This window comes from Cryptomeria japonica, chromosome 7, assembly GCF_030272615.1.
Source record: "Cryptomeria japonica chromosome 7, Sugi_1.0, whole genome shotgun sequence".
In the NCBI taxonomy this organism is placed as follows: Eukaryota; Viridiplantae; Streptophyta; class Pinopsida; order Cupressales; family Cupressaceae; genus Cryptomeria; species Cryptomeria japonica.
In genome coordinates, this window is record NC_081411.1 from 321225189 (window position 1) to 321297277 (window position 72089).

The window sequence follows — 72089 nt, forward strand, 5'->3', positions numbered from 1 at the left end:
ATAATGAATTTTATTCTCTAAAATCTGAAACTAATGTATCTTATTTTCAAAAGAAATGAATTTCATTCTACAAATCTAAGACAAAACAATGAATTTTATTCTCTAAAATCTGAAACTAATGTATCTTATTTTCAAAAGAAATGAATTTCATTCTACAAAATTTAAGACAAAAACAATGAATTTTATTCTCTAAAATCTGAACTAAAAATTTAACAATGAATCTTATTTTACAATAAATCTCATTCTTTACAAAATCTAAAAACTAAATTCATATCAAGAAATCTAACAATGAATCTTATTAAAACCAGGATTCTCATTTTCTACAAAATCTAAACTAATTCTTTAACAAAATACAATTAAAATTTCATACTCATAATTAATCCAATCAAATCTAATCTACCATAAAAATGAGATGCATGAACTAAGTTGGAGGAACCTGGATGCTTGAAGATGGTGTGGAGTCTTCCTTGATCCTCCAATTTGAAGAAAAATCCTCCAACAAAATCCTAGCTGCCAATGAAGTGGACTACCAAAGAGAATTCAACTTGCAGAAATTTCTTATCAAGATTAGCTAGCTTTTCCTTTGAAACTTGTTCCCATTTTATAAAAGAAATCACAATTTCCCACTACCTATTTTTTTAATTTAAAAAAGAGATTCTTCTCCCAATTTGGCCTCCATGCAAATTAATTAGGCTTAGTGGGAGGAGTTACATGCAAGGAGGTGGAGAAGCCTCTAGAAGCTTCTTATTCCTCCTACAACATGTGCCTTAATTTGGGTGAGGGAAATTAAATATCAATTTTAAAATATATATGCATTTTCCATGTGTGTGTGGTTTATTAATTTATTCCCTTACAATATTCATTCAATAATTCATCCAAAGAGTATAAATAAAGTTTTGTATTTAAATCAAAAAAAAGTGATAAAGGAGGGTTGTGACACTTCTCTCTTTCAAGTAACATGAGGTATATAAGTGTTCTTCAACCATTATGAATTTCATCCTATCAAACAATAGGTTTCATAACATGTAATTGTTATGATATTTGTCATTAGATATTTTTAGAAACTTATCTAGTTCAAAAATAACTTTTTCTTCATCATATATTATGTATGACCCTAGGCCTGTTGAGTTGCACTTTCCACAAGGATAAGGGTGAAAAATATTTAAGATACATGCTTCTTTTTCATTTTTCATGTTTCTTAAATAGATCTCTTTTCTTAGAAACTTTGAAATTTTAGTTTTCTTCTCTAATGATTGTAATATGCATGGGCTAAAAATCAACCATTACTTCATATGTCATATATTTATTTTGGTATTAACAATACTGTAATCTTAGAAAAATGCTTGATCTTAATGACTAAGTGAGCTTCAATAAATGTATCTATATTCCCTTTAACTTTATCAAGAAAGAGATCCCTAGACACTCCTATCTGAATTCCTTTCTCGTAAAACTTTATAACCCTTTTCTCAATTGCTTATATTTAATATTCGAGAGATCTAAAATTTACTATGGTGCATGAATTAGATTCATCATAAAATAGTGTAACAATTTCTTACCTCTAATCAATGTTAAGAACAATGGTATGAATTGTTTTACTTACATACATCTATACTAGAAATAAGAGATATGTACTAATCAAGTTATGTGGGCTTCATCTATTTGGATATCTTTTCTCTGTAATTGGTAGCTATTTAAACAATCCTAATTAGGCCTTCTTATTTAATAAGAGGTTTTTTTAGAAATTTATTCTTAGGGTTCACTTAGAAAATACCAAATTGAGACACAAGCTAGCATTTGCTTCAATAGATCAGCCATAGTGAGTTTCATGTAAATTGACTCCTTGGGATAAATCTAGGATTATTCCAATAGCTTTTCCATTTTACAACTGGATTAGGTGTCCTAGCAATCCATGTGAAGATAGTTTTATAATTTTATCATTACCATTTAAGAATAAATCTTTGGCCAAATGGTATCTGGTAGACCAATGATTCATGCTATGTTTCAATTGTTTGATTCTTTACCATCCATTTATTAGATTTTGTGAAGTAATATAACTACACTTCCTACATGTTCTAGAATCATTATGATCTTTTATAAAAAATATTAATTTGTTTTATATTTATGAAAATAATTATTTTGAAAGGAAAATTATATCTATTGTTCTAGATGTATAACATATATCTAGATTGGTAGAATATTATTTTGTACCTTTACACACTGATAGAGTGAGTTTGGTAATTTTTTATTCTAACTCTTAAAGTAACTTACATTTTCAAATATATCTCAAAATAAAAGTATCATCAACAAATTATTGATGGGGAATAAATCTAATATGATTGTCATATTGATGATGAGTGTGGGCACTAAGGCGGGAGCTAGGGTTTCAGGGAAGGTCAACTGAGGGGAGTAAGATGTAGATGAGGAAGACAAAAATGGAGTGGAGGATTGGGGTTAGGTTTGGCTTGCTACATTTTTGCCCCTATCTTTCCTTCCTTTGTGTGGTATAAACGGTGGAGTTGCAGTGGCTCGAATCTGGGTTGGTATTGAAGCTCGGGTTGAAGGGTTTCGCCAGAGGTTGGGCTTTCTCTTTCGACACATTTCAGAGAATGCTAGGTGGGTGGTGGGAAGCGATTGGAGTTCTTTGGTCTAGTGGGACTTCCATTTTATGCTAGGAGGTGTATCTCAGGGCAAGAGTATCTTGACCCTTGCTACCACGACCATGGCTTCCATGGCTATATCAACTTCTATAATTTTGTCTGAGAAGGTTGTTGGTGTAGGCGATTTGGCTTTGATTTGGGGGAGGATTTGGGATCCGGGTGGCTTCTATGATGGAAGGATTTTCTCTTCTTCTAGAGACCTGGTGTGCTCTTGTGGGCTTGGGGTTTTCTGGTTTTGGAAGAATTTTTTGCCTAGATTGTGTTCTCTACTTGTTCTTTTTCAAGGATCTTCCCTCCAACCCCATTCTTTCTTCCAATTCTCCATAGATCTATGGTGGAGGATTTTTCCTTGTCAATTGTGCCTTACTTGTCTATCTTCAGTTCAAGCTAACGGTTTTATTTTTGGGGACACTCTTTGCTATGGAGGTTTTTTGTTCATGGTTTCCAAATATGACTGTGGTCCTCTTGAAGGGTGGAGGTTCTTTCTTGATCCTAGTCTTCTCAAGAGGCTCACTTTCTATTTGGGTTGCATCTATCAGTTCCTCTTAGCTTGCCCTATGGAGGTGGGTCTTTCTTCTATAGAGGGGGAGAGTTGTTGGTTGGTTACTTTTAGATAGATCTCACTAGGAGTTGGCTAGTTGTTCGAAGCTCTCTATATTCCTTTGGGCTTTCAACCCTTTTTTTCCTATAGAGGCAGAGAGATGGGAGGTTCTCACCTTCCTGGAGCTAATTCGGTGCAGGTATCTCATTCAACTTACGCTTCCAGGGTTTTCAGGTTATGGGTGCCTATCAAAACCCATTTTTAAGGACCTTAGAATCTTGATAACTAAGCATGTGCTATGTATTGTTCTTCTTCCTTTGATCCCTATTGATGTGGTGATTGTGGAGAGATTTTGGTTTTCAGCCATGTTCTTCTTCCTCCTGGTTGAGGGAGTTAATAAAAACCCTCCTCTGTTAGTTATTTTTTTGACTAACCAGTTGTTTGCTGTTGGTTTTAAAGGGAATACCTTGGTTTTTTCTAGTTCTTGTTTTTGGTTAAGGGGTGCTGGACCTGGGAGCCTAATTTCAAGTTGTGGGAGCTTGGTTAAAACCCTCTTGTATGGTTTTGGGTGCTTGTGAAAACCGTCAGTGTCTTTCAAGTTGTGGGAGCCTAATTAAAACCGTCTTATGTGGTTGTGGGAGCCAGTAAAAACCCTCAGAGTCTTGTCACTTTGCTCAGGTCCATCTTGATATGTAATGTTTTTTGTTGTCCTTTGGCTGGCGTTTCACAGGAGGTTGGTTGTAGGGAAACTCTAAATATCTATTGATCAATTGTTTTGTGTTGGGTTCCAGATGTTGGTTCATCCAATGGGTTTCGGGTCCCCTTCAAACCTGTTGTTTGTGGTTTAGGGTCCCCTCAAAACCTGCTTTTCCCTTAATCTAAAACTTACATTTTTAAATAAAATAAAAAAGTATTTTTTTAATATTCAAAATAAATAAAAAATGATTATACACACTTATATAAATAATTAAATAAATATTTTTTTGTAACCATACATACCGATATATGGAGATTGGTAATTTTTATTCCTAGCCCCTTCACTAGAATGTGCAACCATGATAAGGGTAAGATTGATCAAGCCCATATTCTCCATGATATTTTGAATATCAATGAAGGTGTGATTTGTAAGAATTCAAAATCTTAAAAAATGTTAAATAATTTTTAGTTTAAGTTTGTGGGTTTGTTGACCCTTTTTTTTTTTTGCTCTTTGTTGTTGGCCAATTGTTGGTTTGTATCTCATTCTCTCCTGATACTAGTTTTCCTTTTTTGTAAAAGGTTTCAGGGTCACTTCAAAACCTATTTTACGATAATAAAAAAATTACATATTCAAATAAATAAACAATGATTTATTTATTTTTATAGAATACTTTTTCTTTCCAATTACTTTCTTCAATATGCTAATGTAGTTCACACTACAAAAAATAAATTTCAAAAAAATAAATTTGAATAGACTAGATTTACCAAGTCAATCCAACTACCCAAGAAAACCTTTTGCTATATAGTGATGAATAAGATTATTATTTATTTTTGTAAAAGATTTAAAAATATATGAATTCTTAATGTTCTGGTAATTATTTTATTATAATTTTCTATTTAGTTATTTTAATGATTTTATTATTTTTATATCTTATTTTTTTAAGTTATATTAATATAATAATTACACATATATTTCAAAAATTGAATATTAGAAAATGAATTAAAAAAATCTAACTACTTTTTCTTTCCAATTAATTTTTTGAATATGAATAATTTAGCTCACACTACAAAAATAGTATTTTAAAGAAATAATTTTAAATATACAACACTTACAAAATCAGTCCAACTATAAAAAAAATAGACAATTACTTCTACAACTGTTTGCAAAATATGACAACTACTTCTATAGCTATTTGCATCTTGTATAGAGTTATATTCAAATAATGAAAAATAGACAATATACTTCACCAAGGATTTATGTTGTAACTATAACACATTGAGGTCTAGAGTAATATCTTGTATGAGGTCTTTATTAGGATGGTAATATCTTATATGAGCTGTTTATTAGGATTTACATCATATTTGTTTAACATAGTAAAAAATGAATTCAATTTTCTCAATGGATTTAATTTGTCATTGCTAAAAATTATTTATTTAGTATACATTTCAATTGAAAAAATATTTTTTATATATATAAAATTTAATGTGTGTGAAAAAAAAAATTATTAGATTTTTTAAAAGTTGAAGGGGATGATTATGGATAGAAAATTATTGGTTTGCATTTCAATTTTTGTTGTATGGCTTATTCATTTGTTGTATTTTTTTTTGTTTAATTGCAAATTTTTAACTCAAAATGAAGAGAGTTAATTAATATGGAAAACTACATTTTTTAATTGCAATTTTTTTAACTCAAAATGAAGAGAGTCAATTCAAATGAAAAAATATATTTTTTCAATATTTAACAATTACATGGGTACTGAATAAAATGTTGGCTAATACATTATGTTCTATTAAAGAAAATAAATATTTTAACTCGTCAAAGTAAAAGATTTAAAAGATTTTTCATGTCATTTTAATCCTAATTTTTGAAAATCATTCAAGATTTAGATCCTACACATGTGGAGAAAACTATTTTATACCATGAAATTCATAGAAGAATAAGTAACTTTTAAACATTTGCTTCATAACATTATCTTCTCATTTGGACAAAAGGTCACATAACTTTATGTTGTGTTATGTAATATATTAAATTCATTAAATAAAATAGTTTATTACATTGAATAGAACAAGATAACATTTATGAGTTATTTAATGCATTTTCTATTTTAGTATGATACATGTAAATGGCTATCTTGATTGTCTTGAAGAATAATGGATGGTTTGAGCAATGGGGAATTTGAAGAAAAATAAGAGAGATTTAGCTTTACAAAAATACTAATATATTTTACATATTTTGTAGTTTTGTGCTTATTTAATTAGGTTATGGATGTTTTTAAGTAAATTTTCATTTACATTTTAATGGAAGAGATTTGTTAGTCAAACCTCTACTATAAAATTTCAATGTTGAGATGAACTTTGTACAACTCTTTTTCACCTTGTAGATATGGTTCTACATATATATTTGTTAGACCATCACAACCACAATTATTATTTATGCAATCTTAATACATTTGTATATTCCTATACGTAATTCGAAACTCCCCTGCTATGTAGATGAGTTATTTATAAATTCTAGTATTGAAAATAAGTTTTGGGTTTACAAACAACCTTTCTAGAGGCCAATTTTTGAATGAATTTTGTCCATAAACTTAAAAAATGCAATCATGATATCAATTTAATTTTAGTAATTTTGTCAAAGTAGTTTATGCACTTTGTCTATGCTTTGCAGTTTGAATACAGGTTGTTCAAAAACCCCAAGAAAATTCCCAGGCTTGAATTAAAAATTAGATTTAAAGTAGTACATAGAATCAACCTTCTAGGTTACAAATGCAACTAAAACGATGAACTTATTTTATACCCAAAAAAATAATTTATATTTAATTTAATAAATAAAAATACATATATATTTTTCATTTTCATTGGAATAAATAATAACTAAATGAAAGAAAAATATTTTTTAATTATTATGTGGAAATGAGAAATTTAAATATAAACTTTTATCTCATTAAATTAGTGTTTTCTCACTTTTGCACATTTTAATAGGAAGAATGTCAATTCATTGTGAAATTTCAATTTATTTTTTGGAAGTTTGAATTCATGTATATTATTGTTTGAATTAATTTAATATTTTTCACATAGTTAAAATGGGCAGACTTCTTTGAGGGAGGATTAATTAAGTTTAGTATTAGAATTTATAATTAGTATTATGGTTTTGGTTTAATAAGGCTTAGGCTTAAGGTTTAATAAGAGTTGGTGTTAAAGTTCAAATTTTATGTAGGTTGAAACAAAACATTTGTTAAGTTTGAGATAAAAGGTTCACTCTTTTAAAAATGAATATCTGGTTTATTGTAATAGAATATTTAAAATAAAAATATGCTAATACAATATTGCACTTATATTTTTTTCTAACCAAAAAGAAGGAAGGTCGCAAATTTGTTGATGTAAATAATTATTCATCATGGATATTATTACACCTTACTTAAGTTTACTTAGGATAATGCATTTCATAGTAGTTTGGGTATGAGACACTTGGGTGTTTGTGCCACTTTGGGATAGTGTGTATAGGAGAAATTCCACCTTTTATGGTGTGATCTTGTTGCTACTTTATCATATCCACTTATTGTGGAATGATAATTTCACCTTCGGTGGGTGATCCACCTCATGTGGAATATTTAATTGTTTCTCCTACCTACCACACCTATTTCCTACCTACCCTTATTTCTTATTGAGCCACATGTCATGTTTGTGTGCTCACATATCCATATAGCCTTGCTTATATATGCAGGCTCATATTCATTATATGAACAATTATTGATCTTTTGATCATCTATCTATTGATGAGAATATAGTTTATTCTTGTCCTATATTTCATCTCTCTATTTTTACATTTCATTGAGTTCTTGATCTTGACAAAATCTCACATGATATTAGAGCCATTAGAGCATCATTGATTAGTCCTTGAGAGGCATTATTATGATGTGAAGAGGTAGATCTAAGGAGAAGCATCTTTTGGAGGCATCCTAGACTAGATCCGACCTCACCATTGTGTTCGGGTGGTCATTTCCATAAATTTTGAGTATAAATTGACCTATATTAGGTGAAAGTCAAATTTGGGGCTTGGAGAAAAATTTTGCCCAATTAGGGCAGTACGGTATGGATTCCGAAAAAAAAATCAATTTTTTTAAATTTTTCTGCAAAAATATTTTCTTATCATTTTCGACAAAAATAATTTGTTGAAAAAGTTTGTTTACAAAATAAAACATAAAAAATATTAAAAACAAACAAACTTTTTTACGGGAGTTCACCCCCTGCCGATAGCCATACTCTGCAGGTTTTTGTGCACCTGCCTGCCATGTACCCTCCTTCCATGCACGTACTTACAATATCATGCAGATCTTCCATGTCGTGTCTATGCTCGTTCGCTATCTCCAGTACATCCCCTGCTCCGACTCGACCCCTTCGCTACCGACACTGGCCTCGCCATCCGCCAGCACCAGCCTCTCGCAGTAGGCGCTCCGGTCTCCCGCCGATAGCTACGCTGATGTCCATCTCCCACCGGTAGTTGTGCACCGTCGTTGACCCCACCTACCGACCTCATTCCCACCAGCCCCGCTGACACATCGGCCACCATATCATCCCCTGCCAATACGACATGCAGATGCATCTGTACACCAGTTAGCACTCGGATTGTGCCACATCATCATTCTATACTGTACGGACGCCCAGTTAGCAGGGAGGTGAAGTTTTCGCGATGGTCATACAGCTGTCAAATTTAATTTTGTGTTTTTTTGACGTCATCATTTTTTTGAAAATTTGCAAGGCCCCCTTCGTTGAGCTTTTTGATTTTGCAGTTCAACTTCAAATGGCCATATCTTGCTCATTTTTGCGTGCAATTTTTTTTGAAATGGGATAATTTTTTGTGTACTTTCTCATGGTGGCATTATTTTTTCTTTTGATGGACAAAGTTTTCAGAAATCTCAATTTTGGTGATTGTACCTATCCAATCCCCATTTCTGCAACTTCAAGGATTCCGTTTCAGCTAAAACGAACTCATTTACAGGTGCCATTTTTTTTGAAAGTGCATAATTTTTTGTCTAATCTCATAATATGCTATCATTTTGCAATGATTTTGAGTAGAATTTGTACTTTCAGCATATGGTCTTTTTTGGCCAATTTGGCACTTATATTGCATACATCTATCTTGTTGGTCTTTTGCATTGTAGTTCTCAGCCTATTGGGGTAGTTGTAAAACAAAATCAGAACTCTAGCTTGCCATTGTTTGTAAGTGGCCTATTGTACACGCACTACATATAAAGTGTCAAAATCATCATTTTGGGGAGGGTACTTTGATTCATTGACTTTGGGGGGGTGTCTCTTGTGATTTTGTGCTCTTTTGTTCCTTCCTTTTTTCTGCTATGGTTTCTCTTAAGTTGCCTCTCTTAACTCCTCATAATTATGCTACTTGGAAAATTGATGCATGGAGTAAACTTATGGAAAAATGACTAACTCATTATATTGATGGAACTATTGTTGCTCCTATTGATCCTAAGGCTGATCCTGTTGGTCAGTTGGATTGGATCATCAAAAATATCATGGCAATTGGTACCTTAAGAAAGTATGTATCAAAGGATCTCATTTTTTGCTTGGAAAAAGTTTCAAGAATTTTATGGTCAAGTTGATGAGATTAGGGGATATCAAATTGATAGTGATCTCACCATGTTAGATCCCAACAACTTTGATACTATACAAGATTATGTCACTAAGGCAAAAGAGTTGAGGGCACAACTCAAGGATTGTGGCATTGATAAGAAGGATACTCAATTGATCTTCAATTTGATGGGCAAATTTTCACAAGAATATGCAGCATTTGTTTCTAGTTTCCAAACCCATAGGGTGGCAATGGGTTCAAGCTATAGAATGCCTACATTTGATGCTTTTGCTGAAATATTAAAGATGGAACAAACTAAGTTGATAAGCATGGGCATTCTCAAGGCTTCTAAGTCTCAAGCATTAGTGGCAAATCAAGGGAACAAAGGAAATCAAGGAAAGGACAAGTCAAACAAGAAGAAATGGCAATCAAAGCCTAAGGACAAAGAACCACCTTCTCTACAACAAGGAGATTCATCCTCTTTCAAGAGGGACAATTCACCAAAGAGGGAGGGACATGCTTGTGCCTATTTTAAAAATTTTGGTCATGAGGAATGTTGTTGCCATTCTAAGAAGATTTATGAGCTCACACATATCCTCAAAAAACATAACATTGATTTGCCTAATATCTACAAGAAGGATGATTCATCAACTTCCACTTCCACACATTCAAAAGGAAAAGGGCAAGCATTCATGGCTTCTACAAGTGGGAAGACTCACTCTTTTGGGACAAGAAAAGGAAAAGCTCTTTGTGCAACTACAAGTCATGATTCATGGAGATGGCTTCTAGATTCAAGGGCTTCTCATCATATGGCATCTTCGTAGTCTATGTTCTCTTCATTTGAACCTTGCACCATGCTGCAGATTTTGATGGGCAATCATACATACATGGATGTGATTGGGAAAGGAACTATTGCCATTGGGGATAACTCCTTCAGTGATGTGTTGTGTGTACCCCATTTGACAAACAATTTCCTTTCCATCTATCAAATCACACATGGGGCAACAAAGAGAATTGTGGAGTTCACACCTGAGTCAGTTTTCATTAGAGACTTGGAGAATAGAGCTATCATTGTGACTGGGGTGGTTGATCATGCATCTCTGTTATACTCCTTTTCAGATTTTCTTGATGATGATGATTTCACATATGATGATTCTACACATGATGATCACACTTCTTGTGATAATTCAGATTTTGAGGAGAACTTTGGGTACTTGAACTTGGGGATTCTCACATGTGACCCCATTCTTGAGCCTTGTGTTTCATCTCCTCCTATTGATATTACATCACCTATTGCACCTGATGATGCAGATAGTGCAACAGTTTTGTCTTCATGTGATTCAGTGCAGCAGGATATTCATTGTCTTCCAACTTCAGTTTCATGGGATGATTACTTGACAGACATTGCAGGTTTGTTTGTGGAATCCTACATTACAGATTTGGGGGACATCATTGATGATATTTATCTTCTCTTTTATGAAGATGATCCTTATTCGATTGTTGTGAGGGAACACTCTGACCCTCTTGTTCATTCTCTACATGATCATTCTTTCAAGTTTGATATGATTGTGGATTCTTATGTACATCAGTTGGAGGAGGTCTCTTTATGCTTAGAGGAGACATGTGAGTCTTTGAGACATGTTCTACATTCATCTCCACTAGATCTTGGAGTACCTTTTTTAGTAGTGTGGAGCAGTTTATCACCTTTTGAGGGGGTATCTTTCAGCATCGACATGGGGACACTTGTGTAGTTTTTAGAGACTTCATTCATCATGAGTTTTTTTCATACATCTTCCCTTCATGATTAGGGAGACTTCTTGGATACACCTTTGGTTTTGTTTATTCCTAAGGGGTCGAATGTTGTTCGACATTCTTGGAGAAGTTTCTTCATTCATTCTCGAGCTTCTACCATTGGTGTAGATTCTACATTGGGGGGGCTACCTAGCTTCTCTTCTTCTCTCATATGGGGGGGACTTTTTCCTCACATTGGGTTTTGTTCCTCACATGCTTCTATGAGAGTTCTCTTGTATAGTTTTCATCTCTCTTTTGGGGGAGGGTTTTTTCCCATTGGGTTTTTCTCTCTTTCCCCACTTTGTGAGAGATTTAATTGCATTGGTTTATATGCATTTGCATTTGTACATGGGTACCTAATATGGCCTTGTAGCTAGGACCCATCTTGCATTCTTAGTTGCATTGTAGACTTAAGTGCATTCCCCTAAGTTGCACTTAAGGGGGGGTGTTGGTATAAATAATTATTCATCATGGATATTATTACACCTTACTGAAGTTTACTTAGGATAATGCATTTCATAGTAGTTTGGGTGTGAGACACTTGGGTGTTTGTGCCACATAGGGATAGTGTGTGTAGGGTAAATTCCACCTTTTATGGTGTGATCTTGTTACTACTCTATCATATCCACTTATTGTGGAATGATAATTCCACCTTCGGTGGGTGATCCACCTCATGTGGAATATTTTATTGTTTCTCCTATCTACCACACCTATTTCCTACCCACCCTTATTTCTTATTGAGCCACATGTCATGTTTGTGTGCTCGCATATCCATATAGCCTTGCTTATATATGTAGGCTCATATTTATTGTATGAACAATTATTGATCTTTTGATCATCTATCGATTAATGAGAGTACAGTTTATTCTTGTCCTATATTTCGTCTCTCTATTTGTACATTTCTTTGAGCTCTTGATGTTGGCAAAATCTCACAAATCTAGAGTAGAGACACTTTGCATTGAAGGCCATTAAAAAATTGATGATGGTACATAATGGACCGTGGATGCCCTCCTTACTATGACAATGAGGAAGGGATTCACTAAAAAGGCTAGTTGAGGTGTTTATACTCAGTGAATGGCTAAGATATCAATAACATTGTTCTTATGTTGTCTACATTGCTTGAAGTGCTCACTTTCTTAGTTTTTAGGCCCTTTATAGGATTTTTAGTTTACTTCTTTTCCTATTATTCCCCATCGATCTAAAGTGTTATTAATTTTTTACATGTTATATATTGGGAGTGGGCCCTGTTTCCCACGTATTACCAAAAAGAAGAATATGACATTTATATTTTTAAAATTTTAGTTGAAAACTTTTCTTTACTATCTCATCCTTGAAATATTCTCAAGAGTTTTTAAAATTCATGTGAACATCTTGTGATGCATTCTTGATTTAAAAAAGAACCGTTTCATTTTGATGTATAAAACATTATCGATTGAATTACCTCAACCTCATGGGATCACTTTGGATCTTTTGTGAAAATGATTTAGAAATGAAACATAAATATACTTTCTTTTTTCTCATGAAATGATTTTATTGGAGCCCCACATCTAAGTTAAAACCAAGGTAGCAATGATTTTTTTTTCTTAAATGGCCTATTTTGCGAGCCCATTGCCATGTCAGCTCTTTGGTTGACCAATGGAAAAACTTTACTGAAAATATTTCTACAATAATAGATCATTGGGCAGAGGGTAAACTCATCGAGGCTGTGGATCATTTCCGCATTGCAAATGACATATTTCAATTGGCCTATGATTATTTCTATTATGCTTGCATTAGATTTTCCTATAAGTGCCACACCATTATGGCTGCATAATGCTTTTTCTATGGTATTTTATTACTAGTGCCATCATTTTTAATGCATGTTTTGAAATAATAAGCCTTTATAGTTCTTCACACAACATCAATGAATGCTTTCAAAAGCTTTGGTGCGGCCCACACTTGCTAAGATAAATGGTGTACCTTTTATGTACTGGCATGCTATGACATTAATATATATATTGTGTGAGCTACTAAATTAAAAATTGATCAATGGTTTTAAATATTATAAATACTTTGAACATGTCATAGACCAAACTACTTCACAATGAAATATTTCAATAGGACATCAATAACTACTGACATCTTTGTTGCATTCAATATGATACATGAATTTGTTGATAAAATGTTAAAGCTCAATTATTTGATGGTACATAAATTTGAGTTCAGACACAACACTATACCCTCCCACATGAATGACAATCATCTATTATGTAGGTTATAAAAACTATATGCATTGCACTTCGTCACGATTAAAACAAAGATTCAAGATGAGCACAAAACTATTAATGACTCTGGGAATGTATCTCTACACGATGAATCCCAAATCTTGAGCCTTCTTTTAGGCATCAAATATGAAACTTTTCTGCCACATTCTGATTTGAGCCTAAAAATTCTTACAATTGTCCGATTTATACAGCTTGAGCTCATAACAAAGCCAAAAAATTTGTCAAGCAAAATTTCAACTTGACTTACCTTTGCCTTGCCCAACTATTATGTCAGAAACACTTGTGACAAACTCACTAACATGATTGCATGGACTACATTTATGTATGAATCAGAATGCACCTTTCAAAATGCACCTTTGATCATATTTATTGATTAATTTAAATCAAAATACATATGTTTACTTAATTTTCAATCGACTAAAAAAAATACTAAACTACTTTGTACTTTTTGGAAATGAAAGTAAAAGTCAACCTTTTCGTGGCCCGCACCCTTCGCAACGAAAAATATGCCTCATTCGATTGCGTGGTCAATACTTCTCCTTGACATGGGGGTTATTATGCAAGGGCCGACGTCAGGACAATGCTAAAAAAACTAACAGCTGGATCATCTTACGCAGGTGCCTACGCTAGATTAGGGAGCAGCGTTGATTCATACTCAAAGTTGCAGACATCGTTTTTCCTATATATTTACAGTCGGAGGCCAAAATCTTAAGACCGAGAAAACATTACTTTTCTCTGAATTTTGTGTTGTGTGTGATTTGACATGGAGGAATTGAAGGTGCTCAGTGCAGATGAGTCCATTCGTCATGCGAGTCTTGATCGCTCTTGAAGAGAAAGGAGTGAAATATGAATACCAATTAGAGGATCTGCCCTTCAATAAGAGCGACCTGCTTGTGCAGATGAATCCAATGTACAAGAAAGTACCTGTCCTCATCCACAATGGCCGGCCCGTATGCGAATCTCTTATTATTCTTCAGGACATTGATGAGACTTGGGACTCCGACCAGTTTTTATCCTCTAAGCCATATGATCGTGCAGTCGTCCGCTTCTGGGCTGAGTTCGTTGATAAGAAAGTAACGGTTTGCCGGTAGTTGTTGGCATGAGCATTTAATGTTATCAACACATTTCAAACTAGCCGGAGATTGAAAATTTATAATGCATCCATTCTTTGTTTTTGCAGTTTTTTGACTCGGCGTTTCGTATAGTTAATTCAAAAGATGAAGATCAGGACCAGGCCAAGTGTGACATTCTGGAGACCCTACAATCTTTAGAAGGTGCATTGAAAGAATTCTCAGCCGGAGGATCCCTGCCTTTCTTCGCGGGAAAGGATTTCGGGTTCCTAGATATTGCCTTGATTCCTTTTGCTTCTTGGTTCCATACATTTGAAACTATTGGGAATTTCAAGATACCGTTTGAAACTGAATATCCATTGCTTGATACGTGGGTCAAGAGATGTATGGAGAGGGGGAGCGTCAAGAAAATTCTTGCATCTCCTGACCGAGTTCTGGAAGTGGCCTTCATTATCAGGAAGATATTTGTGGTAGAATATAATGCAAGTAATTAATGCGCGATAGACTGTATTTGTCAAGTCGTTTAAGTAGTGTTAACGTATAACTCTGCCCGAAAGATATTCGATGGCATCCTTGAATGTACTTGTAATCTGTTAGATTATAGGATCTGTTCCCAACATCAATAAAAGATCATACCATTGTCACTAAGGTGTACATGTAATTAATTGTCAATACGAGTTTTCTTATGCCTTCTGCAAATGTTTTTGAAGTAGTTTTATTGAAATGCTTAAAAAGTAATGCGATTGTACGGTGTCACTGCAACAAATATAACTAAACCAAATTGGTATTCTTCCTTTTGCACCTTTAGTTAGTAAGTTTGAGGGTTACTTTCTCTTGAATTGTTAGATTAAAGGATTCAAATCATGTAATTACATGAATGGAAGTACTGATTTTGAACTTACAAATTTATTAATCTACTCCCTCCTTTAAGTTCAATATCAAGGCCTATCTTCAATAAAACTAAAATAAGAAAATACAAGGGTTTTATTAAGGTTCTCTTAACTTTCATCGAATACCAAGGGCTTTTCCAAGCACCCATAACTTGAACATAGAAATTGAGAAATGGTCCCAAAGCCACAACTGTCAGATTCTTGATGATACACATACAAGCACAATCTGAGGCCAAAGGTTTTGAAAAGCTCCCCAAACCTTCATATTGGGTATTCAAATGGCTCCCAAAACCAACATGGGGTTTTTCCAGGATCCCTCAACCATAACAATGGGTTTTCAAAAGGCTCACATAACCTTAATCTTGAGAATGAGCAAAACTCAGTTAACCAAACCCTTCAAGAACTCCACCTCAATAGGAAAAGAAGTGGAGGTAATAGAAAACAAACCAGCCTCATTATCCTTACAGCCGAGAGACAACTCAACAATAGCAATCCACCAGCACCTCCTAACAACACTCATAACATCCAACTCCACCTCAATAGAAGAAGGGTCCTCTCTAGAACAGTCCATCTCCACCTCAATACAAGAATGGGCCACCTCAAAAGGTAAATCCAAAGAAAATTAAAGATGTTGAGAGAGAGACTAGAAGTCAAAGGTGTTGGGTTTTAAAAAGGCTCCCAAAACCTTAAAGAAGAGATGCATCACAAACCCTTCAAACACCAAGAGAGAAGGCTCCACCAAAATCCCTACCTCCATAGGGGGAAAAAGCCAGAGAAACATACGCATGGTGAGGAAGGCAGTAATGCAACCAACCAAAAGAAATAGGGTACATAAGATCTCCAACAAAAGCAATAGCCCCCACAAACCAAAAGACCAAAAAGGAGCCCAAACAAGAGAAAGGGCTACCCACAACGCCAAACTTGTAAAGAGACAACTGGAACAAAGAAGGGCACCATAGGAGCAACGTTGAGAACAAGAGCCAAACCCAAACCATTGGACAAGAAGGGAGGACCCAAAGCTCCACAAAAGGTAGCCCTAGAAGGAAAGAGTATCAACCCTAAAGGGGAAAGCAATGAAAAACTCCCAAACAGGGTTGTCCACCAAGCCACCAATGATCCCATCACAGAGAACATCTACATCCTCCAATGAAAACTGGACAATGCACTTTATGCAACCTTCACTTACCATAAATCTTGCAGCATGACAATCATCATGCTCAAGACTTTGAGCAAGAACAGAGGACCATTCAAACCAAAGGAGGCAGTCCCAAGGAAGGAAAACAACACATCCAAAGGAAGAAGAAGCATGAACACCCAAGATAGGGTCATCCCCATTGCCATCGTCCTGCCCTTCATCAGAGTCAACCACTTCCTCCGTCGAAATCCTACCTGAACTCCTTTGCCCACTTCCGGCCGTCATCACGTTTAAAATAACAAAAAGTTAAGTTGTATCAAATATTTTTATGTTATTATATTTTTCATTTAGAAATTTCAAGTGTAGTTAGTCTAAGTTGAGCAAATTGTTACAGTACAATTATATGAAATAAGCTCTAATTTTCAAACATTGAAGTATAGTTGTTCCCCAATATGCATAATTGATTGAACTATGAAATTGAGTAGTACTAATAGGGTTTCATTATCTAATTTTTTCTACTATCTTGTCAAATAGCTTGCGCACCAAAAAATCTACCATCTCAAAGAAATGAAGGAATATATAAAACCCAAAAAAATATATAAATGATAATGAAAATTTATTAGAATGATAAAATCAAATTATTTTTATGGAGTTGGAGAATAATTTGATTAGAAAGGTCTTAAATTGTAACATTTCAAATGTAATTAATATTAGAATCTTATTTGACTAAAAAGTCTACAGTAACATTTCTTTGTTAAGGAATATGATGAAAAAGAGAGGAAATTGTTTTTTTGAAGAATCTGCTTAATAAAATATGTAAACCTAGACCTTCAATTTATTATAAGAATGATAAAAACAATGGAATCCATGTAGCATATTATCTTTTACCAATTTAGTTCACACTATTTCTCTCCACCTATTGAGATTGATTGAGCTTCCATTTGATTATTAATTCCAAGTCTTATAGTAAAACTAAGAAAAGTCAATTATTAGTATAATCTTTCTTCACTCCAACAATTAACGTAGCACTTATATTACTAAGAGAAGAATCGTTTGTGTCAACTTATAAATAAATTAATTGAATGGATAATTTATTTTCTCTTTTTGCCTTATGAGAATGTTTGATATTAGAGTGATATATAGAAGAGATAGAAAATGATATAGATTAAATTTTCTCAAAAATATGAATAATTCAAAAATTTTAAAATTCAAGAAAAAATACATGAAAATAAAAAGTTTCTTTATCAAGTCCCAAATCTCGTGAGACATACATTTGAAAATCTATCAATTTTAAAATCACAGTTTCAAAATAGTAAATATAGGACGTGTGTTCATGACCCTAAAATGTAAAGATATAAATATAAGTATGTCTATAACTCAAACAAAACCTAGATAGAAAATTTACATGACCTACAGGTTTATTCTGGATATGCCATCATTTTCTTCAAAGAACTTCGACAAAAGAACACATTTTTTGAAATACTTTTTTTTGATCAGTTCATTCATAATACTCAATAAAAAAAATTAAATGTGATATATCAAAAAATCAAAGATATTTTGTATCAATGATAGTTTAGATGTGACTAATAATGACCTATGAAAGTCATGATTATGTGATTATCCTAAACCAAAATTATTCTCACATTTAAAATTAAAATTATTATAAATCAAGATGATGATGAAAATTATAATAATTGAGCATAATTAGTCATATATTATTTATAATATTTTACCAAAAGGTTGTAGATTAAGAAAAGCTACAATAAAAGAGGAACAAGTGTGTATGATTAATAAAAAATAAGAGGTACTCATTTAGTAAAAAAATATAATTTACTAAACTATTTATGAACACTTCTAACGAATAGAGTCAATACAAAATCATGATGGGAGAAACAAAATACCCTAACTACCATCTCCCTTGATAATGATAGGAACATGATGGGTATTCATAGAAAATGAGAGATGATTGGTATCTCCCTTGATAAGGACAAGAACAATATTCAGACTATTCCTTCACTATACGATAAAGGCTATCTACCACTAGTGGATCTTACCCAAATTTTTTTCTTTGCTTAATTAGTTTAGACACAAGCTTTGGTTTTTTTTCCTTTCTACCTCTTGTCATCCTTGGAAGCTATTATTAAGGAATACAACAAGAATAATAGAAACCTTGTGCTTCATGAGGGTTCGATCCTTCTATTTATGGAGCATATCTAAACCCTCCGATTATTCCCTAAGGGTTAAAGCCATGATTACCCCCCTTCACCTTTGGTTAACATGGACTCTAAGTATGAGATGGAGACAAAGATAGGGGGAATCAAAGGATAGTTCTTCCTCTAAGTAGAAAAAGTATAATGTGTTGACAAAGAAGAAACAAGGGAATACACCCCTTGGGATGAAAAAGGAAGATTTATCATAAGTAGGAAGGTTATGCATGACTCTTTTAGTCTAGAAGATGGGGATTCGAGGGTTGAGGAAGGAGGGGATAACTTGAATTTGTAAGGGGAGGATTTAGTCGGTGCAAGGGAAGTCTCCAAGGGAGTTGTCTCTTCTCCCGTATCATCTAATTGGGTTGATGAGAACATAACTAATTGCCCTGGCTTTCCTAAGGACCTACAAAATTACTCCCCTTTCCTTGTGATTAACCCTAAGAATCCTTATGATCATCTTCATGTCACTGGGCATGTTACGATTGACTAAATCAAGATTTTGAAATTGTTGTTTTCTAGAGATGGATTAGATTAATGTTAATATATAGTCTATTAAAAGAAAAATAGCTACATTGGAGCAAGGTAATGATCGAGCTACCTCAAGGGCCGATGCTGGTGATTTGATATCTAATGAGGAAAAACCTAGAATTATTCCTCTCCTTGAGAATGTTGCAAAAGATGGTGCTCACTTGAAAACAAACTATGAAGGTAGGCTGGGGGTTCTTGAAGCTAAAACGAAGAGAATTGATAACAATCCTATAAATTTGGTCAACATGAGTTATTAATCCATTCACAATAGTGATGAAGGGATTAAAATCATTTAGAATCACTTGTAGAATGTGAAGACTTTGAATTCTATGAATAACATTGTGATTTACCTAGGTTTGGATGAGAAGGGTAAACAGGATAAGGATCATAGTGGTGATCCATCAGCTCAAAGCCATGGGCATTTCAAGAAAACAAGCCGGTAGGTAAGGCTCAAACTATAAGTGTCTTAGAACCTATTGATGGTGTTTTGATGCACTATTGAACACAAAATAAAGTATTAAATAGTCCATCCTCTCTTGAGTAAAGACTCTCAAAGGCTGAAGATTCGCAAAGGATCACTTGAGATGACTTCAAGGTTCTTTTATGTTAGGTCTTGACTTGTTAGATAGCTTCAATGGTGTTTTTGTGCTTTGTTGTACCTATGAGGGAGCTTACGTTGAACACCTAAATGCTTGAATGATGTTGGAATGTAGGATTTCACTTGATTTGATTTAAAAAAAGGAAAAAAGATGAGGGTTGAGGAAACTAATCTAACTCTAGGAATGTAGGAGCAATGAATGATCCTTGATGAAACTCTAACTAATTCTTGCTTCGACATGCAACGAACATCTCCACAAGGCTAGTACGATCTTCTAAGAATAGCTTTACGATGTTGAAATCACTACTACAAGCATAGACGCCATTAAGTTGATGCATATCAATGAAGAAGCGATAATTGAAGTTAAGCTTAAGTTGAATGATTCCAGTTGACTATGCAAGGCAATTTACCATTGGCAAAGTGTTAATATTATGGATATACGAATTTCACCATTGATCACACAAAGTCTTTCATTCATCTAAAAATATGAAATCAAATTGAGAAGTATAAGGACCATGCAAATTGTTGAATCAACATATCAATTTCACCATATCTTCAATGAAGTTTACATGTCTTTTGCAACAATATCTTGGCAACAATCTTTGCCTTCTCCTAATCTACTCTAATTGATGTCTGCTACACTATCCTCTACTCTTGAACTACTGACTATTGCTATTGACTATTAACCTTACAAATGAAGAAGTAGAGCCTTATATAGTGCTCTCATTACATTTGATGACTCAAATCAAATTGAGATCAATGACCAAGATTACAAGATAGAAACCCTATTGCAAAACATTTAATGCTTGACCAATGATACAATTACATTTAATGGGACACATTTCCTTCTTAGAAAGTTTGACCAATGATTGATGATGGTAGGTACATCAAACTTCGCGCCCTTGTAGTAGTTATCTAGATGAGCTAGGTTCTTTGAATCTGAACGCCTTCTCATGAAATAATGTGATTGGATGTAATGACAACTAGGTGCCAACTCAGCTAGTTTGGTCTTCATAACTCATCGCAAGTTTATGAGTGAATAAGGCATATCTCTTGATACTCACCTTTTCCAAGCACTTGATGTGATGATGACTTCATTCATCTCGATCTTCTAACTTTGATTAACTCTTCTGAAATCATCACTTCGTCTCGATCAACTACATTCACGAGCTTTCATCTAGCTATACTGGCAATGATTCTTGGATTTCCCATGCCGACCGTCTTTGTGTAGATGAAGCCCATAGAACCCAACAAGATCATAGGGCATCAATCTCGAACGCTTAGTGAATTCTTCATCGATCTTGCAAATGCGACTCACTCGTATGACCATTTTCACTGAATGCACCCTCATCAAGCCCTTTGAATTGGTTATGATTTCCCAAATTTCTACATTGAATGTGATGTGAAGGACGCATCGCACAATGTAAGTGTGGAGATAGTGTCCTAAGTGCTTGCGAGGCATGATCATTGCATTGATTTATCGTGTCGACTCTTCGATTCGCGTTGCATGTCGCCTCATCACGTGACGCCCATATCCATCTTATGCTTCTTTGTTCTACGTTCGCCGCGTTACTTCTTCGTTGATTGATCGAGGCCGTAATGCGTGACGCGTGCGAGCGAGGCATGACGAACACAACACTATCGCGTAGGCACAACGGCTTCGAATGGCGTATGGAAAAAACAATCCATGATATGCATAAGAGCAACGCGAGACAAGCGCGTGACAGCAACGTGCAAAGGCAATGCATGACGACTAAGCGTGATAAGTGTAATGCGACGCGCGATGAGTGCGTGTTAGCAATGTGGAAAGGCATGACGACTAAGCATGATAAGTGTAATGTACGCGCGACAATGATGTGCGACAATGATGCGCAACGCGAGAAGGTAGCGCACAACGACAACGCACATATTTTTCCATGCCTTGTCAAATTTTCAATTTTTCAAAAAAATTATATATATATATTTTCAATTTTTCAAAAAAATTATATATATATATTTTCAATTTTTCAAAAAATTTATATATATATATTTTTGATTTTTTGATTTTTTGATTTTTTTTTTAGATTTTTGAAATTTTTTATTTTTTTATTTTTTTTGTTTCTTTTAAATAGAAAAGACTCTAACTCTAAATTATGTTAAGTGAGACACCTTATTAATAATTATGCTTAAAAAATCGAGGGTCCCCATTTAAAATGGGGCGATGTGTGATTTGGTCACAACAGAACCTAGACCAGATGAAAGAAAAAGTCACTAAAGCTTTAATGAATTTGTGTTAGTTTGTTTTCTTTCTTTCTTTGACCTATTATTTTAGAGGCCTTTTCCTTGTTTGTCTTTTATGTTGTTGTTAAGTTATGGGCTTGATGTGTGTATTTTGTTTGCAGCTCTTTGTTCTTATGGTTTTGGGGTCCCTTCGAAACCTTATTTCCTTTAATGAAAACCAATATACACTAACAACAAAATGTTAAAATAGATGTAAGTAAATTCATGTCAATGTTTGAATGAGTCATTTATATGATATAAAAATAAGCTAATAATGAATGTCATATGACGTTGAATATATGATCATTTTTTCCCAAAACAAAAAATTGACAAAAATGGATATTTTGATGTGTGATTATTATTATTAAAATAAACCCAAAGATAAGTTTCATTCTTACTAGAACCCAAGCATGAGGAAATAATTTTTTTTTCCTCATATATATTGGATTTAGGTAAGGGCCATATGATTGGGTTTGATGCATATTTTTAAAAAACATTATTATTATTGAATATGTTTGTTGTGACTATAGAAAATATTAAAAAACAAGTTTTTAGCAAATCTAACATCTTAAAAAAATGTGAAACTCGATAATTATTTTCTAAATATATTTGTTAAATGTCTCAAGTATCCATAAATTTTAATTGTTCATGAACAATGTTAGTCCTTCACCTTTTATCCATTATTTTTTTGAGTTTCATGTTTTAGCCATTGCCATACTCAAAAGCCTTGTTGAGATTTAGTTTAGTAGATGACTTATCCTTGTGCTTTGCATGATCATTGTGTCCCTAAGGATCTCGTTGGTTATTTCACCCAATCTCAAGTGCAACTTTTAATATTCAAGTCACGAGTTGAACTCCTTATTGTAACAATTTCACTTGGATGTATGGTGATTATTGAGGAGGTTCATTACACACTATCCAAGAATGGTTATATGTGACTAAATTTGAGTGAGCCAATGGATTCTTTCTTTGTCAAAAAATAATTGTGTCCCTAAATATCATATGTATCTATGGCATGTACCCTACCATTTTAATTATCATTCACATCCATGTGTCATCAACAAAATATAATATATATTATAACCTACATACTTTAAAAGATCTTAAAAAGCAAAATTTTTACTTCATTAATGCATCTATTGTTCTAAATCATATTCATTTTCTAAATCTAATTTAGAAGATTTTATGTCAAACAACTATTGATCTATTAGCTAGTCCATTGTCACCAAATTATTTTTCTACTCTATTTTCAACTTTTGAATACAATAGGTTTAAAATATGTACATCCATGGCCATGTTCTCTTCAACTTCCTATTTATTTTTTATTAGAGTAAATAAGGTTTTATAGGGACCTAAAACCCAAACAAAAGAAACCAGTCACAAGGACAAACCAAATGCTAAGCCACAACGGCCTAGAAGCAAAAAAAAGTTTAAACAGGGTCCACTGACCCAAAAACTACATAATATTGTTCAACATTTGAATAGACTTAACATTTTTATCCATAAAATTCAGATTAATCTTAGTTAAGTCCTCCATAATGTTGGCATTCACTAGATTACCATTGTCCTTGCTATGGGTGCATGATGATGGTCCCATAATGGCCTTAGTATCTTTCTCTGGGTTAATCTCCTTATCCTTTCTCCCTTTACCATAAACCGATATCAATGGAGAGGCATGAGTAGCTAAGGGAGAGATACTGAAAGATTGAGCTTTCTTGTTTAGTCTCCTAAGTCCCTATGTGTTGTTAGTCATGGTCATCTTGCTAACAACAATAAATGCTCTCAAGTTTTTATTGATCTTATCCATCGCTATCTCCAATTTCTTGATTTTATCCTCATGGTCCATTTTCATGGCCTCCACACTTGTAGCTATCTTCTTACTGAGTTCCAATAGCTTATCTATATTATATGAGGAATGGGTATTCATAGTGCTCTATCTGGTTGCCACATCGTTGATTCCACATTTCAGCCTCAAAATCTCTGACACCGCCCATTTGAAAAAAACTATTCTTTCCATCCACCACTTCCTTCACAACATTTTTCACATCCACTGCACTTGCCATCGAGGATCCCATGTCCCTATCCATCAGGAATTCCTTTTCAACATCAATTGGGATTTCAATTTGGATGCCCATATCTTGTTGTTCATCATCAACCATTGGTAGACCACTATTATCTTTTTTGCCCTCTTCTTTCTTCTTTCTGACATTCTTTGTCTTGTTTGAGTGCAAGATAGGGAGAATTGAATTTCCTTTTCCCTCCCAAAATAGGGCTCTCCTTTTTTTTATTGCTCTAACCTAAGGAGCTTGGGGAAACATGTACTTTGTCTTTCTTAATAGAGCTAGGGCTTAAGGAGTCAAGAATGAACTCCTTACACAAGATGTAGTCATAATCCACCTTATTTTATTTCTCCTTGTTAGTTTTATACCCATTACCCCAAGCAGAGTTGTTGTTAGGTTTTTCATGGGTGCCTAGGTGAAAACAAGCCTCTACATCAGAAGGGTAAGACTGTAATTCCATGGACTCTTTAGTATAATGCCAATGAACATTATGAGCATAATAAATACTATTCATTTTAGAAGTCGAGGGGTAAGGGCTAATCTTGAGAGATTTAGGATGCTCTATAATAAGAAAAATTAACCCCTCATGAAGGACAGTAGATTTCTACTTTTTTAGATGGGCTTTAAGACTATTTTTCAAGGAAGAAAGAAGGTAAAATGATATAGATATACACCTATCATGCTTAAAGTGATTCAAAATAGTAAAGTGATAGTTGGAAATAATCTTTAAATGACCATCTAAGGTGATGTACCTCATAATCACCTCAGCAACATCCACCCATAGAGACTTGAGATCCTCGTGGTTGTATCCTCCATCCTTTGTGCGTTGGACTTTATCCCTCTCATATTTCAAGAAGAAAATATCAAGGGCTTCCTCTATAATTTTCCTACCTCTATAGAACTTTCTTCTCCACTTCCTATTTGTTAATTAAATGGAGCATGTGATGTTTAGTTAACTTCCTAACTATTAACAATATATTAAAAACCATTTCTTCTTTGTGTGAGCTTTTTATAAATGAAATTTAAGCTAGAATAATAATTTTCTTTCTTTATATTCCCTTGAGAGAAAATTAGAACTCAAGTATTATAGGAGCCTGCATATATAATACCAAAACCATACTTGTCTTTTATTTATTATGACATCCTTTAAATATTGTTCATTTTTTCTTCTATATCTATATGAGCATTCCTCTTAACATTCGTTCAATATTTAATTTATCAGGTTGGTCAAGAGAAATCAATTGATAAGATTGTATAAAACAATATCACGTGAATTTCTATTGAATCCTATGAGCTAAGGTGTCAAAGGATAGATGATGTGACCTAGTAGAGCTATGATACATATGAAATCAATGTTATAATTTTGGGAACTGATTGTAGGTGTGGCATTTATTTATTTCTCCAAGAATTAGCTTTAGAGGATTTTCTTACTCATACAAGGAAAGTGTATGAGCACACCTCGAGAAGGACTTATTTCAATAATTACCATTTATAGAGCTAGCCATTGTTTAACAAATGAGAATTAATAAAATATTAATTGTCTAACATGGTTGTAGGAAAAAGGTTGTTGCGGTAGCCTTTATATCTATTATTCTCTAGAAAGATCTATCACAAGTCCTCAAATCATAGCCCTTTTATTTCCCCCTCCCATAATATCAACATATGTAATAGTGATATTTTCATATAAAATGTTACTAAGTCCTCTAGGGAGCATAGGTGTGATAGGCTTGTTTAGCTAACTATGACCACTAAGATTCTGGAGGCGATTGGGGAACCCCCGTAAAAAGAAAATTGAAGATCAATTGGAAGAATCTACCTTTAATAGCACTGCTTCTAAGAGCACTGAGGAGACCCATAATAAATCTTTGAATCTTTTCCTGTAGGATTCAATTTCTTATTCCCATAGTAGAAACCTAGTATAATAAGGGTCTCAAATGGTTGAATAGCTTCAATGATTATGGCCATAAGGAATATTAAGAGGTTGGAAGAGGTTTGATCAAAACCATGATTGACAGATAATGTTATGAATATTAAGGATGTCAATGTTAGGGTTGAAAACTAGGAAACACCACAAAATTGCCTAGTTTGTGAAAGAAATGGGAACTAGATCAAACACTTGGAGAGTGGCATTGAAAGCCTAATCAAAATAAAAAGAGACCTGATGAAAAATCTTTTGATGGAGGTCAAGTCTATGGCAAAGAAGAACAAGAAGAATAAGATAAGCAAATCCCATGCTTGGATTGGCGATGGATGGACAAAAGGAAAGATGAGTAACAACTTATTCCCTTGGGAGGAGGTGTTGAATGATATGTTTTATAGTTGGGGCTATATAATTTAATGTCTCCTATTGTTTTCTTTTGATGTTCTTCATCTTATTTTTTTTAATTAATATTTATTGAACTATTACGTTTATGGTTATGCTATGTAAACTTAGTTAAACTCTACATTTAATGGTGGGCTTACTCTTCATGCCCTAGTTATTTTTTAATGATGGATGGTTTTTCATTATGATGTGTAACAAGTTGGGACCCTTACCTACTTAACTCAATAAAGTACAATATCACTTTAATCAGCTCAACCTCATGATCCTCCATGAAAATGATTTAAGAAGAAACATAGATCTAATTTCTTTTACTTGTGAAATTATTTTATTAACCTTTTACACAATTATGGAGCCCGGTCACTAATTTTGAGCCCCTTTAGCCATGAATCCCTATGTGTCTTGGTTCTATACTTATGAAACTATTGGGAATTTCAAGATATCGTTTCAAATTGAATATCCACTATTTGATGTGTGGTTTAATTGTGGTGTTTGTCTTGTTCTTCAATATTGTTTGCTATAAAATAATTCATAGAGTTAAAGAACCCATGTGACTTGGTTGGACAACAACATAGAAACGTTATTTATCAATACCTCTAGTCTATAAATTCAAGATAGATCAAACAATCATCTATATTAGATTGCACAAAAAAGAAGTTAGCACACATCAAAGGTTGACTTTGTCAATATATGTCTAGTTTGTGATCATGATTCTATACCTAATTAACAAAGTCAACCCTAAAAAGAATATACAAGAATATACTAATCGTAATCCACAACTACCAAAATACTTTTATCCCAAAGCCACATACTTTAACATCGCAATATATTTGAAATCACTGTTTGAAAATAAAGTTGAATTGTCATATCCTACAAAATATTGATTAAATAATTTGTTACTTCAAATTTGATTAACATCTATCATCTGTTTACCTAGACTAATTTATATTCATCTATATTAATTTTATTAAATGAATTTAAATTATCTTGTAAGAAATGTATTTTTCCAAATAAACAAACCATTGTTTATATAAATAATCAAGATAGATAATAAATTTTAAATGATAAGTAAACTTCACAATTAGAAATATATAATAATTTTATTGAATGAATTTAAATTATCTTTTAAGAAATATTTTTCCCAACAAACCATTGTTTATATAAATAACCAAGATAGATAATATATTTTAAATAATAACTTCACAATTATAAATATATAATAATATATTGTCTATTAAAATATTTTTAGTATATAGATAAATCTTACACAACATAAGCTTCATTAACTTAAATCATCATAAAAAATAACGATAAGAATTTCATAAGGAGATATAGAATTTGGAATGGATTGAACTAGTACTCATGCAACCTTGGCATAACTTCAAATCTTCTGCAATAAAACAATGTAAACGACTAAGCTACGTGGGTTTTCTTGATCCGTACCCTTCGCACGGCTCAATTAATGGCGTGCTGAAGAGTATTTGTTAAGCTGACCAGAAGATTTTCGATGGCAACCATGAAAATCCAAGCACGTAAGGAGCGTAAAAGGGTAATTTCCCACTCAATTGTTGCGTGAGTCGCAAGGCTTCCAAAAATAAGCTCCATATTTTATTTCCCACTTATGACTTTGTTCACGATATGTGAAATATTATAACAAGGATAAGGTGGGCAATTAAAACTTTGTGTGGGATTATTGTCTTATTGACTAGATGGCATTTAGTGTATATATATATATATGTGTCAAAGAAACGGGATTCGGACTCGGCTCGGACTCGGCAAGGCCGACTCGGACTCGGACTCGGGACTCGGCGTCAAACTCGGCTCCAGACTTGGCTAGACTCGGGATAGTGAAAAACTCAAGAAATTTAGAGATTTTTAAATATTTAAAACTTGTTTCAGACACCCTTTATTGAATACACCTTAAAGATACAATAACATCATCAAACTCGGCTCATTTGATTACATACACAAGTATACATCAATCACATAAGCATAAATGCAAATTGTAGCTGAAGAAAATAACAAACATAGATATATAAATATTGTCAAATGTATACAATATTACAAAACTCATGGAATAAAAAATCCATGTCATCATATGATCATCATCAAATGTTTCATACAAATACCAAAGGTAAATACAACTACAAGTCTATGGCTCAGAGGAGCCTGCACCCTCCGGCCCCGGCCCCCTGCGAAGGCGTCTAAGGTAGGTCCTGGATGATTCGACTGCCATAGCCACTCCCCATGACACCATGCCAGGCTCACCAACATCAGGAACATTCGTGTCACTATTTGCCTCTAAATCTCCTGTCTGTGCTCGTGCTCTCCGCTCCTCCTCTGCCATGGCTACAGTCTCAACCTCTATATCTACCTGGTCGATCCAATCAATGTCAGACTCGGAGGTTAAATTTTCTCTACTTCTATCGACGCAGTTTCTCCCATATTTTTCGACGGGGGTTTGGGGGCAACGCCCCCAAGGTGGGGTCAAGGGGCAGCGCCCCTTGCGCGCTCCCTGTCGCGATACAGGGCGAGGTCGAGGGGCAACGCCCCACGAGGCCAAAAAAACTTATTACAAGTCTGAATTAGGGTTTCTTTGAGAGTCTTCCTTAGGGCCTGGTTTTGCTCTTGTTGCTAATTGGGTCTTGCTTGGTGAGTGAGTATCATTCTTGAAGGTCCAAGCTAGGTCAAGTTGGTGAGTGATAAAGTCTGGAATGTCATCCTGATCTTCAAATGCCTTGAAATTTGGCTAAGTCTGGAATATCCTGATCCTGAAATTTGACTAAGTCTGGAAAACTAAAGAATCCTCCAAAAACTAGATTTTGCAGTATAACTCCTGGAGGCCCGAAACCACTCTCAAACATCCTGATAGTATATATGGAATATAACTTCACTTATACTTAAATGTCATATTCCATAAAATAATCCTGACGGAGAGACCAAAATGTCAAATTTCGCCCTTCCAAAAAAACTTATTACTTTTAAAAAAAACTTTTTAAAATGTTTTTTTTTTTGTCATTTTATTGACCCAACCAGTAGCCGAGTCTGGGGCTCAGGACTCGCCGAGTCTGGTGATTTTGAGCCAAACTCGCCAACTCGACGAGTCTGGCGAGTTTACTCCCCAGACTCGGACGAGTCCGAGTCCGAGTCCCTAGGACTCGCCGAGCATGACTCGTACTCGGACTCGCCGAGTCTGGGCGAGTTCGGGCGAGTCCCGTTTCTCTGATATATATATATATATATATATATATATATATATATATATATATATTTTAATGTTTTTCAATATAATAAAGAGGAAGCTAGTGAGATGATTTTTAGGGTCAAGTTTTGAGTTGTATGTTATATTTTTTATTTTTTAAAATTATATTCGAGTTATTCATGTAAGTAGTTAAATTTAAAGAAAACAAAGATATCAATAAAATATAGCAAAATGAATCATAGACTTAATTCTTAAAGGGAGAAAAGATGAATTGCATAATCAATAGTTCTTATATTTATAAGAGGTTCAAGGTGTATATTGATGGAAAAGAAAATGTAACATAGATATATTTTAACATTATACCATTAGTTATATAAGAATATAAATGTAATAGAAACTCTTTTGTACATAAGCATACTAATAAACAAGCAATATGTTAGCATAATACAATTTTTGTCATGCAAGTAACAACTTTGAATTTTTTTTGCAACCATAAACTATGTGTATTGAACTATTGAAAAATGTATAATATACAATATGAAAAAAATCTCTAAAGAGATAAACTACATAGTAGTTAAAAAAAAAAATCATAATAATACGAATACATAGTATTAATACTCACTTCAGCTCATTTTTGCAAGTTCCATTCATTAAGAATACATAATCACTTGACTTTAAGAGCATACAACTCCTATTACTTGAATGATCAATCATTGGGTACATGTACAATGATCCTTTTCAACCTTTGTTCTTCTCATTTTTGCTAGCTTTTTTGCATCCTTGGGATTTTTCTTATGACGCTCTCTCACCTTTTTTAAATTTTTATTTATTTTGTAGTAAAACACATTTTGTCTTTCTCTATAAACAATATTAGGAAACTCAAAAATCAAACAAAAATATACATAAAAACCATGGTATGCCTCACTTGAATAGAGGATGTTAGGATTGTCTTAAACATTTGTGGAGGAGATCCTCAACTGGCTTTTTTGATTCATTACAAGAAGATCAATCATATAATACATTCAATCAATAATTTTTTTAATTACGATCTAAAAATTAAAATTATAAAATATTTAATGAATAAGATCTTAGTTATCTTTTAACATTATTTTTAATATGTAAATTTAAGAATACGGACATGAAAACTAATATAAATGTTTTTTTATGCTAAAGAAAAGGTGAGGCTTTGAAAGGGTCAAACATTTTAATTAGTACAAAAATGAATCACTAATATTAAGAAAGAGACAACTTAACTATCAACTTGGAAAGGGAAACGACAAGGCTGCAATATATTTGAAAGAATATAGAAAGTAATGACCCTAAAAAATAAGTGTACAATAAAAATCATATAGAAAAAAGGGTAAGAAATTAAGAGTTACATCATTCATGCTCCTTGATAAACTTTGAATGATATGCCATACAATACTCTTCCATCTCATTAGTCCTTATTACATTATATTTATTCTATCTATAGGTTATCTTAATAGGATATGGATGATAGCAATTTTTTTTTTAGGATAACAATTATGATCTTTAAGATATTCCTTAATAAGAACCACTTTAAGAGGCTATTAAGCTATCATTTTTGAAATAATTATTAATTATTATTATTTACTTTTTTTTATTTATTATTGTGTAACTCAATTAAATAAATAAAATAATAAAACCATTAAATTCTAGTTAGAATATAGAACCTATAAAATTTATACAGGTGGTGGTGGTTTTTTACAATAGTTTTCATTCAAAATTATTTCATTATGTAAATATTTTGGTGTCTTCTAGTTTTTGTATCATTAAACATTATGTTACTTTTGTATATCACCACATATATGACCTTGTGAGTAATGAAAAATCCTTATCTATTTTGATGTACTATAGAGCAATATTGTTTCTCAAGAATATTTTTTTGCTGTGATGATCACATCATTCAACTCTTTTATAATTATCTTACAATTATAGAAATTAAAGTTATAAAAGTGTTTAAAAATATAGACAAAAATGCCAAGTGTTTACTAAAACTTACATATATGATATTTCAATAATCACTTGGAAACTATAAAAAAATCTGGAGTAATATGCTAAAATATTCATGCTTTGAATTTTTTTAGTAATTTGTCTCTATAAGACAATCTTAGATATTGACAATGTTTAAGTTTTGGAAAGAATTTTCTTATGTCAAAATTGAGTACATCATGTTATGGTCAAGTTTATTGCATCATGAAAAGTGTTTTTTTTGTTTGGATAAACTTGAGTTTTTAGCCTAGTCTAGGCCCAAAGAGATTTCTTCCAAAGGATCTCTTCCCACTTATGCCACCTTTGGGGAGGCATAGTTACCTGTTAACACACTTCACTTTTTCAAACCAATGAGCTCAAATGCCTAACAAAGGCCCACAACCTGTGAGCATAGCTGTTCAGTAGGGGTTTGAAGCTTGGTGTCTACCTCACCAATTAACTAACATTACCATGGCACAATGCACCAATGAGCATCATGAAAGGAATTTTTTATATATTTCATGTTTCTTTTTGTTCATCTAGATAAAACATATAATAACACTCTGATCACTTGTAATATGCAAGCAAACATAATTATAATTGTACAAACAAATATTATAAGAATATTATAATATTGAGAACTACTATAACCATTGATGGAGTTTGACCACCTCCAAATCAAATGCAAGCTTTATATGCATGGGATTTTGTTGTCCTTATTTTAAAGGTCATTATTGCTAGGAAAATATGATGTATATGGTTCCTCATTGTCCCTTATCTTATTTTTGATATTTTATCATATTATTATATGATAGAAAGCAAATACATAGTCTAATCTAGAAATCTAGATATACTTTATCCATATATTATGAGTATCTAATATAAATAACCAAATTCACCTTTGATCATATTTCTTCATTAATTTTAAATGAAAATACTACTTTTTTTAAAAAAAATGATTAATTAAAAAATAAACCTAACTAGCTCTCTAGAAGGTGCATTGAAAGAATTCTCAGGCAAAGGATCTCTGCCTTTCTTTGCGGGAAAGGATTTGGGGTTCCTAGATATTGCCTTCATTCCATTTGCTTCTTGGTTCCATACTTTTGAAACTACTAGGAATAACAATTTCAGTTACTATTTTTGAGGTTTACTTTCTCTTGAACTGTTAGATTAAAGGATTCAAATTATACAATTACATGAAAAGAAGCACTGATTTGGATATTCAACTTACCAGTTTATTTATCTACTCTATTGTAAAAAAAGGGAAAAAAATCTGATATTTATATATGCTTATTTAAAAGTGGGTTGAGATACCAATTGTAATTATTTTATTTAAATGAATATTATTTATTTTTAAATGTTAATATTTTAATCTTAAAATCAAGATAAAATTTAAGAGATTAATTAATTTGATAACATGTCCACCTTATTATTACACATCTCTCATTGTCTTTTTTTTTTTAATCATTAAATAATTAGAAGGGTCAACACCTATTATATTAAATCAAATTTAGGATATAGAGAAGAAAAGTCTGTAATGTCAAACAACTATATGAGATTATAGAAAGTATGCCTCTCAAAATTCTATGTTCTATCAACTATCTATTCATATCCTACCATATGGCCAAGTACAAAAAGCCACCCAATCCTTTGCAAAATTGTAGATCTTGAGCAAAGAGTAAGGAAAACAAAGATATTAGCAACACATCAAACATCCTCACCTCTAGCCAGTTCATGTATATCTTTATCTTCTAACACCTCCACCAAGTCTGGTCCCTCCACCTGCACTTCACTTTCAAGCCCCTCAAGATGAATGTAGGTTTTGTTCCAGTCTAGATTCTTGTTTTCCTCTAATTTCATTGAATTATGCAAAAATTTGAGGCCTCTAATTGCTAATGGATTGTTGTCGTGGTATTCATCTTCATCGTCCATCAAAATAATAGGAAATTTAGGCACCTATGCTATAGTACTCCTTGGGGACGGGTATCCAAAAAAATCCAAATTCATGAGAACATCATCTATGCCTCCAAAAACCTTCTTTATGAAAACCTTTTCACACAAAAGCTTTGCCTTTTCATTAGATAGCCCATAGTCCAACGTAATAGCCAAAAAAAATAGAATGGATGGATTGATCCCCCAGGATGGACATAACTAAATGCAAGACAATTGAGTGGTTATATCTCATGATAAATCTTAGGCGCTTCTCCCCAATTTCACATAAAAAATCCATTTTCAATTTAGAAGTTGTCAAGAAAATTGGAGTCTCCATCTTTGCATGCACTCTCCCCTTAGACTCTTGTCATGATTTGAAAAGTGGCCCCACTGATCTTATAATCCAAACGAGCCCAGATTCTTCCCTAATTAATAAGAAATTTAAAAATGCTTCAAGTTCGTTCTCTACATCTATCTTCTCTTCAGAAATGATGGCTTTACATCATGAATATAAAGAAAAGGACACCTCTAATCAAATCCGCTTTTCAATTAATGTTAATGGATAGAATGTACTCTACATGTCATTATCAAATGTCTTTCAATATTAATTATCTACAAATAAAAATTAATATGCACAGTTCCCAAAAAATAGGCTCTAAGACATTATATTGTAAAATGTCAATGAATAGTGCTAAAATAAAATAAAAAGGTACTCAATGATAAGAGATAAAGTAATTACTTTGTCTACTCAAAGAGACACATGCTTTCAAATTAATAAAGCCTCCAACATTTCTTATGTTATACGAAAAGAGAAATGAAAATCGAAACGAAAATCTCAATGTGACGAGAAACGGAATATTTAAAGGTTGCCTATAAGAAATGGATACATCTATGTATGTATTTGTAAAATATAAAACATAATCAAAATGATTAAGAATATTATAGAATTTCAGAAAAAACAAAAATATACTTATCATAATGTTTACAATTATGATAATTTTAAGAAAAACATTTTCTCAAAAATAAAAAATCTAATGGATAGTTTCTCAATTAGAAATTTACATCATAATTTCTAATCTTAGTTTTAGAAAAAACTGAAAAATCAAACTTCCAAAACTGATAATATAGAAGTACCAACTCCGATGATTATTTAGAAAAAGCTAAAAAAATCAAACTCCTTATACAGATTGTGCAGAAAAGTTTGGTGAATATTATAAAAATTTAAAAAATGAGTGCAAAAACTTTGGCCACCGCTCATAAACCCATTTCTGCACCGTTGAAATTGGTTTTGTACGTTGAAATGGGAAATGACTGGCTGTCGTCTCAACATAGAACATCTCTTAATTTAAAAATGAAAATCAAGTTATTTTTTTAATAATTTTTTCATATATTGATAATATATCTAGTTAAATATATATATTCACATGAAAAATATCATTATAAGATTTGTTCAATAGAATTTAATTGTTAATTTAAATATAGACAATATGTTTTATTAAAGTTTTTCATGTTATAATATGTTTCATTTAGAAATTTCAAGTGTAATTAGGATAGGTTGAGCAAATTGTTAGACTACAATTATGTGAAATAAGCTCTAACTCAAACATTGAGGTGTAGTAGTTCCCCACTATGCATACTTGATTAAATTATGAAATTGGGTTCCTAGGGGGATACATGACTATCTAATTTTTGTTGCTATCATGTCAAATATCCCCCTGTGTTTTGGTAAAAAGGGATAAATAATTATATTAACAAGTATCAATATTTATTAGCTAACCTTAAAATTTCTAGAATTATTTCCCCAAAAAAATCATGAAATCTCAAAAGATAAAATTATAAGGAACTCTTCAACAAATCTGTCATCTCAAAGAAATGAAGGAATCTATAAAAAATATATATATATAAGATGAAAATGATTTTTTTTTTTGGAGAATAATTCAAGACATTTGAAATGTAATTAATATTAAAAGCTAGATCTTCAATTTATCAAAAGAACATTTGATGAAAACAATGTAACATATTATCTTTTACCATAGTTCACACAATTTCTCTACACATATGGAGATTGATTGAGCATCCACTTGATTATTAATTCCAAATCTTCTAGTAAAATTAAAAAATTCAACTAAATTAGTATAATCTTTCCTGACTCCAACAACTAGCATAGCACTTATATTACTAAGAGAAGAACCGTTTCTATCAACTTCTAAAAAATCAATGAAAGGGATCATTTATATTCTTTTTTCACCTTATGAGAATGTTTGGTATTAGAGTAATATATAGAAGAGATAGAAAATGGTATAAATCTAATTTCTTCAAACATATGAATAATTCAAAAGTTTTAAAATTTGAAGAAAAACATAGATTATAGAAACTAAATCTTCTTTATCAAGTCTCAAATATCTTATGAGATACCTTTGAAAATGTTTTTTTTTCAATCATGGATGTGTTTTCAAGAAAGTAAAAATAAAAAAGATAAAAATGAGTATGTTTAGAACTCGCACAAAACCTAGATAGAGAATTTACAAGACATATTGGTTTATTTTAGATATTTCATCATTCTCAAGTCCCAAATCTCTTCTTAGACATACCTTTGAAAATATATCATTTTTTTTCAATCATGGATGTGTGTTCAAGAAACTAAAAAGTAAAAAGATAAATATGAGTATGTCTAGAATTCACACAAAACCTAGATAAAGAATTTACATGATGCATAGGTTTATTCTGAATATGCCATCATTTTCTATAAAGACCTTATACAAAAGAACACATAATTTAAAATAATAATTTTTAATCAATTCATTGATAATACTCAATAAAATAAATTACATGTTGTATATCAACAAAACAAAGAGATTTTGTATTAATGATAGTTTATATGTGACTAACAATAACCAATGAAAGGTTTGAATATGTGATTATCGTAAATCAAAATTATTCTCTCTTTAAAAAAGAGGAACAAGAGGATATGATTAATAAAAAGTAGAGGTACTCATTTATTAAAAAAAACACATTAAAATATTTATCAAAATCATAGATGGATAGAGTTGATACAAAATTATGATGGGTGAAACGAAATACCCTAACTACCATCTCCCTTGATAATAGAAGGAACATAATGGGTATTCATAGAAAAGGAGAGATGATTGGCATCTCCCTTAAAAAGGACATGCATAGTCTTCAAACTATTCCTTCACATGCAATTAAGGCTATTTGTCACTGGTAGATACTACCCAGATTATTTTCTTTGCTTAATTATTTTAGACACAAGCTTTTGGTTTCATTTCCTTTCTATCTCTTCTCGTCTTTAGAAGCTAGTATTAAATAACACAACAAGAATAATAAAAACCTTGTTCTTCATGACGTGATCCTTTTAATTATGGATCATTTCAAAGCTCACTTTTCATCCTCTAAGGGTTAAAGACATGATAATCCCCCTTGACATTTAGTAAACATGGGGTTTGAGGATGAGATGGAGATGGAGATAGTGGATGGGGATGATGATCCATGGATAAGGATTAGGAAATAGAGGATAATACTTCCTCTAATTAGAAAAAGTATAACGTGTCAATAGAGAATAAAAAGGGGAATTACTCCCTTAGGGATGAAAAAAGAAGATTTATTCAAAGGAGGAAGGTTGTGCATGAATCTCTTAGTCGAGAAGATGAGTGTTTGGAGGCTAAGGAGGTAGGGGATAGCCAAAATTTGGAAGGGTAGGATTTAGTGGGTGGAGGGGAGGGGGGCCTCTATGGTAGTGGTCCCTTCCCCTCCATCATCTAATTGGGTTGATGAGATCATAACTACTTGTTCTGCCTTTTCTAGAGACTTAGAAAATGACTCTTCTTGTGAGTGACCTTGAGAATTAATTGTGACCTTTTGGGTATCACTAGGAATCCTATGTTTGACTAGATGAAGATTTCGAAATGGTTTTTTTTAGAGATGGATAAGGTTAATGTTAATATCCAATCCATTTAAATTAAAATGGCTACATTATATTTGCATGATGGTCGGGATACCTTAGGGGCTAGTGTTGGTAATTTGATATAGGATAAGGAAAAAACTAGAATTCTTTCTATCCATTAAAAAATTGTAGATCTTGAGCAAAGAGGAAGGAAAACAAAGATATTAGCAACACATCAAACATCCTCACCTCTAGCCAATTCATGTATATCTTCATCTTCTAACACCTCCACCAAGTCTGGTCCCTCCACCTGCACTTCACTTTCAAGCCCCTCAAGATGAATGTAGGTTTTGGTCCAGTCTAGATTCTCGTTTTCCTCTAATTTCACTGAATTATGCAGAAATTTGAGGCCTCTAATTGCTAATGGATTGTTGTTGTGGTATTCATCTTCATCGTCCATCAAAATAATAGGAAATTTAGGCACCTATGCTATAGTAGTCCTTGGGGACGGGTATCCAAAAAAATCCAAATTCATGAGAACATCATCTATGCCTCCAAAAATCTTCTTTATGAAAACCTTTTCACACAAAAGCTTTGCCTTTTCATTAGATAGCCCATAGTCCAACATAATAGCCAAAAAAAATAGAATGCATGGATTGATCCCCCAGGATGGACATAACTAAATGCAGGACAATTGAGTGGTTATATCTCATGATAAATCTTAGGTGCTTCTCCCCAATTTCACCTAAGAAAGCCATTTCCATTTAAAAGTTGTCAGGAAAATTGGAGTCTCCATCTTTGCATGCACTCTCCCCTTAGACTCTTGTCATGATTTGAAAAGTGGCCCCACTGATCTTATAATCCAAACGAGCCTAGATTCTTCCCTAATTAATAAGAAATTTAAAAATGCTTCAAGTTCGTTCTCTGCATCTATCTGCTCTTCGGAAATGATGGCTTTACATCATGAATATAAAGCAAAGGACACCTCTAATCAAATCCGCTTTTCAATTAATGTTAATGGATAGAATGTACTCTACATGTCATTATCAAATGTCTTTCAATATTAATTATCTACAAATAAAAATTAATATGCACAGTTCCCAAAAAATAGGCTCTAAGACATTATATTGTAAAATGTCAATGAATAGTGCTAAAATAAAAAAAAGGTACTCAATGATAAGAGATAAAGTAATTACTTTGTCCACTCAAAGAGACACATGCTTTGAAATTAATAATGCCTCCAACATTTCTTCTATTATACGAAAAGAGAAATGAAAATCGAAATGGAAATCTCAATGTGACGAGAAACGGAATATTTAAAGGTTGCCTATAAGAAATGGATACATGTATGTATGTATTTGTAAAATATAAAACATAATCAAAATGATTAAGAATATTATAGAATTTCAGAAAAAACAAAAATATACTTATCATAATGTTTACAATTATGATAATTTTAAGAAAAACATTTTCTCAAAAATAAAAATCTAATGGATAGTTTCTCAATTAGAAATTTACGTCATAATTTCTAATCTTAGTTTTAGAAAAAACAGAAAAATCAAACTTCCAAAACTGATAATATAGAAGTACCAACTCGGATGATTATTTAGAAAAAGGTTAAAAAGTCAAACTCCTTATACAGATTGTGCAGAAAAGTTTGGTGAATATTATAAAAATTTAAAAAATGAGTGCAAAAACTTTGGCTATCGCTCATAAACCCATTTCTGCACCGTTGAAATTGGTTTCGTATGTTGAAATGGGAAACGACAGGCTGTCATCTCAACATAGAACATCTCTTAATTTTAAAATGAAAATCAAGTTATTTTTTTAATAATTTTTTCATATATTGATAATATATCTAGTTAAATATATATATTCACATGAAAAATATCATTATAAGATTTGTTCAATAGAATTTAATTGTTAATTTAAATATAGACAATATGTTTTATTAAAGTTTTTCATGTTATAATATGTTTCATTTAGAAATTTCAAGTGTAATTAGGATAGGTTGAGCAAATTGTTAGACTACAATTATGTGAAATAAGCTCTAACTCAAACATTGAGGTGTAGTAGTTCCCCACTATGCATAATTGATTAAATTATGAAATTGGGTATTCCTAGGGGGATACATGACTATCTAATTTTTGTTGCTATCATGTCAAATATCCCCCTATGTTTTGGTAAAAAGGGATAAATAATTATATTAACAATTATCAATATTTATTAGCTAACCTTAAAATTTCTAGAATTATTTCCCCAAAAAAATCATGAAATCTCAAAAGATAAAATTATAAGGAACTCTTCAACAAATCTGTCATCGCAAAGAAATGAAGGAATCTATAAAATATATATATATATATAAGATGAAAATGATTTTTTTTTTTGGAGAATAATTCAAGACATTTGAAATGTAATTAATATTAAAAGCTAGATCTTCAATTTATCAAAAGAACATTTGATGAAAACAATGTAACATATTATCTGTTACCATAGTTCACACAATTTCTCTACACATATGGAGATTGATTGAGCATCCACTTGATTATTAATTCCAAATCTTCTAGTAAAATTAAAAAATTCAACTAAATTAGTATAATCTTTCTTGACTCCAACAACTAGCATAGCACTTATATTAATAAGAGAAGAACTATTTCTATCAACTTCTAAAAAATTAATGAAAGGGATCATTTATATTCTTTTCTCACATTATGAGAATGTTTGGTATTAGAGTAATATATAGAAGAGATAGAAAATGGTATAAATCTAATTTCTTCAAACATATGAATAATTCAAAAGTTTTAAAATTTGAAGAAAAACATAAATTATAGAAACTAAATCTTTTTTATCAAGTCTCAAATATCTTATGAGATACCTTTGAAAATGTTTTTTTTTCAATCATGGATGTGTTTTCAAGAAAGTAAAAATAAAAAATATAAAAATGAGTATGTTTAGAACTCGCACAAAACCTAGATAGAGAATTTACATGACATATTGGTTTATTTTAGATATGTCATCATTCTCAAGTCCCAAATCTCTTCTAAGACATACCTTTGAAAATATATCACTTTTTATCAATCATGGATGTGTCTTCAAGAAACTAAAAAGTGAAAAGATAAATATGAGTATGTCTAGAATTCACACAAAACCTAGATAAAGAATTTACATGATGCAGATGTTTATTCTGAATATTTCATCATTTTCTATAAAGACCTTATACAAAAGAACACATAATTTAAAATAGTAATTTTTAATCAATTCATTGATAATACTCAATAAAATAAATTACATGTGGTATATCAACAAAACAAAGAGATTTTGTATTAACGATAGTTTATATGCGACTAACAATAACCAATGAAAGTTTTGAATATGTGATTATTGTAAATCAAAATTATTCTCTCTTTAAAAAAGAGGAACAAGAGGATATGATTAATAAAAAGTAGAGGTACTCATTTAGTAAAAAAAAATCATTAAAATATTTATCAAAATCATAGATGGATAGAGTCGATACAAAATTATGATGGGTGAAACGAAATACCCTAACTACCATCTCCCTTGATAATAGAAGGAACATAATGGGTATTCATAGAAAAGGAGAGATGATTGGCATTTCCCTTAATAAGGGCAGGCATAGTCTTCAAACTATTCCTTCGCATGCAATTAAGGCTTTTTGTCACTGGTAGATACTACCTAGATTATTTTCTTTTCTTAATCATTTTAGACACAAGCTTTTGGTTTCATTTCCTTTCTATCTCTTCTCGTATTTAGAAGCTAGTATTAAATAACACAACAAGAATAATAAAAACCTTGTTCTTCATGATGTGATCCTTTTAATTATGGATCATTTCAAAGCCCACTTTTCATCCTCTAAGGGTTAAAGACATGATAATCCCCCTTGACATTTAGTAAACATGGGGTTTGAGGATGAGATGGAGATGGAGATAGTGGATGGGGATGATGATCCATGGATAAGGATTAGGAAATAGGGGATAATACGTCCTCTAATTAGAAAAAGTATAACGCGTCAATAGAGAATAAAAAAGGGAATTACTCCCTTAGGGATGAAAAAAGAAGATTTATTCAATGGAGGAAGGTTGTGCATGAATCTCTTAGTCAAGAAGATGAGGGTTTGGAGGCTAAGGAGGTAGGGGATAGCCAAAATTTGGAATGGGAGGATTTAGTGGGTGGAGGGGAGGGGGGCCTCTATGGGAGCGGTCCCTTCCCCTCCATCATCTAATTGGGTTGATGAGATCATAACTACTTGTTCTGCCTTTTCTAGAGACTTAGGAAATGACTCTTCTTGTGAGTGACCTTGAGAATTAATTTTGACCTTTTGGGTATCACCAGGAATCCTATGGTTGACTAGATGAAGATTTCGAAATGGTTTTTTTTAGAGATGGATAAGGTTAATGTTAATATCCAATCCATTTAAATTAAAATGGCTACATTATATTTGCGTGATTTTCAGGATACCTTAGGGGCTAGTGTTGGTAATTTGATATTGGATAAGGAAAAAACTAGAATTCTTTCTATCCTTAAAAAAATTGTAAAAGATATTGCTCACTTGAAAATAAACTACAAAGGTGGGTTAGAGATCCTTGAAGATAAAATGAAGAGAATTGATGACAACCTTATACATTTGGTCAACATGAGCTATAGATCCATTCTTACCAATGCTAAAGGGATTGAAAACCTTCTAAATCACTTGCAGAATGTGAAGACTTTGATTTATATTAATAATATTGTAATTCCTTGGATTTGACTCATAAGGGTAAAGAGGATAATGATGGTAGTGGTGGTCCATCAACTCAGACCCATGAGAAAATCAAGAAAACAAGGGAGTAAGTAAAGGTCAAATTTCAAGAATTGAAGAACCTATCTTTGAACCTCGACCAGGGGAAAGAAAAATTTATTAAATCTTTGAAGAGTTTACATTAGATTGTTTTCTTTCTTTCTTTGACCTATGGTTTTAGAGTTATTTTCCTTATCTGTCTTGTATGTTGTTGTTTAGTTATGTGTTTAATGTGTATATTCTATTTGTAGCTCTTTGTTCGTAGGGTTTCAGGGTCCCTTTGAAACCTGTTTTTCTTTAAGAAAAACTAATATACCCTAACTAATAGCAAAATGTTATAATAAATTTAACTAAATTCATGTCAATGTCTGAACAAGTTATTTATATGATATAAAAATAAGAAAATAATGAATGTCATATGATGTTAAATATTTTATGGTCTATCACTTTTTTCAAATAATAAAATTGAGAAAAATGGATGTTTCAATGTGGAATCATTCTTATTACAAAAAGAACAAAGCTAGGTGTCATTCTTGCTAGAGCCTAAGCATGAGGAAATGAAAATATATATCCTCATATATATTGGATTTAAGTAAGGGACATATGAGTGGGTTTGATGCATATTTAAAAAAAATATTATTATTGAATATATTTGTTGTGAATTTATAGAAAATATAACATGATAAAAAAAGGTGAAAATTAATAATTATTTTTTAAAAATATATGTTAAATGTCTCAAGTCTCCATAATTTTCAATTGTTCATGAACTATGTTCTTATTAATCAAAGTAATAAATGATTAAATTTTTACATATCTGCTAAATAGCAACACCTAGGGCACATGAGGAATGGGCACCAAGCCAAAAATCAAACGATACCAAAACATGCTAGAAACCACCAGACAAATACTAGATATAGAACCAAAAATAAAAAACCAATCAGCCACCCACCAAAGATGCGAACGGATGGTCTACTAGATGCAAGATTTACCCTTGTGCCAATATTTAAATAGACCTATGATTTTATTAGAAAAGAAATATTTTTATTGAAATCCTTTGCAAATACTAGAGTGCCAAACTTTGAGGTAGCCTTGACTAGTGAGGCAAGGGGGTCCATACTCATAGAGAGAGACTTCGTGTATCTCTTCCGCTTCACCTTTTTGTGTTTTATTTCATCCTTATTATCTTGCAAGGAGGAAAAATTCTTTGATGCCATATCCTAACTTAGCATAGAAATTTCTTCAATTTTTCTCTTAAGGACCTCTTCACTCTCCTTCAACTCTGCCACTATATTTCTCTCAACCCCCTGAGATAGTTTCAAATTAAGATCATTTAGAATCGTGTTGACCTTCTCATAATTTTCTAATTTTCCATCCATATTACTAGTAGCCTTCTAAACCATATCATCCTTTTCCTCCATCATCCATTTGTTACCACTAGCACCTGCCTACACCACTGCTTCAAGCCTATTTATCTTTCTTATGGAAACATAAAACTATGAGAGGATCCATTAAATAACCTCATCCTATCTCCTAATATCCTCTTCCAACTTAGACACCTTTTCTTCCAAATTAAGGGAGTTAGGACTAGGGTAGAAACATCTTATCTAGGTAGGAATGAGGCAATCTCCTCATAGGCAATAGTAGAACAATCAGACTTTGAAGCTACAAAGGACTTATATTCCTTTGAAGGCTCCTCCTCATCTAATTCCACTAGCTCCACTTTCTTACAAGGTGAGGTTTTGTTTTACCCATATGATAGGGTTGAAACGGGTAGGAACTAGCTTGGCTTTAGATGAAGATGCAACATTAGAGTTCAATTTCAAAATAGGGGTATTAAAGAGATCTACCACTACATTTGAGTTACACAAGAGACTAAGGGAAATGAATAGGGTCCCACTAGATGGGATAAAGCCAGGTGGAAGTTTAAAGCCTTCCAAGATAAATCCTCCATGAACTATGTTAGTCCTTCACATTGTATCCATTTTTTTTAGAGTTTCTTGTTTTAGCCATTGCCATACTCAAAAACCTTGTTGGTATTTATCTTATTAGATGACTAATACTTGTGCTTTGCATTAATATTGAGTCACTAAGTATCTCATTGATTAGTTCACTTGGTCTCGAGTGCATCTTTAAGTGTCTAGGTCATGATTTGAACTCCTTATTGCAACAATTTAACTTGTGATGTGTAGTGATTATTAAGGAGCTTCATTACAAATTATCCAAGAGTGGTTATAAGAAACTACCATTGAGTGAGTCAATGGATTGTCTCTTTATATATATATATATATATATATATATATATATATATATATATATATATATATATATATATATATATATATATATATATATATATATATATATATATATATATATATATATATATATATATATATATATATATATATATATATATATATATATATATATATATATATGACACGTACCCTACCATATTATTGATTATTTATTTTAATGTGTCATCAACAAACTATAATATATTATAACCTACATACTTTAAAGATCTTAGAAAGTAATATTTTTACCACATTATTACATCTTTTGTCCGAAATCATCTTGGTTTTTTAATTTAATTCAAATTTTTTTATGTCAAACCATTATTGTTCTATTCGCTAGTGCATTCTTGTCAAATTATTTTCCTACTCAGTTTTTTCCTTTTGAATACAATAGGTTTAAAATATGTACATCCATGGCCATGTTCTATTTAATTTCCTATTTGTTAATTAAATGGATCATGTGATGTTTAGTTAACTTCCTATCTGTTAATTTAATATTTATAACCTTTTCTTCTTTGTGTGAACTCTTTTGTAATAAAATTTAAGCTAGAACAATAATGTCCTTTCTTTATATTCCCTTGAGAGGAAATTTCATCTCAAGTATTATAGGATATTGCATTTATAATATCAAAACTATACTTGCCTTTTATTAATTGTCTTATCCTTTCAATATTATTCAAGGTTTTTTTTATATATTCATATGAGAACTTCCTCTTAAAGTTCCCTCAATATTTAATTCATAAGGTTTTCTTGCTCAAGAGAAATAATTTGATTTCATTGTATAAAATAATATCACCTGAATTACGATTGAACCCTATGAGCTAAGGTGTTAAAGGACAGATGATGTGACCTGGTATAGCCATGATACTTATCAAATATATGTTATATGTTTGAAAAATGGTTGCAGATGTGAAATTTATTTATTTCTCCTAGAATTGACATTAAAGATTTTTTTTAGTCACACAAGGAATGTGTACAAGTACACCTATAGAAGGACTTATTTTAATAATTACCATTTATGGAGGAAAAATTTAGCCATTGTTTATCAAATAAAAATCAATAAAATGTTAATTCTCTAACATGGATGTAGGAAAGAGGTTGTTTAGGTAGCCTTTATATCTATTATTCTCAAGAAAGATCTATCATGAGATTTTATTCCTTGGTTTTGGGTTCCACTAATACTTTATCTAGTTTCAACAAAAGAAGAATATTTGTCATTAGAGGATAGAGACTACGGGTCTATCTTACTTCAATTCCATCTCTCAAGAAGAAAACACAAGTGTGGGATACATTTGGAAGGGGAAGAATAATCCCATTTTACAAATTTATGAAAATGAGTGATGAAGATTTTCCTTCAAATTTTAAGACTGGTTGGAAGAATGATAGAGTTGTGGTTGGGTGTGTTAGGATGGATGTGTGAATGTAAAGGTGATAAGTGGAGGTTTTTGTAATAAGCTATACAAGTCCTTGGAGCATAGCCATGCTATTTCCCCCTCTAACACAACCATGTTTCAGAGCACCCTCAAAGAGAACAATCTGGATCATGCAACAAGAGTAACACATCAAAAGCAAAAACATCACATACATAAAATACAATTAGAGACATTTGCAATATCATAGATCTTCATCATAGACCACATCTGGAAAACAAAACATTCTTGTAGGACGAGTTACATCATATTTTCCATATTACAATCATCTAGAACCTCAAATGAGTTCAAATTACAAATCATCAATATAATAGATCATCTATCTTTACTTGTCTACCAAAGGATCAAATACAAAAATATACATAGCATCCGGAACACATCTGGGTCAGTAAAAAATTATTACATTCCCCAATGACAAGAAAATAAAACGTGTAAAAATAGGTAGGACCCAGAGCGTGAAGATCTCCTCCACCAAGAACACAAATGAAGTCCGGACCACCAAGGAAGTTTGACCAAGGGCCAAAGAACATCGAACATGGTACCAAACAAATCCGCAAGCCAAGAAATCGCTCTGCACAAGAAGAAATCTCCAACTAGCTGTTAAGCTCAAAAATAGCTCCAAGAATCAAGAAACAAATAATCCTGAAGCAATAACTTGTTGGAAAAGAATCCAAATGAACTAAAATTATAGAATAAGGAACAGGAACCAACCTTGAAGCCAAAAATTCAATCCACAACGAAAAAGGAACAACTATCGGAAAATTTTGGAAGAATCACAAAGTCTGTAACATAGAACATGAACTAAACTAAAAACAAATATATTTTGGGTTGATGCAAGATTTATCATCGATCGGGGGTGGTCCTACATCACCCTCCCACACTATTGATATATCTAATATTCATCTTTCCAAGGACAATATTACTAAGTCCTCTAGGAAGCACATGTGTGATAGGATTGCTAAACTGACATTGACCACTAAGATTCTAGAGGCCATTTTTCAAGTTTATGAAAATGAATGATGAAGATCTTTCTTCACATTTTAAGACCAGTTGGAAGAATGAAAAAGTTGTGGTTGGGTGTGTTAGGATGGAGGTGTCAAAGGACTTATTGTAAAATTTAGTGGGTTTAATTGTGAAGGTAATAAGGTTTCTGAGCTGAGCCAAAAATAAACTTATGAAGATTACATTTCACTTTTTTTAGAGGAAGCAGAATGTCTAAAGAGGTACCAAAGTGGGTTTAGCAGGGTAGATTTGTTGCCACCATGGGGAGATATGAACTACTATCTTATCAATTATTTCACTTTTACAAAGGATATTTGTTATAGTTTATGGCTACCACTTACCTCTCCTAAATCATTTTAAGCATAAAAATGTAGTAAGTTATCCATTCTACAAGTCCTTAGAGCGTAGCCATGCTATTTCCCCCTCCCACACTATTGACATATCTGATATGGTCTTGCCAAGAACAATATTAATAAGTCCTTTATGGAGCACATTTGTGATAGGCTTGCTAAATTGACTATGACCACTAATATTCTAGAGGCCATTGGGGAACCCCTACTAAGGATAAAATTGATGATTGATCGGAAGGCTCTACCTATAATACCATTGATTTTGAGAGTAGTGGGCATACACAAGGAAAACCTTTGAATCTTTTCCCACATAATTTATTTTCTTGTTCCCTTAGCACAAACCTAGTTTAACGAGGGTCTTGAAGGGTCTAATAGCCTAAAAGATTATGGTGATAAGGAAAAATAAGAGTTTGCAAGAGGCTCGAGTGAGTACCATGACTAGAAAACAATGGTTGCAAATATTGATCATATCAATAGCAAGGTTGAGAACTAGGAAACACCACAAAATTCCCTATCTTGTGAAAGAAACAAAAACTAGATCAAATCTCAGGAAGGTGGAATTAAGAAATTCATCAAAATAAACACAGGCCTAATGCAAAAGTGTGTGATGGAGGTCTTGAGTGTGGAGAACAGGATTGATAAGGATAAGGAAAGAAAATCCAATGCTTAAACAGATGATAGATGGACAAAGGGAAAGATGAGAAACAAATTACTCCCTTGGGAGGAGGTGTTGAATGATATGCTGGATAGTTTGGGCTATATAGTTTAATGTATCTTGTTTTTTTTTGTTTATGCTCTTCATCTTAGCTATTTTTAGTTTATATTTACTGAGCTATTATGTTTATCCTTATGTTAGGTAAACACAGTAAAACTTTGCATTTTTTTGTGGGTTTACTCTCCAACCCTTGGTTATTTTATGATGATGGATGGTTTTTTGTTATGATGTGTAGGAGGTTTGGGCCCTTACCTACTTAATGAAAAACAATATCACTTGAATTAGCTCAACCTTATGAGCCTGCCTTAGATCCTTCAACAAATTGATTTAAAGAGAGACTTAAATATACTTTCTTTCACTTGTTAAATTTTTTAATTAATCTTTGGCCGAATTGTAGAGCTCCACCTCTAATTTTGAACTCCTTTAGCCATGATGCCCTATGTGTCCTAGTTCTGTATTATGAAACTACTGAGAAGTTCAAGATATCGCTTGAGACTAAATATCCATCAAGCTTGATGTGTGGGTTAATCCTAGGGTTTGTCTTATTCTTCTATATTGTTTTCTACAAAATAATATTCATTGAGTTGAAGAACCCATGTGACTTGGTTGGACAACACTCTAGAAAAGTTATTTATCAGTACCTCTAGTCTATATATTTTAGATTAATCAAACAATCATCTATATTAGATTGCACAAAAGATGTAAGCTAGCACACACTAAATGTTGAATTTGTCAATGTATGTCTTGTTTGTGTTCATGAATCTATACCTAATTAACAAAGTCGACCCTAAAAAGAATATAGAAGAATATACCTATCCTACTCCATGAGTACAAAAATATTTTAATCCTACCACCACATACTCTAGTACCACAATATATTTGAAATTATTGTTTGATCATAAACTTGAATTATCATATCCTACAAATTATTGACAAAAAAATTTGTTGATTTTAATTTAATCAATATCCATCATTTGTTTACATAGACTAATTTTTATCCATATATGTTAATTTTATTAGATGAAACTAAATTATATTTCAAGAAACATTTTTTATAATAAACAAACGATTATTAATCAAGATAGATAACAAATTTTAAATAATAAGTAAAGCTCACAATTATAAATATATAATAATATATTGACTGTTAAAATATTTTTAGTATATAGAAAAATACTAAATGACACACTTCATTAACTACACACACTAAAATAAAAAAAACAACAATTTTTTTTTTAATAAGGAAATGACAATTTTGAATGGCTTCAACTGACTAATTCCAATATGTAACTGCGCTGGATAACCCTTCAAGTACTCATGCAACCTGGCTTAAACTTCAAATCTTCTAGAATAAAACTAAAAGAAGACTAAGCTACGCGGGTTTTTGTGGTCAGTACGCTTCGCATAAACACATGCCTCAATTAATGGCGTGCTCAAAGACTTCTCCAACGACGTTGCTACGCAAGGGCCGACGTCAGCAGGGGAGAGCAGCTTTGATTCAACCTAGGTGGCCGACATTGTTTTTCTTATATATATTTGCACTCCCATGCCAAAAAATAAAGACCATGAAAACTTTACTATTGTCTGAACTTTGTGTGGTGTGTGTGATAGAACATGGAGCAAGTGAAAGTCCTCAGCGTAGAAGGAAGTCCATTTGCCACGCGCATCTTAATTGCCTTGGAAGAGAAAGGTGTGAAATATGAATACCAATTAGAGGATCTGTTGTCCAATAAGAGCGACCTCCTTCTGCAATTGAATCCTTTGTACAAGAAAGTACCTGTCCTCGTACACAATGGCAAGCCCATATGTGAATCTCTAATTATTCTTCAGTACATTTATGAGACCTGGGGCTCCGAGAAGGTTCTACCAGCCAAGCCATATGAGCGTGCCCTTGCGCGCTTCTGGGCCGACTTCGCTGATAAGAAGGTAATCGTTTCTTTGTTGTCATCGGCATGAGCATTTAAGTAAATCAATGCATTTTCAATTAGCTTGAGACTGAAAAAAGTACAATACATTGGTGTTCTGTTCTTCACAGTTTCCTGACTCGGGGTTTTGTATAGTTAAATTGAAAGACGAGGCTCAACAGCAGGCCAAAGCGTGACATGCTGGAGAACCTAAAATTTTTAGAAGGGGCATTGAAAGAAATGTCAGGAAGACGCTCCCTGCCTTTCTTCGGGGGAAAGGATTTTGGGTTCCTGGATATCGCCTTAGCTCCCTATGTGCCTTGGTTCCATATTTATGAAACTATTGGGAATTTCAAGATCCCTTTTGAAACTGAATATCCGTTGCTTGATGCTTGGTTTAAGAGATGTATGGAGAGGGAGAGCGTCAAGAAACTTACTCCCTCTGTTCAGACTCTGGAGAGGGCCTTGGAAATCAGGAAGAGACTTGTGTAGATTAAAGCACAAAAATTTTATGCATAATAAACTCTATTTTTGAAGCTGATTTGGTAGCTAGTTTGTGTAAGAGTTTTAAGGTTTCTAAGCTGACCCTAAGATTTTCAATGGCAGCCATGAAAATCCAAGCATGTGACGAGCGTAAAAGGGTAATCTCCTACTCAATATTTTATTCCTCACTTATGACTTTGTTCACGATATGTGGAATATTATAACAAGTATTAGGCGGGTATTAAAAAAATTTTGTGGGAATGTTTTGGGAGCTAATTTAAAACCCTTGATGAAGGTTAGGGGAGCCTCTCAAAATTCCATTGGTCAGATTGTGAATATATGTTGATCTATTGTAATCTGGTGTTGTTGAAGGTGATGGGTGTCAGGATTCACCCATGGAAACATCTGTAGGTTAAGTGAGCCTTGTAAAACCCTTGTTTATGTGTTAGGGACAATTTATGTCTAGTTTGTGGTTTGGCTGCTGGTATGTTGATGTTCTTTTCTTTTAGCAGCATTGTACTGTGGGTTCCATTCTCGGGGTCACCATAGGCTCCCCTTCTTTCTTCAGTCTATACTTAGGGTCCTCTGAATCCTTGATATCACGCCAATCTAGAGCAATGCCATTGTCACCCTCTTCCAATTTCGTGTTAGAAATAAACTGCACTGCAAAACTCTCACAGGATCTCATTTTGAGCATTATCATCAAGAGGGCCATCATCTGAGAGAAGAGTGAAAAAGTATCTAATGGTTTGCTAACTCAACTCCTCCTACTTATCAAACGAGCAGTGATCCACTAAGATTTTATTAATTATGTTTTTCGCCCTATGTTTAAGAGTGGTCATGTGAAAAAACTTCATATTTCTATCACCACATTTGAGCCATAAAGCTCTAGACTTCTTCTTCCAAAATTCCTCCTCCTTGCAGATAATATCATGAAGCTTGGATAATAACCCAATTTCTTTATCCATAATCACAGGATCATACCAAACATCTTGAATCTGAGATTGGACATCATCCAGATCTTTCTTGAGCTTCTTTTTTATCTGAAAAATATCGGCGAAGGAAGCTTTATTCCAATGTTGAATATTGGACTTGACATTGGCGAGTTTCTTAGCCACTCTGAAAATCGCAGTCCCTTGAATATCAACACTCCACCATTTAAAAAAAAATTCATGTATGTTCAGATCTAACAACCATATCTTCTCAAACCGGAAAGGGAAAGCTTTCCTCCTAGTAAGAGGGGAGATACTCAAACAAATCGGGAAATGATTAGAGACAATTTTGGAAAGTGCATTTAGCCTACAAGAAGCATCTCGAATCCACTCAAGAGAGATAGTATCCCTATCTAGCTTGACTTGAATGAGGTTACCCCCCATTTCTGTTGTTAGACCAAGTGAATTCAGCCCCCAGGAGATCAAGATCTATCAAACCCAAGAAGTTAATCATATCCTCCAGGTCTTATCTACTATCATTCGAAATCAACATCCCGTCATTCTTTTCCATATTACATAAAGGGGTGTTGAAATCCCCCAATAAAATCCATTTCGCATTAGGGAAGGCCGCTCTAGCATTAATAATAGAAGACCAAAGCATTTTTCTAACATTTCTCCCATTTGGGACATAGATATTGAAATCATCCAAGATGACCCATCTTTAAGACTAGTAAATCTAGTGGCTATGTGATTAGGAAAGGTTAAGACAATCTTACCAATAAAAAATCCCAGATTCCACAAAGTTTCAATACCACTAGATGCCCCATCAACATCCGCGCAATGAGTTTTGCAATCTCTGAAAACAACCAATTTGATCTTTTCCACTTTACAACTAGGCATTTTGGTTTCTTGAACAAGACATATATCTGACTTATGATCTCTAACCAAGTTGGATAGAAGATCATGCTTGTGGGGATGGTTCAATCCCCTAATATTCCAGGATATAAATTTCATTTGACTGAATGAGGGGAACCAATACCCATGTCCTATACCGTTCTCTAGACTCCATCAGCAATGGGCGCTCGACTATATTTGTCTTTGCTAACCACATTGGGTGGCCTCCCCACTCTCCTCAAATTAGATCCACACTCCGCCTTTTGTCGGTTTCTAGTCTTAACTCCACTAGAAACCGGTGTTGAGTTATGGCCATTTAGGGAATTCCTTTTTTGTTCTTAGCTTTGACCTCAATAAATAGATTTAAGTTATCCATAGCATCACCCTAGGCCTCATCATCATGTATTCTTGGTTCCAAAGAGTTATCGACTTCAAAAACAAGGTGGATGGGGGTGTTGAGCTCCCCATGAATCTCTATCGAAGTCACATTACCACAAGAAGTCTCCTCAGGCTTCAAAGTTCCCCCTATATCCCCATCCATGCTCAAGGGATCCAGGTTTAAAAGATTTGAATATGGCACAACCATAGGATTAATTGAGACATAACTCATTCCATCTAGACATGGAGGGGAATCCAATGGAAAGGGTTCCACCTGGTCCCCACCTTTATCTCAGTTTTCTTTTTCCAGATCTTCTTAGACTTAGTCTTGGAGTGGCATTCCCTGGACCAATGACCAACTTTTACACAGTGGAAGAATGCAAACAGAATAGATTCATACTTTACTTTCTGAACCCATCTTCCTAGTTTTGAGAATAAATCAATCTCATTCGGTAGGTGAGCAGATTATTTTACATTCACACATATCCTGGTATACACTAGATGCCTCTTAGTAGATGTCATCGAGTTAATTGAAAGGAGATCACCAAAGAATGCAACAATCCCAACAAATATTTCTTCACCCCAGAACTCCAAAGGCAAAATTGGTAACCGCACCCATATAGGAGCTTCATTAAATTCCCATTCCTTCAAATTGAAGCATAGTTCCCATTTTTTAGAGTCAATAATGATTTGACCAGCATCCAAGGGCCATACACCAAAACAGATCGTAGGTCTTCCTCACAAACAAAGCAGAAGGAGAAAAACCCATTGGACATGGCCACCACATCGATCCGACCCTTTCCCTTTCATTTTCGAGATACCCAATCCCTAACATCATCAATATTAGGGCGAGGGCCAATAAACTTACCAACCAGGACAGAGGCCAGGTTAGCCCTAGAGAAAAACTACTAACCCAGCCACAGATCAACTAGCTTCAAATCCATCAATGTCTTCAGTGAAAATCTTCTGCAATTCCTGATAGTAATCCTCAGAGAGATGATCCCAACCTTCAACTTTCCAATCACTATCATGTTCCGAGGCCCACTTGGCCAAACAGTCAGCCACTCCATTCCATCGAGGAATATGGATGAAGGACACCTACTCCATTAAAGAGCTAATTTGGAGAATCTGCTAAACAATCCCTGCCAACTACCACTCAATCCCACTCACCTTCTGATCAGACAACAAGTTAACAACAATTTGTGAATCCGATTCACAAATCATCTTCCTACAACCCAACGCCAAAGCCCGCTCAAGTGCATAAAGAATCACAAAACCCTCCATAAAATTATTAGACTGCCACCTTTATGCACTGAAAAGAAGAACACAACCTCCCCCCTTCTATTCCTACCAACACCACCTACTCCAGCAGGGCCTGGATTACCCCTAGATGAGTCATCAGTGTTAATCTTGATAAACTCATCCTGAGGGGGTATCCACCTTCCCACCCTTTGCACCTTCTTCATAGCCCGTCTACCTCTCCTAACACAAGTAGAGGCAGGAGACAAATCCTGCAAGGCAAGCCTACTCACAATATCCACCTCATCTCTACCCAGTGGGAAATTCACCTCACATTTAGCTTCCACTGTCTCCCAAATCATAGCAGTGATCCTATTCCAAACTTGTTGAACAAACAATTTGGCCTCACGAAAGATCCTCCTGATCCTTTCGAGCTAGATCTGCCACAGAATGAAGATGGGCCCAATATACCAAACAGTCTGGAGGAAGGAGGACAGAATAGGAGGTCTTCCCAAACTACTCCGAAACTCCACCAGAGAATCCGCATGGACACAAGGATGCTTCCATACCCCCACGCCAGATAAGCATAGAGAAGGGGCATATGAAGAATAGGTGTGAGGAATCTTCCTCTCCGTTACCACACAAAACACAAATAGAAGGCCCCAAGAATCCCCACTTGTGGATATTGTCCCAAGTTAGACATCTAATTCCAAGCCAAAGTCTAGGCAAAGCAGTTACACTTTAGTCAGGAAGCATTATTCCAACTGTTTCCACCAGTTCACTTCTCTTCCCTCAAGTCTTCGGCTCAACAATTCCTAGTATCCACTAGCCATAGAAAAAATGCCCTTAGGATTTGGAGACCAAGCAAGCCCATCCCTACCCTTAAGGGAGCTACAGTGTCTATTCGCCAAAATGCCCTGCAACTCTGCACAGCCTTCCTCCATCCCAACAACTGGTGATTCATTAGGAGTCTTCCACCGCTCCAAATCCAGCTGACCGCACCTATAGACAGCCTTAAAGTCACTCACCCTTGACCATCCTGCTTCCAAAAACTTCTAGCCTAGGTTTCTAAGGTTAGGAAACTGATCAAGGATGGGAGGGTATCCATCCCAAGAATCATTCCAGAAAAGGACCTCTTCCCCCCTTCTGCAAATCCAAAAAAGCCCTGCCTTAATGAGAGAAGCCTCCCTCTTGAGAGTGTACCAGATCGATGAGCCCTTTCCTTCAAGCTGATATCTAGGGATTTCCTCCATTGGATTCCTCTACATATATTTGTTGGCCAAAATCCTGGCGTAGCCTCGATCCTGCTCAACACACCACCTCCAGTAAAATTTAGCTACAAGTGCTTCCCCAAAAAGAATAGACTACCTTAACCCAAGCCCCCCCGACTACTTTGGGCTACACACTAGGTCCCAATTGACCAGACTCCATTTGGAAGAGGTGAGATTACCTGCCCATAAGAATTGTCTAGCCAGAGAGTCCAAACCCTTCAAGAACCACTTAAGAGCTACTTGAAGCATACATTGATAGATTGGAAGAGCTTGAACCACCGACTGAATCAGTTGAACCCTCCCTACAAAGGATAACCATCTATGAGTCCAGTGTTCAACCTTCGAGCAAAATTTATCCAAGATCCCCTACCACGACTCTCTAGGAGCGTTACCAGGAGAGATAGGGATACCCAAATACGTCAAGGGCAGGAAGCCAACTTGGAATCTCAAGATAAGAGCAATCCTCTGAATAGATTCAGGAGTGTTGAAAAAGAGGATAGAAGATTTATCCTCATTGATCATTTGGCCAGAAGCTGTAAGATAAACATCCAGGACCTTACGCAAATTAGTAGCTTCGTTGATCCGAGCTTGCCCCATAAGGGCTGTATCATCCACAAACTACAAGTGAGACTATGGCTGCAAGTCATTACCCCATCTCCAACCTTGAATAGTACCCAGGCCCACATTATGCTTAATCAGCCTCCCCAGACCCTCAGCAAGAAGAATAAATAAATAAAGGGAGAGGGGATCTCCCTGGTAGAGACCCCTAGAAGCACCAAACAGCTCAGTATGGTCTCCATTGATAAGCACAAAGAAAGAGGTAGACGTAACACAACTTATAACCCACTGGATCCACTCGTCAGCGAAACAAAAAGCCCTAAGGATCTTTTGAAGGAAGGACAACCAAACTCTATCGTACGCCTTAGCCATATCCAGCTTGATAAACATATCTTTTTCCTTGGAAGTTGCCATAGAATGAATGGTCTCCGTAGCAATGACCACCCCATCTAGAATTTGGCACCCTTCCACAAACCCACTCTGCTCCTCAAAAATAATATTCCCTAGGCACTTCTTCAATCTATCTGCTATCAGCTTAGAGATGATCTTATAAATCACATTGTAGAGGGAGATAGGGCGGAACTGGCCTAACTGATCGACCCCTTCACACTTGGGGATTAGAGCAATGAAGGTCGCGTTCAATGCCCTCAGCATCTGCTTATTCCTCTGGGACTCCTAGACTACTTCCAATAAATCCAGCTTAATAATATTCCAGATGTCTTGAAAGAACTCAACCGGGAACCCATCTGGTCTAGGAGCCTTTCCTTTCCTCATGTGGAAGACAATCCTCTCAAGTTCTTCCATCAAAATAGGACACAAAAATTGCTCATTCATCTCCCTCGAGACAAGAGAAGGGGTGCAAGCCAGAACCAGATTCTCCTCCATTGTTTCCCCTTGAGAGTCCTCCCTAAAGAGGGATTGGAAAAAATGGAGAAACTCCCTAGCCATCTCCTGCAAGGATAAGCACTACTCACCTCTGTCATTAACCAGAACGGGAATGGAATTTTCGTGTCTCCTTGCTTTCACTGAGTTGAAGAAGAAAACAGTGTTCTTGTCCTGCTCCTTCAGCCAATCAATACAAGCTCTCTACTTCCAATATATTTTTTCCCTAAGCTCCCATTCCTCTACCACCTTGATAGCCCTATCTTCCTCTCTAAGCAATTCCTCAAACAACCCATGCTCTCTGATTTCACTGGTGATCTCATTCAACACAATTTGAGCATCTTTCTTCTCATGAAAAATGTTCCTGAAACCTTGTTGGTTCCACTGTTTAAGCTGAAGCTAACAAATTGCAGCTGCTTGGCAAAAGAGTACATGGCAGTTCCAAAGGCCAGCCTCCCTTTCCTCCACCAATCCACAACAAGAACCTGCAAAGAAGGGTCCCAAAGCCACATAAGTTGGAATTTGAATGAAGGCAAATGGGCTAGCCGAGCCAAAGACGAAACTAGCTTGATGGGCTAGTGATCTGACCCTCTCCAGTCAAGAATCTCAGAGCTTGTGTACCACCCCCCACCAATCCAAAAGCAAGAAACCAGAAAATGATCCAATCATTCAACAATCCAATTCTCTCCTACCCTCCTATTGTTCCAAGTGAACAAACCATTGCTAGGCTTGATGTCAACTAGCTGCAACAAGGAGATACTATCCTAGAAAAGGAAAGAAGAAGGTTCCAACCGCATTACACCCCCATTCTTTTCACTCAACTCTAGGATGGCATTGAAATATCTTGCCATAATCCAAGGATGAAAAGGGGCCAAACTTCGCATACCAGAAACATGAGACCATAAGTTTTTCTTACCCTGAAGATCAGTGGGAGCATAGATATTCGAAAACAAGATGAATTCCCCAGTCTCAAGACTAGATAGCATCCTAGATAACGAGGATCTGGAGGCAGCTCACCAGACAGGGCGAAACCTTAAAGGGTTCCAAAGACAGGCCACCCCTCCCGAGGAACCAGCTGCCCCAACACACTGACACTCGCCTTGCCCCCACAACTTTGGGACGAGACCCATCATACTCTCCACTAAAATTTTAGTTTCTTGCAAGAAAAGGACATCAGGTGAATGCTTCCTAATCAAATCCTGAACAACTTTTTGTCTAGGGCCGTTGTTCAAGCTCCTTACACTCCATGAGAGCACAATCATTTAGGAGGGTTGGAAAAGTGCGAATCCAAAGTCTTCACTGACCCTGACTCAACCAAATTCTCCCCCATCAATTTGATCTTATCCAGATCCTTCTTTCTGCCAACCTTTGAGCTCTTCTCTAAAGCACTTTTCTTAATATCTTTCTGATGTAGACGCAGGTGAACGATGGACCTATTACTTTTAAGCCTAGCCAGTTCCAATTTCAAAGCAATCGGAGAACCCTCCCCCTCAGCCAGATTCACCTCAATACCAAGAGCCAGGCCCAATTGAACCCCTACTATCTGGTCCATCTCCATCTACTGGCTTCCAACCACTAGCAGGTCTTGGGTAGATTCCTCCATTACACTTTCCGGAACCCCTCCTGATGCACCCTGATCTAGAGGGGTTAGCCTCAGATTAACTTCCTAATGGCTCGGGTCATCCAAGGCTTCAAATATGTTAAAAGTATCCTCCTCACATCTCTCCTGTAAGGGTCTCTTTTGTCCTCTGTTCCTATTCTTTGTCTTAACTGAGACAAAACCATCAGCACCCTCTACCACACCTGACATGGCAGCTTTCCCTTTCTCAGCCCTATCAAGGCTTGGTTCTGATTGCTAAGGTTGTCACACCACTAGTTTGTTTCTAGGACACTTACGCTGTAAATGACCATACTCATGACACAGACGACAGGGAAAAGGTAAAGTCTCATAATCTAACTGTTGAACCCAAGAATAAGAGCTTGCACACATATCTATAGCATCTAGCAAGGGTTTACTAAGATCTATTTCAATACAGATATGTGTAAAGGTCATTACCTTTCTCCCTAGAATTTGCGACGAGGATCCCACTGGCCTCCCAAGTAGAGCGGCGAGCATCTGTAGCACATCTCTCAATAGCATTCCACTGGAAGACATGGTAACCAAACCCACACAGGAACCCTATATGGGAGCTCCTCTGAAGGATTAAACCTCGCATGCCAAGGTTTAATGAATAATCCCACTTGGTTGTAAAAATACGGGCCTCCTTCAAAGACCCTATTGTGATCCTCCATGTAGTTGAAAGTAACCATGAAGTAGTTATTTGCCAAAAGCATAATCTCCATTTCCCCTTCCCGTGCCCAAGACCGTTGCGCCTAGTTTTCTAATAACTGCAATGAAACCCTCATTCCCAAAAACTTGCAGTATAGCAAGTGATTTGAAAAGTATTCAATGTCTTCAACTATTATCTCAGGAGGGATGATCAGCTTCGGCCTCTCACTGCATCTCTTTAGGCATCCCCTAATCTTCACCATGCGAGAGCTACCAACACTCCCAGATCTCGAATCAGAAGAGAAGAGATTATTGTTAAACGTCTTCACATTCTAAAATGGGGGTTTTGAGCCCACCGCAGTACGGAAATCCATGGCTGGAGAAACCTGCGAGGCTTCCCCACCCAAAGTCGCCATCTGGGCACAAAAAATTAAAGAATAACAAGGACAAAATGGCCAAGGGCCCACACCCCAAAGGTTTCCCCACGGAGGCTCAGCACCCAATGTACCTCCCCTCACTAGCACCACCAAAGAAATGCCTGCCGAAAATCCTTGTCACACAGGATAGTCTTGGTCGCAGTAGGCAAAAACCACACCTCCGTGCAGTCTTCACACCTCCCGATGACCACCCCCACACCCACAGCCGAGCCCTACCAGCCCCTTCCACCACCATCTTCCCCCGACACCCTATACTTCCCCCCCCCAGACGAATCCGCACCAGCACCGCATGCGAGCTAGGGCCATGAAACCCTAGCTCAGCCTCCTGCACGCCATCCTTAAAATAATTCATTGTTTGTGAGCTATGTTATTCCTTCACCTTTTATCCATTATTTTTTAGAGTTTCTTGTTTTAGCCATTGCCATACTCAAAAGCCTTGTTGGGATTTAGTGTAATAGATGACTCATCCTTGTGCTTTGCATTAACATTGTGTCCCTAAGGATCTTGTTGGTTATCTCACCTAGTCTTGAGTGCAACTTTAAGTGTCTAGGTCATGAGCAAAACTCCTTATTTCAACAATTTAACTTGTGATGTCTAGAGATTATTGAGGATATTCATTTTACATTGTCCAAGAGTGGTTATAGGAAACTACCTTCGAGTGAGCTAATGAAGTATATCTTGGTTAAAAAAATGTGTTGCTAAATATCATATGTATCTATGACATGTACCCAACCATATTATTTATTATTTGCTTCCATGTGTCATCAAAGAAATATAATATATTATAACCTACATACTTTAAAGATCTTAAAAATCAATGTTTTTAGCACATTATTGTATCTATGGTTTGAAATCATCTTCATGTTCTAAATCTAATTCAGAAGATTTTATGTCAAACCATTACTAATCTATTAGTTGGTGCATTTTTATCAAATTATTTTCCTACTTTGTCTTTTCCTTTTGAATACAATAGATTTAAAATATGTACATCAATGGCCATATTCTCTTCAACTTCCTATTTGTTAATTAAATGCAACATGTGATGTTTACTTAACTTCCTATCTATTAACTTTATATTTATAACCTTTTCTTCTTTGTGTGAGCTCTTTTATAATAAAATTTAAGCTACAATAATAATGTCCTTTCTTTATATTCCCTTGAGAGGAAATTAAATTTCAAGTATTATATGACACTGCATTTATAATATCAAAACTATTCTTGCTACATTATCCCATCATTTAAATATTGCTCATTATTTTTTCCTATATTCATATGAGCATTCCCCTTAACTTTCCTTCAATATTTAATTTCTGAGGTTGGTCAAGAGAAATCATTGGATTTCATTGTATAAAACAATATCACTTGAATTGCCATTGAACCCTACGAGCTAAGGTGACGAAGGATGGATAATGTGACTTGGTAGAGTCATGATACGTATGAAATCTATGTTATATGTTTGGAAAATGATTGCAAATGTGGCATTTATTTTTTCTCCAAGAATTAGAAATGGTATTTTTTAACTCATACAAGGAAAGTATATGAGTACACCTGAAAAAAGACTAATTTCAATAGTTACCATTTATGGAGCAACAAGATAGTCATTGTTTGTCAAATAAGAATTAATAAAATGTTAATTCTCTAACATGCTTGTAGAAAAAGGTTGTTTTGGTAGCCTTTATATATATATTATTCTCTAGAAAGATCTATCACAAAGTTTGTTTTCTTGGTTTTAAGTCCCGCTAGTACTTTCTCTACTTTCAAGAGAAGAAGAATTGTTGCCATTGGAGGCTAGAGACTATGGGTCAAGCCTACTTCATTTGCATCTCTCATGAAGAAAACATAAGTCTCGGATATATTTGAAAGAGGCAAAATAAACCCAATTTTTAAAATTATGAGAGGGAGTAATGAAGATTTATCTAAATAATTTATGACTAAGGAGGTGTCAAAGGACATTATTGAAAAAGTTAGTGGGATTAATGGTTGGGTGTGTTAAGATGGAGGTGTCAAAGGACAGTATTGAAAAAGTTAGTGGGATTAAGTGTGAGGGTGAGAAGGTTCCCCAGCTGACCAAAAAACAAGCTTATGAAGATTACATTTCACTTTTTCTAGAGGAAGGAGAATTTTTGAAGAGGTACTAGAGTGGGTTCAATAGGGAATATTTTTTGTCACCATGGGAAGCTATGAGCTACAAACTTATCAAGTATTTCACTTTAGAAGGGATATTTCTGATGGTTTATGGCTACCACTTATCCCTCCTAAATCATTTGAGGCATCAAAAAGCAATAACTTACCCATTATTTCTATTCTCTTCTATGGGTAAATGTATTACTAAGGGGTTTATCCTTTGTTGGATCAGGGTTCAATTATACTATTTACAACTAATGTCTGGTGAATACACCTATTTTTAACCCTACCTCTCCTCATAATTCCCCAATTGAATAGGGTCAAAACACTCCACTGTCATTCAATTCCAAAAAATAATTACCTTTAAGGATGAAATCTCTTCCTCCTCATATGCAATCTCCTTGCGCAAAGCCTTTTTCTTCTCTCCCAAGTAGTGAAAACCAAGTCTTGGCTATGATACTCCCCCTTAATTATTGACATTGGGCCAAAATTCACATTAGACAAGGGCAAGCAAACTTTGACAAACCTTGGAACCAGTCACCTAATTTTGTTAGAAATGAAGTTAAAGCAATGTACAAGTCCTCGAAGCATAGCCTTGCTATTTCCCCCTCCCAAACTATTCACATATATGATAGTGATCTTTCCATGGAAAATATTACTAAGCCCTCTATTGAGCATAGGTGTGATAGGCTTGCTATACTAACTACGACTACTAAGAATTTGGAGGCAATTGGGGAAGCACCCAAAAAAGAAAATTGAAGATCAATTTGAAGAATCTACCTTTAAGAGCACTAGTGCTAAGTGCAGTGAGGAGACCTAGGATAAACATTTTAATCTTGTCTTGCAAGATTCGCTTTCTTGTTCCCCTTGCAAAAACCTAGTTTAGTGAGGGTCTCAAAGGGCTAAATAGCCTCAAAGATTATGGTGATAGGGAATATTAAGAGGTTGGAAAAGGCTTGAGTGAGAACCATGACTAACAGATAATGGTTGCAAAGATTATGTCAATGTCAGGGTTGAAGACTAGGAAACACCACAAAATTGCCTAGCTTGTGAAAGAAACAGAAACTAGATCAAACGTTTGGAGGGTGGCATTGAAAACCTAATCAAATTTAATAGAGGCCTGATGCAAAAGTGTGTTACAAAGGTCATGATTGTAGCAAAGAAGATCAAGAAGAATAAGAAAAGAAAAGCCCATGGTTGGATAGATGATGGATGGACAAAAAGAAACATGAGCAGCAACTTGCTCCCTTGTGAGGAGGTGTTGAATGGTATGCTAGATAGTTGGAGCTATATAATTTAATGTCCCATATTGTTTTCTTTTAATGTTCTTCATCTTAATTGTTTTTAATTTATATTTTTTGAACTATTATGTTTATCCTTATGCTATGTAAACTTAATTAAACTCTACATTATATGATTGGCTTGCTCTTCAAACCTTTTTTTTTTTATTATGGATGATTTTTTTATTATGATGTGTAACAAGTTAGAACCCTTAATTAAAAAACAATATCACTTGAATTAGCTCAACCTCATGATCCTACCTTAGATCCTTCATCAAAATGATTTAAGAAGAAACATATATCCTACCTTAGATCCTTCATCAAAATGATTTAAGAAGAAACATAGATATATGTAACTGCCCTGGATAACCCTCGAACTACTCATCCAACCTGGCATAACTTCTCAATTATTGGCGTGCTCAAGACTTCGCCTTTACAAGGCCGTCGTTCCGCAAGGGCCGACGTCAGCAGAAATCTAAGCAGCGAACAGCTGGATCATCTTAAGCAGGGGAGAGAATCGTTGGTTCAACCTAAAATTGCCGACATTAGTTTTTCTTATATATATTTGCACTCCCATGCCAAAAAATGAAGACCAAGAAAACTTTAGACTTGTCTGAACTCTGTGTGGTGTGTGAGAGATAATATGGAGTAAGTAAAAGTTCTCAGCGCAGAGGCGAGTCCATTTTGCCAGCGCGTCTTAATTGCCTTGGAAGAGAAATGCGTGAAATATGAATACCAAGAGGAGGATCTGCCCTCCAATAAGAGCGACCTACTCCTGCAAATGAATCCTGTCTACAAGAAAATACCTGTCCTCATCCACAATGGCAAGCCCATATGCGAGTCTCTAATTATTCTTCAGTACATCGACGAGACTTGGGGATCCGAGAAGCTTTTGCCATATGACCACGCTCTTGCCCGCTTCTGGGCTGACTTCGTTGATAAGAAGGTAATGGTTTCTTCATTGTCGTTGACATGAGCATTTAAGTAAATCAACATGTTTCCATGTAGCTTGTGACTCAAAAGATATAATACTTGCGTTCTCTGTTTTTTTGCAGCTTCTTGACTCGGGGATTCGTTTAGTTAAAACGAAAGATGAAGCTCAGGAGCAAGCCAAGCGTGACATGCTGGAGAACCTCCTATTTTTAGAAGGTGCGTTGAAAGAAATGTCCGCAGGAGGATCCCTCCCTTTCTTCGGGGGAAAGGATTTTGGGTTCCTGGATATCGCCTTAACCCCCTATGTGTCATGGTTCCATACATTTCAAAGTATTGGGAATTTCAAGATACCATTTGAGACTGAATACCCATTGCTTGATGCGTGGGTTAAGAGATGTATGGAGAGGGAGAGCGTCAAGAAAATTCTTCCATCCTCTGACCGGATTCTGGAGAGGGCCGTAGAAATCAGGAAGAGAATTGTGGTAGATTAAATTGCAAGTATTTGTTAAAGTTGTTTAAGCTAGCTTGTGTAAGAGCGTTAAGGTATATAAGTTGTGTAGAAAAATTAGGAATGGCATCCCTGAATTGCTTGTTCAACTGTTACACTATATTTGCCTACTTGAAGGATTTGGCTACTGTAAATCATGGCGTTTCAACGTTGAGTGGAATTCGGCCTCTGAGTGTGGCTTTCGATTGTTTTAGATAGTTCCAAAGTATTCCGATAGAGTAATTTTACTATGAAATTTGATTTTTGAGCTCATTTCTACAAAGGCGTATTCTTTGTAACATAATAGAAAGTAAAGTTTGAAAAGGTTCTACTAATTTTTCAAAATATGGTGAGGTGGCAGTAATGGGCTGAGCCACTCATGAGAAACTTTATTTTATTTTCCATGTTTTTTCTAGTATCAATAATGGGGTCTCCTTGTGACTTTGTTCGTGATACGTGCAACATTATAACAAGCAAAAGGTAGGCATTGGAAATTGTTTACGAGAGTGTTGTCTTATTGTCAAGGCTTTACCTAGTGAATTATTTAAAATATAACTATTTTTTTATCACGTTTTCCAACACAACAAAAGTTTCATGATCTTTAGATTGAAACTTTACTAAATGCTTTCCTTTTCTTCACTATTTCCTAGAGTGTTCTTTAGATTAAAACTAACTAAACGCTTTCATTTATTATTTAATTTGAATTAAAAACATTTTATAAACTCATTTATGAGATTCTTATCTAGTTATATTATCACACTAAAATTAAATTGAGAAATTTTAGAGCTAGCATGGTAAATATGTTACTAGACTTTATTTTAATGTATATATTTTTTGAAAAGGTTTAAAATAACAATTGGTAATAAGATAAAAGGAGAGGAGAAAATGTTTTAAATAAATATTTCTCTATTTTTTTTCTAGTTGTGACTAAGATTATAGAGGAAAGTATTCATTTCTTTGAACCATTCAAACATAGAAGGAGGGAGGCATTGTAAGAGAGAATATTTATATTCTTTTTTGTGATAGTGTGCACTACTTCCTTCAATTCATTTTCGTGGGCAAAGGATCTAAAGGCCTCATCTCTAAACAAAGATATTCTATTGTTGTTTCAAATAGATATCGTAGCAAAGTAAGAAGGGAACTAACATAGATTTTGGATTTAAATCTACCTAATCACTTTTTCTTTAAATATTATTTTATGCATTTTGAACAATTCTATTTTTTTAACATAGTCTACAATGATGACTTCATATTTCCTTAAGTAATATTTTTAAACAACTCACAATTCTTCTTTGCAACTCCATAACATTTCTAAATGTTTATCAAGGAGCTTTTAATTATTTGTATTTAATAGATGTCTATACCTTGTTCTAAATCTTTCATATGTCATGGAAAATGTTGTAAGAATCATGGGTTTTAAGATTTTTATTTTTTAATTAGAATATCTTGAAAGTTTCTAAAAACTTGTCAACAAATCCATTTCGCACATATTTTATTTTAATTGTGATCCATGATATGAAATTTCTTGAGGCATTTTACTAGATAGCTTATGCATTTGCCTCAGTTATTTTCAATTAATTTTGTTCTTCAAATACGAGATTCATCACAATCTTCATAGAATGTATAATACTTACTCATCCCTCAATTCAAAATAGAATTCTATTTTTGGTATTGTAGCTTCTTTAAATGATTTGGCAGTTATGGCTTACTATTACTGACCACTAATAGTATCATTGACTTGAACAGACTTGGGATAGGTTATTGGACTTTCAAATCAACTGACTTTTCTCAACAATTCTTTCCATGATAGAATCTTCATTCTCATTAAGATCAAAAGATGTAAACTTTCTTATTTTATGATTTCCACTTAATCTTCAATAATTCCCCTATTTATTTGTTCTTCTCCAAGTCTAATTCTCATTTTCATAATTTCAATTTGAACACAAGTCTTAACCTTTAATTTTATCTTTTGAACTTATGGGTCTAACAAATGCTTATATATTTTTTAGACCTAGCATGTTTTACATCCTTTTTGTCTTGATTTTATTTTATAAATTTCTTTCTTGATTAATTTTTTTTTTTTTGCGCATTCCCTTGTTACACTTTGAAATGGCATGGAGATAGATCTCAGCCTATGTATGCAAACTAAGATCTCAATTTTCCAGAGAATATATTTGGGAACAATGAACAACGTCCAACTTAATTCCTAAAAGTGCAACTGGACACTTTCATTGATTGTTCTATATTTTTTTTATCAAATGTGATTATAATTGAGCATGTAAGATCTAGATTAAATAATGAGAAATCGAATGCGAATCTGCTATTGAATTTGTACTCTTGATAGGATAGGAAAAGGATATCTTAATGAGGTTTTAAAGGTTGATCTTTTTCAGGCCAAAAGAAATCAAGACTATTTTTACACAATTTGCTAAGAGTTGATAAAGACTATGATTAAGCCAAGGTGAGCTCACACACTTATGAATACTAGAAGCTAAATTTTTCATAGAATTAAGTCAACATTGTCCCAACTTCATATAGAATTGGTCCAAGTTACAAATAACTACAAAGGTGACATCTAAGAACTTAGTACCAACATCTATATGAAGGTTGATGGATCCTATTGTGGGACGAGTGAAAGCATCAATATACCTTAATCACAATATAAAAATTATCATATGTATCTTGATGAAATTGTTGGGAATAGATATGTTCTTCCATAGTAACATTTATAATACATATTGGATAAATGGGAACTCCTTGTGAGAGCTTTACTTTAATCATTATTGTAATTTAATGGCCCATCAACTACTTTAATGATATCCAAGGGTCACACTTAAGATTAACTTCCTCAATCAAGTTCACAACATTATGGTTGACTTCATTACATATATAATCAATAGAAATAAAGCCTATATCATTGTGCTAAAAAAAATTGGTAGAGTGAGAAGGCAAAGGATTGAAAAAAGAATTTAAATTTTTGAAATTATTGTGATCAATAACAATAACTCTTCTAATATTATTGATAAATTTAGATATCACAACTTCACTCTTCATTATAAATAATTCAATAGAATCATTCTTAAATTGATAAATTACAATGTGATAAAGATTCCTCCCATCCATCAGATAGATATTTCCAAACCTTTTCTGATCTAGCCATAGGGAAACTACATAGGATTACCAACCCCAACACACTCACTCAATTTTATCCAATTGATCAATCAACAAGAGACTTAATTCCACACTTTGACCTCACAATAGAATCACAACACCAATGGTGGACACCACTCAATGTTAGACAACATACCTCTACCTATATCCTTTATTCACACTAGGCTATATGTACTAAAACACCAACAAGAAAGAACATACCCAAACCACCTTCATACCATGTCATTTCACATCCCTCTTGACATGTTTCATGCATTGGAAGTGGTCTACAAACTTCCTAATATCCTTGTTCTTCATAAAGCCTTCACAATCCTTGTAGCCCTAGTTTTTGAGTTTTTCAGGGAATAACTCACAAATTTCCCAAACCACTTGATACAAAAATTGAAGATTTGGGTCCCCTTTGGGGCCCTCTATAACATATGTCATATTTATATGGGATTCCTTTGGACCAACTATACAGAACACTACCTGTCCTAATTGGTCAAGAGCCACAATTAGGCCCATTTTACAAAGAAATCCCTCTATAATGGACTCACAAAAACTTCAAAACAATTTGGACTCTCATAGAATATGTCAAAACTAAGGATTCCACAAAAAAATTAGCCCTGCACTCAATTGATTTCCCACAAACCAATTTACCCCTCTTCAATTTTAGTGCACTTTTCTCTCTCCTCCACTCACAACCACCTCTATCAACCCTACCATGCTATGATACACCTATTGGCCCAACATCCCCTTGAGTTTGAGGAATTTTCATTCTTGGGAATGTTAGATTCCAACCATGTCTTGTGAAACCCTAGGTAGGGTTTTCTCATAACTCGAAACTAAAGAATTTCAATCCCCTTGTTCCCAAATCTGTTTCAACTCCTGCAAACACTTGGAGATGTTAAATATAACACTATTTAAACCCTCCAAACACATTAGAAGCATTCACCAATCAGATACAATAATGGAACAAAGAGAATACACGGACTGAGACACAAGTTTTTGCAACAAAGATGGCTTCTCATTTATCAAATCATAATCATCATACAAGTTCAGCCTCAAAGGCTTTTATAGGCAACATCCAATGTTTACCAATGTCCACAATTGAAATTTGAACCATAGGACCATTGGAGACCAACTAACCATAAAAGTTGTTAATTTGACAACAAAATTTATCATGACAATTTGACAATAATGTAAAACTTTTCACTCTTGGCCTTAAATTCGACCAAGCCAACACAAAAACATTACATAGGAGCCAAATATGCCTATATAACACAAATGACATCTTTCAAGACTCATCTTGGTCCATTTGAACAAGTGTGACCAAGGTTGACCCCCTAGATCCTAGTACATGATTGAATAAACAAGATGGCTATAAAGCCTTACAAACAAGATATTATTCCACTTGGATCTTGAGATCCTTATTAAATTGAAGACAAGAAAGATTAAATTTCTCATGGATTGGACTCATTATATCCAGTTGGTTCCCCTGCACCATACTCCGCTGGTGAACTATTCTCAAGTCCACTTGAGAAGAGATCTTCAATCCTGCAACCAAAATTCAGAATATCATGCTCATCCATCCATGTTGCATCTACCTTTGGCAATCCATGCCACTTGACTAAATGCTGCTTGTAAACCTGATTGGTAGTCTTTTTCACCACTTTGGTATCTAGGATCTTTTTAGGCTTCAAAGGTGGCTTGGATGGAAGATACTTGAGCCACTCATCACCTTCTACTATAGCTTCACCTTTCACAGTACCTGCAACAACATCATTCTTGCAAAGAGTTAGATCTGAAAAATTAAAAATGGGTGAGAGGCCAATATCTTGTGGTAATTTCACTTCATAAGCATTGGAGCCAAAAGCCTTAAGGATCATGCATAGTCATATCTTCCTCATCATCAAATTAGTGTGCCCACCCTTGGGTAGCCTCTCCTTTCTCAAATGCACCCATACCATATCACCAACCTGAAAGTGTACTTCCCTTCTCTTTTGATCTGCCTATTCCTTGTACTTGTCTGCAATCTTTTGTAATGTTATCTTGACCTGCTCATGTACATATTTGATGGTGTCAACAAATTTCTTACCTTCTACACTATAGATAAACTCCTTGTGAAAATATCTCAACTACAAAACACCCCTTGGATTCATGCCATAGACAATTTGGAAAGGACTTTTCCCTGTGCTTCTATTCACTGAGTCATTGTAGGCAAATTCTTTCTGTGGAAGGACCAAATCCAAAGATTGACCATGAGGCTTTGTGAGACACCTTAATAGGTTTCCTAGTGACCTGTTAACCACTTCAATCTACCCATCTATTTGGGGATGGTAGGAATAAGTGAAAGATAAATTTGTTTCCAACTTCTTCCAAAGAGTCCTCCAAAACGACCTACAAATTTGACATCTCTATTAGACACAATGCTTAAGGAAATTTCATGAATCCTTACAACTTCTTTGAAGAAGATCCCTGCAATGTGAGAAGCATCATTGGTACTCTTACAAAGCAAGAAATGAGTCATTTTACTAAATTTGTCCACAACAACAAAAACATTGTCATATCCCTGATTGGTTCTAGGAAATCCTATTACAAAGTCCATTCTTATGCTCTCCCAAGGTCTATTGGGTATAGTTAGGGATTTGTAAATTCCTGCATTTGTGGCTGCTCCTTTATCCTTTTGACATGCAATACAACATTCCACAAACCTTCTAACATCAAACTGCATTTTGGGCTAGAAGTAGTGTCTCCTCACCTACTCCAGGGTTTTATCTAACCCAAAGTGACCACTCATACTACTACTATGATTTTATTTGATGATATTATCCCTCATTGAACACTTAGGGATACACAACTGACCACCCTTGAACAACAATCCATCTACAACCAAAAACTCAGAATACTCAACATGATATGTATTTGCAAAGTTAGAACATACCTTATAAATCTCTTTAAAGTCATAATCATCTGCATACATTATCTTTAGGGAGTCAATCCCCACACTTTGAAAATGCACCTCCTACACTGTCAACACTCTTCTACTGAGAGCATCTACAACCTTGTTTGCAACCTCTTTCTTATTCTTTAGGGTGAATGTATAAGCCTGGATGGATTCCACCTACTTCATATGTTTGTGGCTAAGCTTCTCCTAACTATTTAGAAAACTTAAGGTCTAGTTATTCGTGTAGACAACAAACTCTTTTAGCAACAAATAATGGTACCACTTATTGAGTGCTTGAGCATACATCTCAAGATCACAAGAGGAATAATTCCTCTTGGCCTCATTCAATTTTTCATTGAAGAAGGCTATTGGTATGTCTTCCTGACTGAGAATTGCACCTATATCCATATGGCTTGCATCACATTCAATTTGAAAAACTTAATCAAAATTAAGTAAGGTTAGGACTAGCTGTTGTGACACCTTCCTCTTCAATGTTTCAAAATCTTCATCAGCAACCTTGGTCCATGCAAACTTACACTTTTGTCTACCTTTGATAATTTCCAACATAGGAGCACAAATTTGGCTAAAATTTGTTATGAACGTCCTATAGAAATTGGCTAAACCATGAAAAATTCTTACCTCACCCATTGTTCTTGGAGTAGGACAACTCAATATGGCTTCAACTTTGGATGGATCCATCTTGATGCTTCCTTTGGAGATGACAAAACCAATATATACTAGCTCCTTCTTCATGAATTCACATTTCTCCAAATTGATTAACAACTTCTCCATGTGAAAGGTCTCCAAAACCATTCTGACATGCTTCAAGTGTTCCTCCTTGGTCTTACTAAAGATGAGTATATTATCTAAGTAGACTACCACAAATACCCCAATGTATGGCTTGAGCACTTCATTCATGAGCCTCATAAAGGTACTAGGGCAATTGGTTAGTCCAAAGGACATAGCCATCCACTCATATAACCCCTCATTGCTTTTAAAAGCAGTTTTCCAGTCATCCCTCTCTCTTATTCTTATTTGATGGTAACCACTTTTTAGGTCTATCTTGGTGTAATAGGAATCTCCCCCCAAATAATCCATGAAGTCTTCTATCCTAGGCATAGGGAATATATACCTAATAGTGATCTTATTTATGGCCCTAGCATCTATACACAACCTCCATGTCCCATCCTTCTTGGGTGCTAAGATAGTGGGTATTGCACATGGGCTTAAACTTTCCCTAATAAATACCTTGTTCATCAACTCTTGGATTTGGTTGGAAATCTCTGCATTTTGTGAGGGTGACATCTTATATTCTTCCTTATTAGGCATGGTAGCCCTATGGATAAAGTCTATGTGGTGGCTAATGTCTCTGATAGGTGGGAGGGAATTAGGCATGTCCTCCTGCAATACTCCATCAAACTACTGCAACAGTTCTTGTATCTCTTTTGGTATCTCTTTCCCCTTTCTATCTACTCTATCTTTAGGATTCAAGACTAATGCAAAGCCTACTTTCTCATCCTTCAGTGTCTACAACATTTCCTTCTCTCCCACTTTCATCACCTTTGGTTAATCTTCTTTACCATTTGTACTGTCCGGATTTGGGTGAATTTCTTACCATCTTTTGTGATGACATAGGTGTTCCTTTTCTCATCATGTTGGGCCTCCACATCATACTGCCAAGTACACCCAAGAAGCAGAT

The 72089-nt window shown here is 34.2% G+C and overlaps 1 protein-coding gene, 3 non-coding genes and 2 pseudogenes across 4 annotated transcripts; all 6 read left to right on the plus strand.

Annotated features, from left to right (window-relative positions):
• The first annotated feature begins 14299 nt into the window (after positions 1–14299).
• LOC131051548 (probable glutathione S-transferase parC) lies at positions 14300–15271 on the plus strand (annotated as a pseudogene).
• Positions 15272–18573: 3302 nt separating this feature from the next.
• On the plus strand, positions 18574–18696 carry LOC131051629 (U6atac minor spliceosomal RNA). The gene has a single exon (XR_009358615.1). It is a non-coding gene; the product is annotated as a U6atac minor spliceosomal RNA (small nuclear RNA).
• An 18158-nt stretch (positions 18697–36854) lies between these two features.
• On the plus strand, positions 36855–36977 carry LOC131051628 (U6atac minor spliceosomal RNA). Its single transcript, XR_009107144.2, has one exon. It is a non-coding gene; the product is annotated as a U6atac minor spliceosomal RNA (small nuclear RNA).
• Positions 36978–41215: 4238 nt separating this feature from the next.
• LOC131857227 (U6atac minor spliceosomal RNA) lies at positions 41216–41343 on the plus strand. Its single transcript, XR_009358616.1, has one exon. It is a non-coding gene; the product is annotated as a U6atac minor spliceosomal RNA (small nuclear RNA).
• Positions 41344–49836: 8493 nt separating this feature from the next.
• LOC131051554 (probable glutathione S-transferase) lies at positions 49837–50618 on the plus strand. Its single transcript, XM_059208626.1, has 2 exons — positions 49837–50148; positions 50295–50618. Exons 1-2 carry the CDS (start codon positions 49837–49839, stop codon positions 50616–50618), a joined length of 636 nt encoding a protein of 211 aa, XP_059064609.1.
• Positions 50619–63516: 12898 nt separating this feature from the next.
• On the plus strand, positions 63517–64588 carry LOC131051553 (probable glutathione S-transferase; annotated as a pseudogene).
• The last annotated feature ends 7501 nt before the right edge of the window (positions 64589–72089 follow it).

Coding starts and splice junctions, on each gene's coding strand:
- LOC131051554 (XM_059208626.1), top strand. CDS start 49,837: ATGGAGCAAGTGAAAGTCCTCAGCGTAGAAGGAAGTCCATTTGCCACG. Junction 50,149..50,294: donor CCGACTTCGCTGATAAGAAG/GTAATCGTTTCT, acceptor TTAAATTGAAAG/ACGAGGCTCAACAGCAGGCC.